At 31.9% G+C, this 72,089-nt stretch overlaps 4 protein-coding genes and 1 long non-coding RNA gene across 6 annotated transcripts; 3 read left to right on the top strand and 2 right to left on the bottom strand.

Moving 5' to 3' along the window:
- LOC109333962 (squamosa promoter-binding-like protein 12) lies at positions 17,472-22,427 on the top strand (the record flags this gene model as incomplete). Its single annotated transcript, XM_019569556.1, has 5 exons — positions 17,472-18,049; positions 18,196-18,332; positions 19,438-19,641; positions 19,791-20,140; positions 22,279-22,427. Coding segments are annotated over 4 exons (1,248 nt in total), but the record flags the coding sequence as incomplete, so codon positions are not given.
- On the bottom strand, positions 24,613-30,478 carry LOC109360048 (ranBP2-type zinc finger protein At1g67325-like). Of its 2 annotated transcripts, none has more exons than XM_019604792.1 (10): positions 30,368-30,478; positions 30,081-30,126; positions 29,871-29,986; positions 29,103-29,376; positions 28,813-28,883; positions 28,369-28,420; positions 28,171-28,280; positions 28,066-28,090; positions 27,811-27,962; positions 24,613-25,656 (listed from the first exon to the last, which is right to left on the bottom strand). In XM_019604792.1, exons 1-10 carry the CDS (start codon positions 30,374-30,376, stop codon positions 25,648-25,650), a joined length of 864 nt encoding a protein of 287 aa, XP_019460337.1. In that variant the 5' UTR covers positions 30,377-30,478; the 3' UTR covers positions 24,613-25,647. The 2 variants fall into 2 exon arrangements, with proteins under 2 accessions (XP_019460337.1, XP_019460345.1); XM_019604800.1 differs by lacking the exon at positions 24,613-25,656 and adding an exon at positions 27,163-27,550.
- On the top strand, positions 40,914-43,940 carry LOC109359992 (MDIS1-interacting receptor like kinase 2-like). The gene is made up of 2 exons (XM_019604717.1): positions 40,914-42,278; positions 43,443-43,940. Exons 1-2 carry the CDS (start codon positions 40,946-40,948, stop codon positions 43,853-43,855), a joined length of 1,746 nt encoding a protein of 581 aa, XP_019460262.1. The 5' UTR covers positions 40,914-40,945; the 3' UTR covers positions 43,856-43,940.
- On the top strand, positions 46,743-49,319 carry LOC109360040. Its single transcript, XR_002109096.1, has 3 exons — positions 46,743-46,864; positions 47,393-47,689; positions 48,868-49,319. It is a non-coding gene; the product is annotated as an uncharacterized LOC109360040 (long non-coding RNA).
- On the bottom strand, positions 51,172-52,982 carry LOC109360005 (REF/SRPP-like protein At1g67360). Its single transcript, XM_019604743.1, has 3 exons — positions 52,864-52,982; positions 52,543-52,785; positions 51,172-51,876 (listed from the first exon to the last, which is right to left on the bottom strand). Exons 1-3 carry the CDS (start codon positions 52,879-52,881, stop codon positions 51,436-51,438), a joined length of 702 nt encoding a protein of 233 aa, XP_019460288.1. The 5' UTR covers positions 52,882-52,982; the 3' UTR covers positions 51,172-51,435.

Genomic DNA, 72,089 nt, shown 5'->3' with positions numbered 1-72,089 from the left:
ATAAATAAAAAGTTTTAAACATTGATTTACTGTATTGTTCTATTCTGTTTTAAATGTTGTTATATATTACATTCATGGTTTTGGTGAACTAACTAGATAAGATTAGGCTTATCTTAATAATTTAGTGTATTTTTCTATTGAATGCTTATACGTGGATTATAAATAGTGGTATAGTTACTAGTGATACTATCACATTATCACATCCATCTTTATTATTGTTATCTTGTTATTATTTTATATTGTTACTGCCACCATTATCATTACTATCACCCATTCCTTTTGGGACTTCCAATATCACCCCACTATCTCCACATCACTAGTATCATGATCACACTATCATCATATTGGGTTGTTGTAGTCATCATGGAAAAAAATATATGGTTTGTCATTTGCATATAATTTAGATATCATATCTCTTTCTCATGAGTTATAGATAATAGAATTTATAAGGATCATATCCTATTTTAGTATTAAGGGTATGTATGGGTGGGGTTGAGTTGGATAAGACTTGTCACTTACTCAACCCGAAATATAAATTGAGTTATTTTTTGAACCAGAATTCGACTCTAGACCAAAAGCTTTCTGGGTCCGAATATTGATCAAACTAGCTTTTGGAACCTGAATCAAGCCACAGACCTCATTAAGTATAACACATAGCTTCATACTCCTTTCAGATAATGTTTTCTTAATATTATTTATTATTATGAATATGTAATTTGACATATAAAATTATATATATGTGAATATTTTGTAAATCATTATATATATATATATATATGTTTATCTTATGGAAAAAAAATAGAGAATCAATGATATACAAAGTGACATACACATTATGGTAATAAGCCATTTTTACAAAAATATCCTAAATAACTAGGCAAAACAATTGAAAAATATGAAATTATATTAACACATAAACTGTTAAAATAAAATGCACTATCTAATTTGCGATATCATAATTGAACAAATACATAGACAGATGAGAAATGAGTAATCATGTGACGGATCAGGTCAAAAAATGTTTGTTCCTTATCCGAACCTAAATATTCCATTTAATTTTTGAATATAAATTCGATCATAAACTTGATGAAACCCAGTTATATTTGGATCAAATCATGATTGAACCAAACTGAGTGAATGGATATAGTCTATACTTGTTCACCCCTATTTAGTATTATCAAACTTTCTTGTTTTATTCTTAGTTATGCCAAAAATCGCAAGGCCCAAGCAACACGATGATAAAATTGGAAAATGATTGCAAGTCAAATTTCATGTTGGGAAGTCTTAGCAGGAGAGGCTATAAGAAAGGTTTGAGATAGAAGGATAATTTGTGGAGAAAAAAATATTCACTACATTGATTGAGAATGAAGAGGAAAACCCTCTTAATATACAACCTTCCAAAGAGGAAAGGATAAACAGAAAATAACAAACCTGAAACTACCTAACTAACCTATTTCGTATAATGGGCCTTTTACATTATAAATTAGTTGGGCAGAATAGATGAATTCTACTTAACTAAGCCACATATGAGCACAAGAACTAGGCCAAGTGCTTAAGCTAAACGGTTAGACTGAAGGTCATCATGAGCAACATGGCCTTGCGATAGTGAAGCTAACCCGAAAGAAAGTCATGAAAGGGTGTGGAATATAGAGGCTTAGTGAACACATCAACTAGTTGTTGAGAAAAAGAAATTGGTAGTAAGTAATCATACCTTGCTGGATTTTATCATGAACAACATGACAATTTATTTCTATGTGTTCAGTTATCTCATTAAAGATATGATTGTGAGCTATATAGATTGCATATCTGTTTTCACAATAAACTAAAGTTGGATGAGCAATGGAGAGTTATAAATCATCAAACAAATTTTTCAACCATTGAATTTCACAAGCTAAGCTTCCAAGTGATTTATATTATGCCTCAGATGAAGAACTGCTAAATGTGCTTTGTTTCTTTGTCTTACATGAAATTATTGAGATGCCAAAGAACACATAAAAACCGGTGATTGACTTGTGTGTGTCTAGACTAGAAGCCTAATCTGAGCATGCAAATCATTTGAGTTTGAGGTTGGAAGTAGTGGAGAAAAACAATCCTTGAGATATAAATGACTTGAGATAGTTAATAACTTTTATGGCAGCCTTATAGTGTGTTCCATTGGATTTTCCATATATAAGCTCAACTGTTGGACTACATATGAAATATCGGGTCTAGTTATGGCTAAGTAAATCAACCTGCCCACAAGGCGCCTATAGCAAGAAGGAACAGATAAGGGAGTGCCTTGGTTCAGCTGAAGCTTGACTGAAGGATCAAAAGGTGTTTTGGCTACTTTAGACCCTAGACATCCAGATTCCTCTAATAGAGAGAGTGTATATTTTCTCTGATTTAGATGTAGCCCAAGCTTAGTTCTTGTAATTTGAAGCCCCAAAAATTACCTTAAGTTTCTCAAGTCTTTAATTTGAAATGTTTAGTGTAAGACAATTTTGACATGATTGATCTCTTGAATGTTATTGCCTGTTAATATTAAGTCATCTACATACACTAATATTGCAGTGAAGGAGTTGGAGTTAGCTTTGGTAGACAAGGCTTGATCAACTTCTGAGTGAGAGAAACCTTTTGAAATTAGTTTGTTGGATAGAGTGGTCTGTCATTCTCTACTAGCCTGCTTCAGTCTCTATAATGATTTATGAAGTTTGCAGCCCATGTTGGGATGAGGTAGTGATAAACCAGGAGGTGGAACCATAAAAACCTCCTCATGTAAGTCATCATGGATGAAGGCATTATTGATGTCTAATTGTTGCAAGAACATCTCTAGCAATTGTGATTTTGACTACTAGAGACAAGATATCAAATTAATCAACCCCTTAGACTTAAGTGAAACCTTTTGCTACAAGATTAGTTTTATATCTCTCTAAGGAACCATATGCATTGTACTTAATATTGTAGACCCACTTGCAGCCAATTGGTTGTTTGTTTGGAGGTAATTCAGCAAGGGACTAAGTATCATTAAAGGTGAGGGCTTGAAGTTCTTTATTCATAGTTTCTTGCCAAAGAGGTATTTTAGAAGCTTGAATATAGGAAGATGTTTTTGTGTGGGTTGTTATGGACATACATAAAGATTTATGTGAAGAGGAAAATTGAGTGTAAGAAAGAACAGAAGGTAGAAGGTGAGATGTATCTGAAGATGAATTGGTAGAGCTTCGAGTTGTTACAGCAAGGTCACAACAAAAATATTGAAGGCATGAGGATGGCTTTTTGGTCTAAGTTAGTGTCTTGTAGGAGGGTGTAGAGGCTGAAGATGAGATTTGTGGTTCATTGTTGGTGAGGGAAGAGTCATATGGATCAGTGTTGGTGTCATGATCGAACTCTAATGTAGGACAAATGGAAGAAGGTATGGGGGTAGGTAAGGTGTTGGAATTTTCATTGGTGATGGATTCAAATGGGAAGTTATTTTCATACAATAAGACATCTCTATAGAGAAAGATAGAATGAGATTGAAGGTGATATAAAATATATCCTTATAACCATTGAATACAACTTTCTTAGCCATTACGTCAAATATTGATCTATGTGATGTGATGGTATTGGCAAAGGCCAGTCCACCAAAAACGCAAAAGTGAGACATGGATGGTAATTCAGAAAAAGGATTGGTTGGGGCTACTATTCTTAAGGAGAAGTGTGGGAAGCCTATTTATGAGATGTGTGACATGTTGGACAACAAAGTTATATAATTTTCAAGGGAAATGAGATTGAAGGAACATGGCATGAGCGACATTCAAGATGTTTTGGTGTTTCCTCTCAACAATGACATTTTGTTGAGGGTTCTCAACACAAGTCCTTTGATGGATGATGCATTTTGAAGCAAGAAATTTATGCATCAAGAACTCAACACCATTGCCACTCATATGGGTTTTAATTTTTATGTTGAATTGGGTTTCAATATATGCTGAAAAATTGACGAGGTGAGGCATAGTCTCTACCTTTGCTTTCATGAAAATTACCCAAGTAAAATGAGTTCTTTCATCAACAAGGGTCAAAAAAACATTTGTACCCAAATCTAGAAGGAGTGGAGTAGGGTCCCCATATGTCTACATGAAGGAGATCAAAGGGTTTAAAATTATGTTGTACTAGTAGTAAATGGTAATATCTTTTGCTTAGCAGGATGACAAATATCACATGCAGTAAAATATTTATTGCAAGTTGGTATGGAAGTGAAATGCTTAGCAAGTAAAGTTAATACAAAATGTGGGACATGACCAAATTTGGTATGCTATAAGATGTCTTGAGTAGGTTTCTTTACATTGGTATGATAATTAAAAGAATTATAGGCTAAAGAATCTATTTGAGGTAGAGTGAGCACATATAGACATTGTTGCATATTAGTTGAATCAATCATCTTCTTGGTAGTATTCTGCAATATAACACATTGATTTTGAGAAAAAAGAAGATGACAACGCAAGGTATTGATCGATTTATGGACAAAGACTAAATTGACATCAAATTGTGGGACATATAAGACACCATGTAGTATTAGGTTGTGTGTGAGTTTAATGGTGCTAGAAATCTTTGTGGAGACTTTATTACCATTTGGCAAGGTGATGAGGATGGGGGATATCCTTATGTGTATGCTGAATTTTTTTAGATCATGACTTATGTGATTCGTGGCTCCATTATCCAAGAGCCATTGGAGACTATGATACCTGAAGGAGGAGAATGAATTGAAGTATTGGCAATAGAGTTAACCACAAGGGTTTATTTTGATTAAGATAGTCCAGGATCCCTTGGATTTGCTCCTTAGTAAAAATTCTGCCAGTATCTTGATTATTTCTTTCGTCTTGATTGGCTATAGAGGAGTTATATTCTTCATTGTTGAGAGAAATCATGGCATGTTTCACCATTTTTCCATATTATTTGATTTAAATCCTAGAGGATATATATGCTTTAAGATACATGTATCAATGGTGTGATTAGTTCTATCACAAAAGGTACAATACTTATTTCCTTGTCCCATTCCCATACCATTGAACCTACCACCCCTTCCTTTAAAACTTGATCTTCCTCTATCTAAAGCCATATAAATTGTTTGAATTGTTGTTACTTCTGGATTGGTAACTCTACTGAGATTGAGAGTTGGCATACATTATCTTGGGTTCCATTTCCAGAGCAGGCCCGTGGAGTTGTTGAACTACCTTTCTTATTGCATCAACATAGAGAAGGCCTTCCCAATAGTGGGAAGGGGATCATTTAACGTGATTTGGGATCTCACCTGAACATATTACTCATTGAGTCCCTTCAAGAAACGAATCACATAATCTTGCTCTCTCTATAGTCTTACCAAATCAATTACTCCACAAGAATATGCTATAGCATACTTACATCCTCTAATTGGTCTGAAATTCTCAATTTCCTTCAATTGGGTGAAAAAAATTGAGATGCTGCAATTTTCTTGATAGAATTCCTCTTGTAATTCTGCTATTCTAAAAACATCAGCTTGAGAAATCTCTCGTGTAAGTCTCTCCATACAGTAGGTGCATCATTCATCAATAGTATTGATTTTACAATTGGATCTTCAACAGAGTGTTAAATCTAAGACTATATTGTATTGCACATCAGCCAAGAACAGTGCAAGGACTCTTCCAGATGAGGTTTTTGAGAAAAGATTGATAGAGAAGGATAATCTATGGAGAGAAAAATATTCACTATATTGATTGAGAATGTAGAAGAAATCCCTTTTAATATACAACCTCCCAAAGAGGAAAGGAAAAATAGAAAATAATCGACCCGAAACTAACTAACTAACCTATTTGGTATAATGGGCCTTTTACATTATAAATCAGTTGGGCCTAATAGATGAATGCTACTTAATTATGCCACATATGAGCATAAGAGCTAGGCCAAATGCTTAAGCTACCCATTTAAAGTGTTTGTCATCATGAGCAACATGACCAAGCCATGGCCTTGTGATAGTGAAGCTAACACCCCCTTCAAGTTGGGTGATGTACATCCAAGAGAACCAACTTAGAAAGAAAGCCATGATAGGACATGGAATGCAGAAGCTTAGTGAACCCATCAGCTAGTTGTTGAGAAGAGATTGGTAGTCAGTGAATGAGTCTTTGCTTGATTTTCTCAACAACATTTCCATGTGTTTAGTCCTATCATGGAAGGTAGGATTGTGAGCTTGATAGATTGCAGATCTATTGTCGCACTAGACTGAAGTTGGATGAGCAATGTAGAGTTGTAAATCATCAAACAAATATTTCAACCATTGGATTTCATAAGCTAAGCTTCAAAATTCTCTATATTCTGCCTCATATGAAGAACGGATAACTACGTTTAATTTCTTTGTCTTTCATAAAATTAATAAGCTGCCAAGGATCACACAAAAACTAGTGATTGACTTCCGTGTGTCTAGAAAACAAGCTGAATACGAGTTTTCAAATCCTTTGTGTTTGAGGCTGGAAGCAGAGAAGAAAAACAACACTTGAGATAGTTAAGAACTCTTATGGCAGCCTTATAGTGCGTATCCATTGGATTTTACATGTACAAGCTCAACTATTAGACTGCATATGAAATATCGGGTCTAGTGATGGTTATGTAAATCAATCTGCCCAAAAGGCACCTATATCAATAAGGATCAGAGAAGGCAATGCCTTGGTTGAGCTGAAACTTGACTAAAGGATCAAAATATGTTTTGGCTACTTTAGACCCAAGGTATCCAAATTCCTCTAATAGAGAGAGGGTATACTTTCTCTCATTTAGATGTAGCTCCAGCATTGATCTTTCAATTTCAAGCCCGAAAAAGTTTCTTAGGTTTCCCAAGTATTTAATTTGAAATGTTTGGTGTAAGACAATTTTGACATGATTGATCTCTTGAATGCTATTGCATGTCAATATTAAGTCATCTACATACACCAATATTAATGTTAAGGAGTCGGATTCAGCTTTGGTAAACAAGGCTTGATCAACCTGTGAGTGAGAGAAACTTATTCAAATCAATTTGTTGAATAGAGTGGTTTTGTCATTATCTATTAGCTTGTTTTAAACTCATATAATGAATTGTGATGTTTGCAGACCATCTTGGGATGGGGTAGTAATAAACTAGGAGGTGGAACCATAAAAACCTCCTCGAGTAAGTCACCTTGACGGAAGGCATTATTGATGTCTAATTGCTGCAAGAACCAATATTTGGTGGTTGCTAGAGCTAGAAGAACTCTAACAGTTGTGATTTTGACTACTGGGGAGAAGATATCAAAGTAATCAACCCCTTCTAGTTGAGTGAACCCTTTTGCTAAAATCCTAGCCTTATATCTCTCTAAGGAACCATCTACATTGTACTTAATCTTGTAGACCCAATTGCAGCCAGTATATTGTTTGTTTGGAGGTAATTCAACAAGGGACCAAGTATCATTAAAGGTGAGGTCTTGAAGTTGTTTATTCATAGCTTCTTGCCAAAGATGTAGTTTAGAAGCTTGAGTATAATAAAATGGTTATGTGTTGGATGTTATGGACATATAGAAGGATTTATAGGAAATGGAACCATGCGCATAAGAATGAACAAAAAGATAGAGGGTGAGAAGTACCTGAAGATGAATTGGTAGAGCTTCGAGTTGTTGCTGAAGGTTACAATGAAAATCTTGAAAGTATGAGGTGGCCCTTTTGGTTTTAAGTCAGTTTCTTGTAGGGGGTGTAGGGTTATAGATGATATTTATGGTTCATTGTTGGTGAGGGTGGATTCATGTAGGTTAGTGGTGGTGTCATGATCTAATTCTAATGTATGAAAAGTGGAAGAAGGTAAGGGGGTAGGTAAGGTGTTGGAATTTTCATTGGTGCTGGATTCAAAGAAGAATGTATTTTCTTAAAATATGAGACCTCTAGAGAGAAAGATAGAATGAGATTGGAGGTCATATAAAATATATCCCTTGGTCCCATCATTAAAACCAATGAATACAGATTTCCTAGCCTTTGGGTCAATGTTTTATCTATGTGATGTGATTGTATTGGCAAAGGCTACGACAACCAAAAACTCTAAAGTAAGATATGGATGGTAATTCAGAAAAAAGGATTAGTATGGGCTATTATTCTTAAGGAGACATGTGTGAAACCTATTTATGAGATGTGTGAGGCATGTTGGATAGCAAAGTTCCATAATTTTGAAGGCAAATGAGATTGAAAGAATAGGGAATGAGGCACATTGAAAATATGTTGGTGTTTCCTCTTAACAATGCCATTTTGTTGAGGGTTGTCAATACAAGGACTTTGATGGATGGTGCATTTTGAAGCAAGGAAATCATGCATCAAGAAATCAACACCATTGTCACTCCTAAGGGTTATGAGTTTTGCTTTGAATTGGTTTCAATATAGGCAAAAAAATTGATGAGCTGAGGCCTAGTCTCTACCTTTGCTTTCATGAAAATTACCCAAGTAAAACGAGTTCTATCATCAACAAGGGTCATAAAATATTTATGCCCAAATATAGAAGGAGTGGAGTACGATCCCCATATGTCTAAATGAAGAAGATCAAAAGTTTTAACACCATATTGTACTAATAGTAAATGCTAATCTCTTTTGCTTAGCAAGATGACAAATATCACAAGCAGCAAAATATTTATTGCAAATTGGTATGAAAGTGAAATGTTTTGCAATAAAGTTAATATAGAATATAGGACATGACCAAATCTGGTATGCCATAAGGTGTCTTAAGTATGTTTCTTTATATTGGTATGAAAAATAAAAGAACTATAGGCTAAAGAATCTGTTAGAGGTAGAGTGAGCACATAGAGACCTTGTTGCATATTACCTGAACCAATCATCTTCTTGGTAGTGTTCTACAAAATAGCACACTTATTTTAAGAAAAAATAAGTTGACAATGCAAGGTACTGATCAATTTATGGACAAAGACTAAATTGACATGGAATTGTGGGACATACAAGACATAATGTAGTATTAGGTTGTGTGTGAGCTTAATGGTGCTAGACATTTTTGTGAAGACTTTATCACCATTTGGGAAGGTGATGAGGATGAGGGATATCTTTCTATGTGTGCTCAATTTTGTTAGATCATGACTTATGTGATTTGTGGCTCTATTACCTAAGAGCCATTGGGATATTATGATACCTAAAAGAGGATAGGGAATTGCAGTGTTGGCAGTAGAGTTAACCACATGGCTTGTATTGGGTTTGTTCTGATTGAGAAGGTCTAGGAGCCCTTGGATTTGCTCCTTAGTAAAAATTCTACTAGTATCTTCATTATGTCTTTCATCTTGATTGGCTGCAGAAGAGTTATGTTCTTCATTGTTGAGATAAATCATGGCATGGTTCACCATCTTTCTAGATTTATTTGATTGAAATCCTAGTGGATATCCATGTTTTAAGAAGCATGTATCAATGGTGTGATTGGTTCTATTATAAAAGGTACAATACTTACTTCTTTGTCCCCTTCATGTATCTTTTAACCAACCACCCCTTTCTCTAAAGCTTGACCTTCCTCTTCCTCTAAAGCCATGTGATTTGTTTGAATTGTTGTTACTTTTGGATTGGTAACTCTGTTGAGATTGAGAGTTGGCAAACATTATCTTGGGTTCCATTTCCAAAGCAGTCCTAGAGAGTTGTTGAACTGCCTTTCTTATTGTATCAACATAGATAAGGTTGTCCTCATAGTATGAAGGGGGTCATTTAAGATGATTTGGGATCTCACGTGAGCATATTGTTCATTGAGTCCCTTCAAGAAATGAATCACATATTTTTGCTCTTTGTACAACTTAACCAAATCAATTACTCCACAAGAACAGGCTATGGCACACTTACATCCTCTAATTGGTCTGAAATTCTCAATTTCCTTCCATAAGGTTTTCAATTGGGTGAAAATTTCTGAGATGCTACAATTTCCTTGACTGTGATGGAATTGCTCTTACAATTATGTTATTCTAAAAACACCAGCTTGAAAAAATATCTCTTGTAAGTCTCTCCATACATGAGTTGTATCATCCATCCATAGTATTGATTTTAAAATTGATTCTTCAACAAAGTTTTGAATCCAAGACAATATCATTGTGTTGCACCTTAACCAAGAATTGGGCAAGGAGTCTTCGAGAGGAGGTTGAGTTATGTTTCCATCAATGAAGTGAAGCTTGTTCTTTGATTTCAATGTGAGTTTCATAGCCCTTGCCTATAAATGATAATTCTTTCAATTCAACAAAAGGGTCACGAGAATAAGGGCAAAGCTTTTGTTTGAATGGAGGAAATTGGGATTATTGTGAGGATCAATGTTATGACTCTGATTCGCCATTGTTTCGGGGAGAAAAAAAGAAGAAAGAATGAATGGTTTCTTGATTTGGGAGATGAAGAATGAGACTGAAGACGAATCAAAGCCGAAGCTCTCATACCATCTTAGCAGCGGAGGCCATGAGAAAAGATTAAGAGAGAATGATAATTTGTGGTGAGAAAAATATTAACTACATTGATTGAGAATGAAGAGGAAATGCCTCTTAATATCATGGTTGTTAGGACCAGACCAGACTGGATGGTCTGACTGTCACCCGGAAGTCGAGATGGTCTCGTACCACCCCACTACCTGGAAGTTCTTCCAAGCCATTTTGGAGCATGATAAATATGGTCTAACCGGGTTAGACCGGGAGAAGCCAGAATAAACCGGTTGATTAAACTGGGTTGTCTAACTTGTAGAAAACCTAGAGAATCAAGCTCTAGCTCACCTTTGCCATCACTCTTGCTCTCACCATCATTCGTTGTAAGTCTTCTGTATTGTGGGATTAGAACAATGAAACGATGAACAAAAAGATTGAATCATGGAAAAACAAAAATAGCAATTAGAAAGTGAAGGAAGGAAACTGTGAATGAGCTTTATGAGAGTGAAATATAAATGGAGGAGAGTGAAATAGATAGGGGGAGTAAAACAAATATGGGGAAGAGTGAAATATAGATGGGGAAAGGGAAAAGTCTAGACTTTCATAGTTTCTCTCTCATCTCACCAATAGTGGGTTAATATGTTATATTATTGTGTATGTTATGTATATATGTATGTTAATATGTTATGTATGTTATGTATATATGTCTATAAGTTAATATAGTGAGTTAATGTGATGTATATATCTATGTATGTATGATAAACTTCTTTGCTCATATCAGCAATGCCAATGTAATAATGATACTCAAATGAATTAGAATATTTAATTTGTCTATGAGATAGTTCAGAGTTATCTTTTAATTTATAATTCTAATTATATAAGATTTAAACTTGTTTGATGCACTTTTATTTTAATTTATATATGCATATATTATGCAAAACATGGTGCTCATAAATGTATTATTCACTTATTTTAATTTATTATATAATGTATAATTACATATGATATTATTATATAATTCGGTCCAACTAGATGATCTAACCGGCTAGAATATGTATGAGACATCTTCCGGGTTGATGTCCAGTTTGAGTTTCATAACATTGCTTAATATACAATCTCCCAAAGAGGAAAGGAAAAACAGAAAATAACAAACTTGAAACTACCTAACTAGAAAGGAAAAACAGAAAATAACAATCTTGAAACTACCTAACTAACCTATTTAATATAATGGGCCTTTTACATTATAAATTAGCTAAGTCCAATAGATGAGTGCTACTTGACTAAGACACATATGAGCACAAGAGCTAGGCCTAGTGCTTAAGCCAGATGGTCAGAGTGTTGGTCAACGTGAGCAATATGATCAAGACATGAAGATAAAGAAAGCTATGTTGAACAACTTTTTTTTTAAATAAAAAACGAAAATGAAGAAATGGCGTAAGAGAATTTCCAGTTTAAGTAAAGCTTTTACATATTTAATCTTTCTATAATTGAGTATAATAAACATGAGTGGAAAAAGTATAAATCACATTGGAAAGTTGAACAATTTTTTGAAATAAAAAATAAAAATGAAGAAATGGCGTAAGAGAGTTTCCAGTTTAAGTAAAGCTTTTACATATTTAATCTTTCTATAAGTGAGTATAATAAATATGAGTGGAAAAAGTATAAATCACATTGGAAAGTAGTTTAATAAAATTAGTCAACATGAAATTTTACTTATAAAGCTAATAATTTGATTCAAACCTTTTACATAAGACTTTAATTAACTATAAAAAGCGAAAAGAAAAGAACAAATATGGAAGTTGTTTGGGTAGTTGAATAAATAATATTCTAAACTCAGAATTTTAAATTAAGTGAAATTTGGTTTGGATAGAAAAGTCACGGCACTTTCATCAATTTCTCGATTCCATGTTATGTTTTTTATAACTTTTCCCATATATGATTCTTTATAATTTGTTTCTCTCTATTTTTCATTACTTTTTTCCTATCTAGTCACAATTGCATTTTTTTTTTCATTTTCTTTCTCTTACCTTTCTATCTATATCTTTCCAACCCTTTTATAAAAGTATAATATAGTACATATATATATATAGCATCTTTGTATAGTAATATTAATCATGACCTGACTTAAATAAACTATAAAACCCATAACTAGGGCTCTCTCGTTTTACTAACATCAATAGAAAGTTATAACTTTTGAACTTTTCTAAATAGATCTTATATAAATGTCTTTTCTCCTCTATGTCCCCTTCTTCAATGGCCAATATTAGCTTATTTTTTCATTTCATGTTTAAATTTATTTATTTTTCTAGTAAAAAAAAGTATATTCAAATATTCACTTTCCTCATTATTATTCATCGTTCTTTTATGTCGACCATAAAAAAACTAATTTTCTTAATTTTGAATTGAAAATAACATTTTTAATAATATAAAAATAAGAAACAAGATTTAACTCATGCATAAAAAATGAAGAAATTAAAAAAAGATACACATTAACATTTATATTACCCCCTCATAAAATCTTGAAGTTTATTCACTAATTCAAAAATTAAGGGTGACAAAAATATTTACACTCCATAAAGCTTTAGTTGGTTGTTATCTGTCTAACATAACTTTCACATTTTATCTAGGCTTAGAATCAACTATGTATAGCATCAAGCACGCATAGGCAGTAGGCACACATAGACTTACAGTTCAATATTTTGTCAATGAATATGATTTATGATAAAACATTATGACGTCGTTTGATTCATGTAACTGGTCATAATGCAGGTATCCATAATAATAACTTATGAGTAAAGACAAATATACGCATAATCACAATTTAATATTTTCATAAATATTACATATATTTTAAATTTTATTATTTTTGAGATTATATTATCTCTTTTATTATTATTCATGCAATAATTATTTATATGCAATAATTATTACAAAACATATAAATATATAATTAAGGTTAAATATTTATTGACTACTTGTGGATACCCACTACCTTTGTGAATACTCACAAATATGTGTGAATATGGTCATATGTAAGCACTCTCGAACTACTCCCATATGAGTACTAGTTTTAGAGTTCAAGAAGGAAAGAAAGTAGAAGGAATGATGGTTGAAAGAAAGAGAAATAATAAAAAAAATAAGATAATAATTTTGTTGTTTGATATGATTTAAAATGAAAAAAACAAGAAGGAAAAAATGTATATTTATACATTATGCATCTAAAATGATATAAATGCAATTATTATTTATATAAAAAAATTATTTAATATATCTAATTTTTAAACACTATATTTTATTGTTGCAAATTACATAAATAAATAAAAATTGTGATAATATTGATCATTTTTTAAGTATCATAGAAAATTTAAAGTTTAATAAACAATTTTTGTTTATAAAATTTAATGAATATCATTCCCACTAATGCATATAAAGAAAACAAAACTCACATTTGATAGTCACTTTTATATTTCTAATCATCTCATTTTTGCATGTTTGTGTTTTTATTACTAATTTATTTATTATTTGTTATTTTTTATGTAATTTTAAGTAATTATGTTTTTTCTTAAATTTCACAACGAAATTAAAATTAAGTAAACTAATTGCACATGAAACTAAATATAAACAAAGAAGTTCTTTATATTATATCTATTTTCACCCAGAATATTATTCTTTCAATTCTTTTATGGCGAAATGCAAATTTGTAATTTTTATGGTTTTCATTTCTTTCTCCATTTTCTTCACAGACTATGGGAGAAATTTTTATGGGGTCCATGCATATTTTTTCTTCCCCTCTATTTAATGTTGGAACCAAAAAATGGAAAATGACATTTCTACTACTTTTTTCTCTTGTTTTCTATAGAATCAAACATAGCCTTAGACAATTAATATAGCGTATGTCAGTTCTTACTTTTTTATTTAGAGTCAATGAACAACAACATGAATGATGATTAATGATGCGCTAATACTGATAGTATTAAAAACTAGAGTTAATTACACTGACACCCCTGAGTTTTAGTGAAATTACATAAATCATCCCTCACTTTTCTACACCTACACAAACCTCCCCTAATTTTTATACTTTCATTACACTAATCACCCCTGCATGAGAAATAAGTGTAATCTTTTAAACAAAAAATGTGATAAATGCAATTAAGTTAAACAAAACATGGTATATTGTGAGGAAAAATCCAAATAATATACAAAGTAATGTACCTTTATTATTTTTGGTTACAAAATGCATCAACAATTCTAAAAAGATATTGTTTAAATCACTTTTATATTATATCGTAACGAACTAAAAATAATAAAGAGTTATCAACTCATATATTATTTGGACTTGTCTCCATAATATATCATGTTTTGTTTAACTTAATTGCATTTATCACATTTTTTGTTCACAAAATTACACTTATTTCTCATGCAGGGGTGGTCATTATAATGAAAGTATAAAAATGATGGAGTTTGTGTAGGTGTAAAAAAATGAAAGGTGAATTATGTAATTTCACTAAAACTTAAAGGTTTCAGTATAATTTACTCTAAAAACTATTATAATAAGGTTCATAAATATTAAGAAGAAAGTAAATGTAGTAATAAAGTGAAGTGTGATTAATGAGAAAAAGTATCCTCTTCACTAATAAAGAGATAATTAATTGTTTTTACTTATAACTTTAATGACAAAAATGTTATTTCATTATATGTAAAAAGATAAAAATATCTTACCATATTAATTTTTCTCTTATTTTTGTGATATTTTCATAGGAGCCCAGCCCCATTAAGGAAGAGTTATGCATGTCTTAATGAAGATTATGAGAATATTTAATTGCATATAGTGACAAGAGAGCATGTGTGAGAGAGAATAGTAAGAGAAAGAAATAGAAGGGAAGTTGTGATAGTACATCCACACTGTTTGTGTTGTATTATGTTGTGCTCTCTCTCACTCTCTTCTGCTCACCGCAACACAACAAAATGGTATGTTTCTTCACTTCTTCATACTCCAATTCTATTTATATTCATCTCTAATTTCTCTCATTTGACTCATCATTCCTCACTCACTATTCAATATTCACTATTCACCATTCATCATTTCACTACAACATAGTAAGTTCTCTCTTTCTCTTACTTTTGATAAGAGCAATCATACAAACAAAAAAGTACTCATTTTTTAGCACTGTTGATGTATCAAAATTGAAAACACATCTTCATTACCTTATTCTTTCTTTCGGGTTTCTTTGCATTTTTATTTTTTGTTTAAAAAAACAAAAAAAAAAACATTTTTTTATGATTATTTATTTATGAGTACTTCTCTACTGTGTTTCCATTATTTTTTAGTGTTTATTTCCATTTATGGTAGAGTCAGATTGTAGCTTCCTTTTTTCAAAGACTGATATTAATGTTAAGTAAAGGCTAGACTTTTAACCTTACCCTATCATAAAAAATGTGTTTTTTTCTACACTCTTCATCTTCCTCCTTTTTTTATCTGTATACCCTTTTAAGGTTTATCATTTTCTCGGGAAAGTTGTATGCTAAGAAAGTTAGGTTTCCATGAAAGTTGTGTTTATTTCCTTATCTCTCTTTTTCTGTGCTGCAAGAGCTATAGGTTGTGCCCTTTTAAGGGTAAAGGGACCAAAGACTTTCCTTTGTTCTAGCATTGGATTCCATTACTTCTTAAAACTTTATCTAAATAAAGCTCAATGATGTATATTTGATTGGTTATATTAACCTCATGAACCTACAAGTCATAGCAAACAAGACTTGTCATTTTCATAGGGTCCATGAAGTGGATAGAAATCACCTATCATGAACAGTACCCATTCCATATCCTGAAACAGGAATGTGATTAGCCGGAAATAAGGAATGTGACACATTTGGGGACTCGTGATCCTTGTCCCCATGAAGTATCATTGAATATAAAGCATGTTATTATTTTATTGTCTTCAGACATTTATGACTAGGAAGGTTAGTTGTTGGCCTTAGTTTTTAAGGAAAGCTAAAACTAGTTCTGTTGGTAACTATTTTTCTAGTGTTGGAAGTTCTGGTCTGTCTATAATATTTATCATTTGTTGGGGTTGTTGTGGTGGGTCCCATTCAATGGTTGCCTACTTCTGACATTGCATAAGAATTATTGGAATTAAAGCTTCCAATGTTGAAAGGGATGTTATGGTAAATGAAGAGAGAAAACACATTGCATAAATTGTAAGGGCAATCCATTGTAGGAACATGGTAGTACATTCTGTTAATGCTATGAATAAATTGTAAAATGGCTACAAAAATGTTAGTGAAGTTTAGATTTGGGAAATACTAGTAGACTTAACCTTGAATGGGAACTTAATTATGTAAGTGCCATAATTTGACCAAGTGAGAAGTTCGTTTACATTTTAAATTTGGTAGGACTACAGTTAACTTAATAAATGTGTGGTAAATTGAGAGTAACATGTCCTAAAGTGTGTATCACTCTATATAGCATTTTTTTTCATTGGTCAGAAAAGTAAAATATGAATTAAATATATATTAATTTTGTAATTTCTGACCAATGAAAAGAAAATGGTACATTGAGTGGTACACATCTTGAGACAGAAGATGTGCTCTCGGTAAATTGAGGGTATTGCATGGTCTCACAACTTGAGAACTCTTACCACTGTTTGCTTGCAACTCATGGATGTGATTCACAGAATATTGTTGATTTGATGTTGTCTTTCAAAGACTGATCTATTTTTTTCCTTTAGTAATTACTAATTTGTATGCATTGATTATTTGAAAAATGTGGCAGTTTCACAATTTAGATGTACATGCGTTGTTAACTTTTTTTTGTTACAATGCATTGTTAACTATGTGTGTGTTTATGATTTCTGTTTTGATTTTTTACAAATATTCTTGGTGCCTTTTGATTTTCCAAAATTGTAAATGCAGTTTCTGTATAGATTCTTTGGCTTGTTAAATCTCCACAAGAGCTTGCTTGATTTTTCCTTATACAGAGAAACTAAAATATCAGCATTTTCATTCGAATTGTAGCGGTGAAGATTACAGATTTCGAGCACTCTGATGGATTGGAATGCAAAATCTCCCCCACAGTGGGATTGGGAGCACTCACTCTTTCTCAATTCAAAAGCAATATAAAATTCCAAATCACAGCCACCAAACTGGAATGGTGAAACAAACCAAGAAATCAATGCAGGGTTGTTAGATGCATCCGGTGGCAGTGGTTGTTCCAGGTCTGAGCTACTCTATGCTTCTTCATCAAAGAGCTCAATATCAGCTTCCATTAATTCACCACCAAATAGGGATAGCAAAATGTCTATGTACATGTTTGAAAGTTCACTCGATGATTCCAGTGGTAAAAACAAACTGTCCGAAGTTGAATTTTCCCATGTGCGAGAGCTCTCTTCGGTCTCTGGTGAACCATTGCTATCTCTGAAACTTGGTAAGCGGCTGTACTTTGAGGATGTTTGCACAGCAAGTAATTCAAAGAGTCCATTGTTTTCGGGGGCTCCTATGTCATCTTTGAGTACCAGTAAAAAATGCAAGTCCAATGGTCAGAATGCACAATTTCCTCACTGTCAGGTTGAAGGTTGTGGCCTCGATCTCTCATCAGCTAAAGATTACCATTGCAAACATAGAGTTTGCGACAATCATTCCAAATCCTCCAAGGTGGTTATAGATGGTAAGGAACGTCGATTTTGCCAGCAATGTAGCAGGTAAAGCTTCTTATAAAAATCTAATCATTCATATGAAAATGACATGGAGTATTAAATCTCAGTCACATATCATTAAATTGGTTATCAATCAGATTCACTTCTTACCTTTTTGGCTCATGTTGATCCCTTTGCTTATAATGTTGTAGGTTCCATGGTCTGTCAGAGTTTGATGAGAAAAAGAGAAGTTGCAGACGACGTCTTTCTGATCACAATGTAAGGCGCCGTAAACCTCAACCTCTACCCGTCCGATTAAATCAACCAGCTTTGTCTTCATTACCCCATGGTATCATCTTACAACTCTTTAATGCCCCTTCTCCTAGAAATTTTGTTATTGTTGTGTTGGTCATCGACTTAGTTTGCAGCTTATTTTAAATTCCGAAGCATCTTAGCCTAGAAGAATTTTTCCACAGTCGTTACTGGTTCCAGCTGGCTACGATAACTTGTCAATGATGTCCTACTTACGACTTTACCTTCTTTAAGACATAAAATGTAACCTGATAGAACTCCTAAGGTGGTTTTTGGTTTGTCTCCGGTTTTTATTCTCAGTAGCTATGTCTTTCACTAAATGCCACATTGTTTTCATTTTATTTCCAGCTTTCAAATTTTAGTGATGGAAATAGAGGAAATAACGTTTCTTGTTTTCAATATTTCCTTTATGATAGTTTGAAAACAGATAAGACAGTCAAATAAAGTGACATTTTTGTAATTATCAGTAAAACATATAAATAAAAAACTGAAGTAGAAAAAAAGCAATCAGTTTTTTCAAATTCCTATCTTTGTGGACCTTTTTTAAGTTCTACTTGTTTTTCTATTATTTTATGGATTTGTTTGGATTTCAAGTTATATTTCTGAACTTCAACAAGTTAAGCATGTTCAAGAAGTGTAGTTGTAAGTCTGTAACAGTTCCATGGGACATTGATCTGAACCTCAATGCATCCTTGCATGAGGTTTATGTATTAAATTTGTATCTCTGCAATGAAGAATCATAAAAGTCATGTTTAGTCCAAAAGTTCTAGCTGTTAGCCTTTTACAACACTTCAGGAGGGATGCTGCTATTACCTATGTATATAAGTTATTGGCACAATATTCAGTAAAGTGCTTAAGTCCTGAGGAAACTCGGGTATCACGATCTTCGAGTGAAATAAGGAATGTTATGTGAAGTGCGAAACAAAGTAATGATTTTAGCAATTTCTGTAATCACAGCAAGATAGAATTAATTATCATGGTCATTTTGACTTGAGTTTTGACATTTCACTAACACAATTTTTATATGTATGAAATCTTAAACACCATATTTACACAGTTCTTGTATGTATGATGGTGCAATGTAAGCTTTACTATACCCTGCTATCTTTTCATTGATCTTTATTCTGCAGATGGGAAGCAACATATGAGCCCATTCACTTATTCAAGGACTGCTACAAATTTAGCATGGCAACAGACACATAGAAGCAAGCTCCCCCAGACAAAAGATTTTCTCTTGAATCCTGCAAAAGCCAATAATGAGATACCAAGTATTGGCACTATGGTTTCTTATGATTTCGAAACCCCTTTTACACCGAAATGCATTGCAACGAAGAGTATTAATACAGGTTGTTTTACACCTTTCTTTATAATAGAGCGTCATGGTTACGCATTTAATTTATATTGTTATGTTTATCATGTATACATAACATAATTAAAGTTATGTAATAGCTTGCCATATTACAATGTTATTCACTTGGTTGAATACCTTTAGCAGGAATAGAAGATTTGATTACCTCCTCTGATCCTATTGTTACACAAGATTTTCACCGTGCTCTCTCTCTTCTGTCAACCAATTCCTGGGGTTCACATGAGCCGAAACCCATTCCTGTAGAACCGCCGAACAAAGCAGCCGCAACCTTGCCTGTAACACATGCTACGAGTCAGCAGCGCTTACCTCCAGAATATTGGCATATTGGTCAACAACCAGTGAATTCCAATATGTGGATCTCCTACTCAAATTGTGACGATATCAATCGCTTTCAAGAATTTCAACTGTTCAGAGAACCTTATGAGTCTGGTTTTCCTTACAACCAGTTGGATTAACAAGAGTGTTCTCATCACAAGGTGAGTTCCATCTCATATTCCTTTATTTGTAGTCCTAGTTTTTTTGTTGCAATACTAGGCTAGTGTAGGTTGTGTTTATTTTCTCTGATTTCTTTTTTATATCCATGCCTCATTTCTCATACTCTAGTTGCTAATCTCTTTTTTCATTCATGGTTCACCACATATTTGCTGAAAGATAAACCTCCTCTGAGTTTCATTTTGATAATCAGTTAATCACTCTTTCACATAATCTCTAGCTCATTGAAGGGCTTCTTATTATTTGATAAACTCTTGACCCAACTTGGTTCACTAATAACTGAAGAGTTTTTTCTAGATGTGTACCATACTTTTCCTGTATATAATAGCATTGAAAATGGTCATTTGCTCAAGTTTTGTTCCCCTTAAATGATGACTTGATAAAGAATTATGTGATCATGGTTGATTAATGGGGTAGATGGGAATTGACAATTTTAATTTAAAAAAATGAAAACATATTAACAAAATTGCAATTGAACAAAAGAAGTTTTAGTTTTTTTTACAGTTGACTTCAATTTTTCTTATCCATGAAAATATATCCACAAGTGCTTTTTCTTTATCTAAATATTAGATGTGATCAGTTTTGCACTTACACATAAGGATAAAAATATTATATTTTAAAGATAAAAGTGTTAAATTATATTACATATTTTCTCTTGTTTTAGGTGTACTTGCCTCTCTATTACCATTAATGGAGAGGATCCAACTCCTAAAAAACACATTTACTCTTTAAAAAAATCTGAATTGAGATATATACAAATATAAAATAATGGTTTAATGTAAGATCTTAAGGGATAAAGAAACAAACCATCAGTGGTATTATAGTGTATATTTATCATATATAGTCATTGAAAAAAGATGCCTACATTATCTATAAACTTTATATAAAAAATATTTGTAAGTAAATATTAGCAACTATTTTTCTTCTTCGTAATTACCTATTGAACTTTGTTTCTTAGTGAAATTAATTTATGCATAAAGATAATGTCAAATTAATAATATGTTGGGAATGAAGCATATATGTTGTTCTATATAGTGTGTCACTCTATGTACCACTGTTTGCTGTTTGTGATTGGTTGAAAAAATATATTAAAGTTAAAAATTTAATAATTAAATATTTTTCTCACAATCACGAGTAGTGACATGAAGTGATACATTCTTTTGGGATAGAATGGGATAGAAGATGTCTTCCATGTTGGAATGTGCAATCACATACCCAAAAAAGATTAATTCTTTATCCATAAAGTGAGATGATACTCTTTGCAGTACCAGAAAATTGTATGCCTGAAATGAAATTGATACCATTAAACACGCAAAAGTAGGAGTAAATAATAGAGAAATATTAATTTATAAAAATAGGAAGTGAAAATTACACCATGGTCAATGGGCATAATATATTGTTAGAAACCGAAATTAATTTCAGAATAGATGATAGAAAGGCATAAAAGAAAAGATGATTGTGAAAGAAAAATATCCAGTGGAGTTGTTTATTTGAATTTAGGAAGGAAAACTTTACAGAGGATGAGATCGTACTACCCAGAACACTGCTCCTAGAGAGAACTAAAGTTCTCCATTCATACTTGTTTTGTTTACTACCAAAAGAACCCTCACAAGCTCACCCCTCACCCTTATGTAATTGAATTACATTTATTTATAACCGTTCCCTTTCTTTTGTCTCCCCTGCCAGCTCACTATTCTAACATTCCTTTTTTCTTCCTTCTAACATGAACCTTCCAGTTCCTAGATGTTGATGGCATCTCTTGGGTTAGTGGTTCTATTGGGCCAGAGTCAACAACCTAGGCCCTATCATATATGCTAGCATTTGTTCGACCAATGATGTATGTCACCGACCTCACCTAGTAAGACTAAGGCTTGACTGTTGTTATATTTCTCTTTTTTTTTACCCACATATTGTATTTCACTATCCACCTAGAGAGCACACGAACAAATGTATACTTCTGCACCACCAACACACCTACACTCACAAAATTCCTCAATTTAAATTGATCACTGTTTGGTTGAACTCCTAGTTAATGTTAGCATGTTATTTATTAGTCATATATTTGGAATGTTACATTTATTACAGGTAACTCTTTTTATTATGTAGACCTTTTTGCATGCAGGTTTGTAGGTTTGCAACTATCTGAAGATGCTAATTTGCTGTCTTGTTTATTTATTCTTATTGCTCTGTTTTCCTCTCTTAAAGATGCTAATGACAAGATTTTTTGACTTTTGAGGATTTGTTGCTAGACAGAATGGTACTTTGACAAATTTAATAGTATTCTAGATCTCTTATTTATTACAAATTTACAACATCTATAGCCCTTCACTTATTCGTTTTTAAAGTATCTTTTGTGTCATTAAATAATTATTTCTTACTTCTAATCGAATTAGCTATCTATTAGTACTCACTATATACTACGGATAACAATCAAAACCAAAGATGCGGATACTCGTCCGAACTTAACCCAAATTTATGGGGAAAATTTGTTGTGATTGATTCGGTTCGGATTTTACCCGAGTTCAATCTTTGGGTTCGGGTTTGGTATAATGGTACCCTACCTTGAACCTGCCTGAACCCGACTAATTTCTGTAAAATTACAATATTAGGCAACACATATAAAACTTATATATATAACAATACATGTTTCGAATGAGTTCTCGTCGGGTTATCTAATAGATTTGGAGATGGTAGTATTTTTTAACCTTGCTTAATTCAAGTTTTGGATTTGGGTAAAAACAAATATACTCCAAGTCAATGTATTGTCATTCCTACTATATACCTAAACATTATGAATATAATAAATTTAAAATAAGTGTTTTTAATAATAAAAAATTGGTTTAGTGTTTTTAACAATTTACTTAAGAGTATTGTTTATCAATAGTTTTTAGTTCATTATACGAAAGTATATATATACTTATGCTGAATTTTATTTTTTAATTTTTTTATGAGATGAATTTAATCTTGAGAACACAAGCCCAAACGTGTGTTATGCAATTTTAATGTGAGAAAAGTATGTATGCATAGTTCAAGAATTTTTTAATTCTATTAATGCGTCATTCATATTCAATTATTATTAACATTTAAATATAATTAATATTACAAATAAATAATGAATTATTTGTATATAAATCTGTACATAAATGTTACACCCTTTTAATTTTACTTCCTAACACTATGGTCAATGGATCATTTCTGAATAAATGTTGTAGTAAATTTGTATGTGATAAGTTATTTGCTTGGACTTGAAGTAAACTTGACCTCCTTAACAATACCTGTGACGATAATGTATAACTAAATCATAGAAGGAGAGGGATTCACTTACTCTAAGAGTAATTTTTTTAAATTTATTCCTCATCTTGACCTTCAATTCTATGAGAATCTAATAGTCTGAATTACTGAGTAAATCCAAACCATTAGATATCCATATAATTGATGGTTAGGATGGGAAGCAAGTTTAAAAAACTTACTCTTAGAATAAGTGGATCCCTCTCGTATAATTAAAGAAATGAAACTTTGAAACTATATCTTACAAATATTTAAATAATATATTCAAATCACTTATTATCAAGAAGCTTTTCTACATTTTTTTGGATTGCAGCAAAATCGTTCACTATTAAACACAAATCCTAGACATGTCCTAAGCTTATTTTTTGGGTACAATGGTACCATAAGCTGCATTTTGAACAATTTTTTATCATTCTCTTCCCCAAATTCTGACATGCATATCCAATAACTTGTGAAGACAAAATGGACAATATATGGCATATTCTACAATTTTTTGCAAGTAGGATATACAAATTTAATTTATTTGCCCAGCCCGCTTACCTGCACATGAAAGTTTGCCAAAAATGGTAAATGGACATACCCACAACCATTGTGATTTATGGGCGCTATATGAGTGGCTTAACTGGTTTTGCAATCTCTAATTAATTTCAACTAATTCCTTCAAAATAATTAATGGCATAGTGGGATCTAACAAAGTCGAGTATCATGAAATTTATATTTACATCAAAATACAACCATAAGATAATTAGGACCAAACAGTTTAAGGAGAATATGGTTTTGCACATCATTTTTCGGTAACAAATAAGTCAATCAATCCAGAGAACTATTTAAATCAATAGTTGGTGCCTAATCTAAAAATAGAAATTGCTTAATATATAGAATTCATCATTTTTCAACACAAACCTTCCTACTTTTGAATCCTTAACCATGAGTACGGTTAACTCTCCTTTAAAAACACTTAAGTTTAAGATTTGATTGGTTTGAAAAAAGTTTAAAATTGAGTTATAGATGATTTAAGTTGTTGAAAAGTAAAAAATAAAACTGAAATATAAAATGTTTTATTTTATCTCATAAAAAGAGAAGTGGTGCCTGATTAAAAATAGAATTATTATACATAAAATAATATCAATTTAATAGCAAATAAAGTATACTATAACAATTAAAAATTTCAGACAAATAGAGAACAATGGTAGGGTTGGAGTTGCTGCTTGGTCACTGGCTAACCACATAACTTTGTAAAATTTTGCTATAGGAGCTTTTTGCCGTCAGTGTCAACTTCCAATGGTTAGGGATGAGAAGCAATCATCTTCATTGAGATTGCACCCTGTGATTTATCCCACATAATAAGAGGTTTACCAAAATTTCTTGGCTGAAGTTTAAGCTTCTTCCTGTAGCGTTTTCAGGGTGTTCTGCAGATTTTGAGCAAAATTTTGTTTACTGGTGGCTGCCAAAGTTGCTGTTATCTTGGGTCGCTGGTATGCGTGTTTATGTGAATCCATTGACACAAGGTGTCTAAGTTAACACTTCCACCAAATCTCACCCATTCATTTTAGTCACTTCTAAAGACAAAGATTAACTCGTTAAAAAATCACTTCTACATTCTATCATTGCAAGGAGGGGCCTCACACCCTAAGCTTTGGCCATCTACATTGTTGTGTAGACATAGTAAATCATGGGATGTTTCCAATTCAACCAATTTCTATGCCTTGTTTGAACTTTAAATCTTTAATTCAACAGTGCTGCCTGTTTTTAATGTGAACTTATGCATATTTTGACGTTGAGGGTGGGACATATTTAAGTAAGTTCAACAAATTAATATTCAACAACAATCAAGTCTTAATCTCAATAATTGAAGTCAACTATGTAGATCAAACGACATTATAATGTGTCATGTTGATTAATATAGCATTGATATCTAAATCTTTTATAATTGTTTCACCTATGATTTTTCTTAGCCTCCTTCTTCCTCTATGAATTGAACTAACCCCTATTTGGTCCACTCTACTTACGGAGGTTCATACTAGTCTCCTCCACACATGTTCAAACCACCTAAAAAGCGATTCTACCATCTTTTCTATAATAGGAGAAACTCCAACTTTCACTTTAATACATTCATATCAATGAAATTGGAACTAGTGATTAGTTATGTTGAGCATGAAAGAGGTTGGTGGTGTTGATGGATGTTGAACAGAGCACAAACAATTCATGTCTCCTGAGATAGAGACTTTGTCAAAGAAAGCATTTGTATGCCTGTGTATACATATACACTCTAAGAAAAAATAATTCACCCCAGTTTACTAAAACACTTAACCTTGTATGTATTCGACTAATTTTGATTTTCCAAATCTTCTTATAACTTGGTTTTCGGCTTGAATGCCACAGCCGAATATACCGCCCATGAGAAATAATTCAACATGGCATAAACACTAGGCCGGCCCATCTTACCGAATCACAATTGTTCGAACCAAAATTTGGAAGATACAGGCAGCAATATCGAAGTGTATAGGTTCTATTAGACTAATTTAATGCAGTTTTAACAGTTGATGGTGGCAATTAGAGCCGAACCTTCAAAAGTTTCAATCCATGCAAGTCAACATCTTAAAAGTGCAAGATAAACTTCTCCAACACCTAAACTCTGATGAAGTTGATATTTGCATGCTATGGTTTTCATTATTTACATGCATGGAATAACAGCAAGGACGCGTACAAGACCGTGGAAAAATAAAGATATGAAAAACAATTTTCAACAAAAGAAAAACTGTGTTAATAAGGAAAGACTAGATTCAAAACAATCTTTTACGTTTTAGTAACATCTTCAAATTTCCGAAAGTGTCATTAGTATTGGTATTTAGTAATGATGGTCCACAAGCATGAGAATGCAACTTTACTTTTAAAGCAACAAGCAGTGCAGGCTCTAGCAAATGTTTCCGGAGACTAATGTTATTAGTGGTTCATATATTTTTTACTAACAAGGGTATCCCCTCACCTTATGGGTAAGGAACTCCCTTTCGGGTTCGTGGCTACCCCTCCCAACAAGTGTTGCTCGCAAGAATCAAACCCTTGACCTTTTAGTGGTTCTGAACTAAATTATCAAAGAGATCTATGATCAACAAAAAATAATCTATACTTCACATAACCAAATGACTGAACATTTTTTCATAGCAGCACACTGCACAAGGCTCCTACCTAGTGGAATATGAGGATAGATTTATGCGGCCTTACCCCCGCAAGCGGAATGACTATTTCTAGGATTTGAATCCATGACCTCTTGGTCACTGAGCATTTACCTTACCGTTGGGCCGAAACTCACCCTCAACTTCACGAAAGAAAATGGTCTTTGCATAAGACTTGGAAGATGGACTAGTTAGCAGACACAAGACAATTTCAACTACCCAAACTATAAATATGATAACCAAAATTATTAAGAACTTGAAATGTTCCTATGCTAGAGTCATCTAATCATCTAAAGATACTTAACTAGATAGTTAAGGCGGGCAGGATTGGATGGAGGACCTGTAGGTTTTTGTGAAACGGCGAGCTGAACAATTACCATGTTATTGCTAAAAAGAAAAAACCAAAGTCATCTATTTTATATGATGTTGATACATCCATAGTTCCGTTGAACCAAAATAGAACTGAACAGGAACCTGCAATAAGCTTTCTTGCCACAGGTACCTGAACTGAAGGCATATGATAACATAACAACTAGAGCAGTGAGTTGATTCTGAGAGAATAGATAGCTATCAATGAAATACCATAACCAGCCTGTAAAATCTTTGCCAGAGTAAGATGGCAGACACATGCAACATAAGATTAAAGAGACCAAATACCATCTCAGTTACTACAACATGACATGGACAATGAGAAAGATTCAAAGAGACCAAATACCATCTCAGTTACTACAACATGGCACAGATAATGAGAAAGATTCAAAGAGACCAAATACCATCTCAGTTACTACAACATGACACGGATAATGAGAAAGTGAGTGACTTGACAACTGCAGCAACATAGAGGACGACATGAACAACAGTCAGACATCCAAATTGAGCAATGTTTGGTGACAAATCTGGACCTTCTAACCCTCAAACCTGTCCTATTACTCACTGGAAAGAGTAAATAATTGCAAATTAAAAGATGGAATGGACAAACATGAAAGAACTAAAAATCATATAGCTGCAAATAGTATAAGGATTCAAGATGGAAGGAAGCAAAAGCAATGTTTTTCCAATGAATCCACTTAAACAGCTTTGCAACAAGCTGGCACTTTATGATGTCCATTATGCATACAAAGAACCAAAAAATCAATAAAAAGTTGCAACAAACAATGAAGACTATTGAAATGAAAATAATTTTCACAACAAACCTGGTCATTTTGATCTGAAGCTGGTGATGGAGATTTACTTGACAAAACTGGCTTTTCTGCACCACAATTCTGTCTGTTGCACTTGGTTCTGAATGGATAGTTTACATTATTACATTTTTCACACTTCCAGCTTCCCTCAAGCATATTTTGCTCTGAATGGTGAGTAGTAAGAAAGAAGCATAATTACTAACTGATGCTCTGTATCAGATATGACAATTGCATGAAAAAAGTGGAGACAGATGTGATGCAACTTACTGGAGTTTTTGTCAGATTTTGAGACCTGTGGCATAAAATTCACATCAAACAATGTTGAATATAAATGATAATCAATATGCTCAAAAAGATATAAAGACAGAAAACCTGGGATCCAGGCTTCGGTGTGTTGCACTTTCGCATGTTGCAAACAGTTCTGAATGAGAAGTTGATATTGCCACATTTTGGACACTTCCAGTCACTGTCACGAGTTGTATCTATATGGAAAGTAACAGTCAGGGAGAAAAAACTTGGCCAAGAAACATCCATTTCAACCAAACTATACATAAGCTCAATATGACAAACCTGTGCCCCTTTTTGGAGAACTTTCTTCAGGAAAAAATCCTGGCCTTAGACCCTGCTCAGGTAAATATTAAGTATTAATTCCATCTTGGAATAAAACCAAGTAAATGACACAACTTTTGACAAATTCTAGCTTCTTTAACTCATTAAGGGATTGTATCCAAATCCAACTTTGAAAAGATGAAAATATGGATATATATCACTAGTTAATATCCTATAACGGTGCAAAAAGTAAATGTAACTTGACCAGGCTGTAGTGACACAACAAAGAAAGTATATACTATCTAGCATATATTATATTAATAGTTAACATGAACTGCTGCATAACATTTTGAAAGAGCAAAACAGCAAATATAAATAATATACACACACAAAATTCATCACTTATCATCATAAAATTAGAAGTTTACACTTTGCAAAAATTGAGTTTAACATTTTATATCATACCAGGGATCCAGGTGGGATAGGAATACCCATGCCAAACCGATCCACTAGTGGAGGCAAGCCATACATCCCATCTATTAAGAATTCCCAACAGAAAACTTATATTAATTGCAACAAGAGCACATATACAAAAGATAATATTGCAGAAGCATCAACCATTGTAGTACTAAAATGGAAAAAAAATCAATACAAGAAGTGGGCTTTCTTTATTGCTGCTTCATCCCCACTCCCCCACTCTTTTCCTAATTTAATAAAAAGGTCAATTTTATGAATAAGATAAATGCATAACATACTGTTTCCCATCATTAATCCACTTGAGTATGGTGCCGGTCCAGATAAAAGCAGGGGTCTATGAGGACTGCCAGCAGGAAGGTGACTTCCATAATCGTGATGATATGCTATTCTTCCAGAAAATTGAACATCATAGGGAAGAATAGATGACCCACTGAATAGGGAGGATCCATATGGTGGTACACCGAGATACATTGAAGAGGGAACGTTAGAACCTAAATAAGGTACTGAGGTTGAATATCCCTGTGGAGCTGGTAGAAGCTTGATAAAAGACTTCTGGAAAGAGATATATGAATACTTTAATATTTCATTATAAGAATAGCTTTAAAGGAAAGCACATGCTTACACCAATGACTATGTCCAGTTAAATCACATTAACCAAAACCCATTGAGTATACAATACAGTGGTAAAAAATAAGAAAAGAATACATAATACAAAGTCATATAGTCATCAGCAAGTTCACACATCTTCCCATACAAAACACTTACCCTCTGCTGATATGCAAACAACAATAAATCATTTTAAAATGCTTCATTTTCCATTCCATTTTGGAATGACTGTGGTGGCGAGCACAGAAATTAACCAAATAGGAATATAAGTAACACAGAGCAAACAAGTACAACCCCAAAAAATGTGGGGGATGAAAAGGCTATTGAGTATTGACAACACTAATCGAGTTAGTTAATGAACTTTTGTACATCACTTGCAAGATGCAAATCATATTTTAATTTTAGGTAACAGCAGCACATAATTAGATTTAACATCTTACGGAATTATGATCTGCGGGCCTCGGTTGAGTGCAATTACGCATGTTGCAAGTTGTCCTGAAAGAGAAATTGACATTGCCACAGCTAGGACATGTCCAATCATCTTCCCTACGACTACCTACAAACAAAAAAAAGCACAATTAAAATGCACTACAGAATCATATGATAACCAAATAACATCATAATTTTAGAGATTTATGCACTGTAATCACCATCGGTTCTAGCACGCTTAGACGCTGAAGAATTTCTGTTATCAATCTGCAGATAAAAAATGATATTAATCACTACAATTGATGGTTTGGTAGCAAAATTAGTATAAAAATTTATTCACAGCTAAAAAAAATGGTATCCGAATCATGAATTGTAATAAATGTTCCCTAAACCCTAAAAACAAAAATGAAATCGTTGAGAAAAGGAAATGATCGATAAAATAAACCTTAAACATTGGAAAAATGAATAAGTAGGGTTAAGCGAAGGAATGGGAGAGCGAGAGCGTTACCTGAGACATGAAGACGGACGGAGAAGTGAGTGGAACGGTTTTGGAATGCGCAAATAAAAATCTTCGGTAGCGAAACCAAACCAAACACAGTTTTCACCATGTTCCGTTATTAGATTATAATTTATTTTAGAGTTTATTTTAGATCAAATTGCAGTGTCATCCCTCGTCTTTAATGAAATTACATTTAGCCCTTACCTTTAACCCCATAGAAATAACAACTTACATTTAACCTAAATTATGTTTTTAATTTTAGTTTATGAAATATAAAATTATAAATTGTAGGGTTATAATTTATTTATATTTGGATATTTTAACTAAAAATTGAATATAAATTACTTTTTATTTTAGGCTATTTGTCTTAACAAACACATTTTAGGGTTAGTTTGGAAGTAAGATTTTGGAGAGGAAAGAATGAAAAATAAATGTTTGAGAGTCATGAAATATACCTGTGAGATGACTCCCAAGTACATGTGTCAAAATGCTAAGGCTTGGGTATCATATTTGATATTGTTTAGTGAATCTGGACTATTTAGCTCAGATCATCCGGGCTATATTAAAACTGGACTCAAGCCGTACTTACCCGGATGAATAAAAAATAGTTATATCTATAACATAAATATTTATAAATTACAACAATATAGTACTAAAAAATAAATTACTTATTTTCATATTTCGCATAATATTATTTTAAGCACAATAACATAATAATATATCAAATCAAATGAGAAGACATTAAACCATATAGATTACATTTTGCATTTCTTACTTGCATATTTAATTAGATTTAACTCCTACAACAAAACATAATAAAGAAAATAATTTTTACAACAAAACTAAAAGACAACATAATTGTTTACCATAGAAAACTCCACACAACCAAATTTAACATAATAGTTAACAATAAAAGTGTTGAAAAAGAGCATACAAAAGATCTTCATAAAGAAAGTAAATAATAATGACCATATATTACGATGATGATTATAGTTTTATATATAGAATTCATTCTGAACTTGAGTCTTTATTACCATTACTATAAACTAAAGTGATATTATTTTTTATAGTATCCAAAAAAAATTATATATTGGAGTGGAGTTACAAATTATATTATGTTAGGGAGTGAGAGTCTCATAAAAATGAAAGATTTAATAAATGAATTATTTTAAAAATCATATACATGGACTTGACATCATGTTGATGTCATAACTTAAACATAATGCATTAATCTATAAATTTGGTTACATCGGGTATAATAACTGTTTTAAAAAAATTATACATTAATATCAAATGATATATATATATATATATATATATATATATATATTAAATATGTTAAGATTTAAATAAATATTTTTTAGAATTATATGAGTCGGGTCGTCATAACCTCCAATTCGCTTACGGTGGGTTTGGGCTATAATTTTATATACATAAATTGCATCTTGACATTTTAGTCTGGTCCAATTTAGCCCGAACTCAATGTGGGCTAGCCTCAACCCATCTGGGTAGCACCTTTTGACACCTCTACTCCCAAATCTTTCATTTTCCTTTCTTACTTTTCAAAATCCAACTCTCAAACTAGTCCTTAAGTGATTAGTCTGATCAATGTCATCAATACACTAAGTACCTTTTATCAATCTATGTAAGATTCAAGTATAGTGATATAGTTATTTAAACACATAATTCAATTATTGCAATGGTAAAATGTTTGACTATGTTATAAACAACTACAAGTATGAATTCTTTTATGTACAAATAGCTTTTGACATATGTTATTAATAGCATACATGTTATTATATTCGGTCAAAATATTGTTACATGGATATAGTGGTTTAATCAATAATTTATTAATAATATTGTGTACGATTAAGTTATATTTTTATATTACTATCTAAGTGAAAATATTATTGAAGGACAATTTTGTAATTGAACATGTGTACTATTTATATACCAACTTTACCTTTTTTAGAATTTGACATATTTGTATAAGAGCAAAATATGTAGTATACTCTTGATTTGTAACACCACTTTTTTACTCACGTTTGTCTTCTCTTGATTTTTTTTAGCATCCCTTTTCTATTTAGGTTTGTCTTAACCACTTCCTTTCACTTTCTCATTTTTTTCTTTGAAAGAAATGTAATAAATACAAGTAAATAATTATTTTTCACTCTGTTTTTTGTTTGACAATTATAGATAAACAATGATATTTGGAGTAATACAAACAGAAACAAAGAACAAAATGATATTAATGATTATTCTAATAGAAACCAAAATCAAAATTGTATTGATGAATAATGTTAATGTGTACAGGTTGAATTTATATTATGATGATTCTTTGACAATATAATAGAGGAAACTATTAGAATACTACCTAATATTTTTTTGTTTAGTTTTTAATCATGATCTTCCTAATCACCTAAATAGGTAATAAAAGAAAAGATAACAAAATAAAGGACATTTAATCAAATGAGAATGTTTTAAGAGTAAAGGAAATGACAATGTTTAACCAAATTGCCCTTCCCACGTATTAGTTGGAAAAGATAACGTTAATGTGACTTTGAATACAAAATATTTTTTCAAAGTTTTGTAATAGCTACCGAAAAAAATTTCTCAGTATTAAAAATCATATATTCCATGTAAAGAAATGTCTTGACTGGAAAACATTTATCCATTGTAAATTACCACTTGCCAAATTCTCACTTTACCTATCCATTTCATCTTTTGAGAGGTAACAATTTATGAAACTATATATTTTTCTGAAGCTTTCGTTGTTTTGAATCTTGGATTTTTAGTTCACTGATTATTTTGAGCCCGACTTATTTTTATTTTACTTCTTCTGCGGTCTTAAGTCTTAACATTGGTCAATTGTAGTATTTCATTTCTTATTGAGTAGGAACTACAATTAGGTATGCTCCATTGAAAATATATCTAAAAAAATATGTAATTAGTTAATAATTAGTAATTAGAAATAATTTCAAAATTTTGTTAATAATATTTTTATGCTAAAAATGCCAATTATAATTTCCTAAAAAGTAGACCAAAACCTGATTGGTTTCAGATAGAAAGATAGAATTATTCTGGTACAGATGATTTATATTCTTTAATTTGTACATGATCAGAACGTGCAAATGAACAAAAGATATAGATTTATGAGATTGAACTATTTAAAAATGGCAATAATCTCTGAAACTTATATGATATTGTTATAAACTTTTATTTGTAAATGTATATTTTATTTTAAAATATTTGCTACAGATTTTTAATACTCTTTCATTTAATAAAAAATGCATACATATGAAATAATTAAACTATGAGGTTTATTATTGTAAATATCAACATTCATGTACATACATATATATCACGTATCAACAATAATGTGATAGGTTTTTCATTTGAATTTGTCATTCTTGGTAATTATTAGTTAGTTTATTATGGGCATTGTTTAAATTTTAATAATTTGATTATAACTATAATTTTATAAAGAATATTGTTTTTAATGAATATTGTTTTTAATGATATTTGGTTATTCTAAGCTTCATATTGACAAATGTATGACACTTCCTTCTGACAAGACACCTCCTTTATGTTTATTTTTGTCTACAGTATCACAACTATTCCTTTTTTTCACTTCCTATCAAATAACAATAACATACAAAAAAGAACTTGCATTTACAACAATATAAACATTTAAGTTAACCGCCACATATTTTGATAAATATTCATTATTTGTTTTTTCTTTCGGTATGCAAAAATTTTCCAACCACACACTCGTATCAATAATATTATTGTCGTTCTTTTCATACTCGATATTACTAATTGGGGACTGGTTTTGATTTTTATATTATGAACGACTATATATTTGTAAATAAATTACAGTACATGTAGATATTGCATGTTTCGTATTTAGATTTCAAATTTGCACTTATAGTTTTATGCAATAAATCGATAAAGTTATGTTTTCAAGAAATAGATAAAGTTAGTCACATTGAGTATACTCAACTACACATTATTGTTTTCAAAATTTTATAGATTTAATTATTGTGCAGTCAATTCCAAACAATAGGAAGGTTAGTTGACAAGTGTGAAGTGCCAAATTAATAAATGAAATATACATATATAATATATTTATTTTGTGGCATTTTAACTACTTAATCAACTCAAAGAAATGAAATTATATTGATATACGATAAAAACTTCTCCAAATGGTCAAATATCATCACTAAAGTGTTTTGCAAGCTTAATCCAGAAAAATGATCGGAAAAAGCTAAAATTCCGATTAGGCTCAGTGCAAGATCATGCTCGGCGGATCAGGTAGCAGCCGAGACATGCGCTCAGTACCCAAGTTATGCTCGGCGAAGGAAGGCTCGCGCTCAGCGTTATCCCTATGTTGAGCATATGCATCAAAGAATTAAGAAGTTTAGCCTATGTAACGTTTATACTAAGCGCACCTACACGTGCTTAGAGCACAAGGGAGGTGCGCTATGTTGAAAGGATAAGTTTGATTCAAAAAGATTGGTTTCGGTTTTCAACAAACAAAATTTATAAGTCCTACGCTATATTAACTTTTAAGTCTCTTTCAAAATTCAATTGTAGCATAGTATAAGGTTATGCCAAATCATAAAGAATTATCATAAAAATGTTAGTTATACTTCAGTTTTAGATTATTTATAATAAGAAAATATATTTTGGTTGGTTTGTAGTTACATGTGAAAAGTGTGCGCAAGAAAATTAAAAATACTACTTATTTACAATTAAAGAGAAGAATAATGTTTAGAATGATGGAAATAAAGTTTCTTAAAATTTCAATATCAAAATGAATTGCTTATGCAAGTTATTTTTGTGTGCTTGAATTCACCATACCTCATTTCTTAATACGTAGTTCTAGCCTCCCAACGTTCCTAGGGACATAAGCACATTGGTCGAATATCTTAACAAATTTTTTTTGTTATGATCTCTTCTCTATTTCCTCTTTTATTATTTGATTGCTCGCTCATTCCCAAGAATATGAAATGATTGAAAAGTTGTCATATATGGATAAAACAGCTCAGATCTCTGTTATCGAATTCTTACTACACTGTAAGAACCGATATCGAATACACCCATCACAATATGGCTACTAGTGTCAATTTTCGAAATACACACAATATGACTACCTGTGCCATTTCTTAGTGCCACAGAAAGAAAATGGGAGATGTTTGCAGGAAATGCATTGGCGGAAAATATGAGGAGAAAGAAAAAGTTGAATGAAAGCGTATTCAACTTGGAGCGAGTTATAACGAGGGAAGAAAGCATCTATTCATAACATGAAATTTTTTCCAAGTTCTTCATCTCTCCAATGTGGGACTTGAGAGTTGTTTTTTTCAAAACTCTTCTATGTGGGACTTAGGAATTTTTTTAGATTTCACACCCAAAAGTTCTCACTTATAGTTTTCAATAAACCATGTTCCAACAATAAGCTATGTATTGGCTTAATCCCAAATATTCTTATTCAGAAATTTGTTTAGTGCCAATATAAAAGGATAAAGATATCAATGTCATGGTTGTTGCATTGTGGAAGTCAATAATAGTGATGATTATAAAATGCACATATAATTTGAAAATTCACTATTAGATGTTGAACACACTAAATTTGTCACTAATCCCTCTTCTCACGAAAATTCCATTACAAGCCTTCTTCAATTACTGATGTGGAAGATGGTAGTGATTTTGAAATGAATAGTTTTCCTAAAGAACATGCAACTGAAGAACATGTAATTGAAGAACATGCAACTAAAGATGTACCTCACTTTGTAGCTTAAGCACGTGAATCACCTGAAAATGCACATGACTTTGCACCTGAAGAAATTTCTGATTTTGCAGAAGACACACTAAACAATATCGTTTAGGAAAAAATATTGAGTGAAAACGATGCTCATTTCTATAATGTTAAGAAGACACACTAAACGATATTATTTTGTGTCTAACTTTTTTCAAAAAAAAAAAAAATTCAATAAAATGAAAATATTTTATTTTAAAAACTCAACAAAAAGTTTAATGAAAACAACATTGTGTTCGGCACAAGCGTGACCACATCAATACTTAATATGTTTTATGATCAACTTTATTAATTTAAATTTAGTAGTAACTAATTTGATAATGTCAAAAAACTTATGAGACTAAAATGTATAATTACTTTTTTTCTTTGCATCTCTAACACATTTTTCTATCTTTTTTTAAAAATGTGCTTTCTTGTTTAATTTTTTTGCTTTGTTTTCCCAACTGAAATAATAAATGATAAAAGTAAAAATACTAATAAATATAATAATAATAAGATATGACTATAAAAAAATTGGATGTTCATTTATGTCCTTTTGAAATAGACGGTTTGATAAATTTATTCATTTCGTGTTTTCTATCGTACCACTCTTATACTAAAAACTAGAAGGGGTGTAGTAGGATCTGGATTCTCTAGATTATTGGAGAAATCACTCGTGATTCATAATTATACATGTGGCAAGTTGGTTTTTAACAATCCAGATTTTAAAATGTGAAATGATATTTGTAAATAAAATAATTCAGAAAAAAACTCTCCTCATTTCACTATTCCTTTCTCTTTGAAACCAAAATGAGGAAGAAAAAAAAGACAAAAATCATTTCTCTCTTCCTCTTCCTCACTCAGCTAAACCACCAAACATTGTGTCATGACCTTCTTGATCGCCTCCCATGAATCCGCTTCCACTGGTCAGCCTAGAGGACAAAACCACAGTTTCCAAGGATATTAGTGGTTAGTTCGGTGGTGAGAAGTGCTTCTGGTATGCTCCATATGAAAGGGGAAATTAGGAAACTAAGGAGAGCAAAAAAATGGACTTGCTGCTTGAACTGTGGGTTCTTCACTGTAGGGACCATTTGTGACTTCGAAGTAGATGAGGAATATTAATGGGATGAGAGAAAGGACTATAGTTGGTTTCAAAGAGAAGGGAACCATGAAAGGAGGAGAAAGATTGAATGAATAAGAGGAAGAGAGAAATGATTTTTGTCTTTTTTTCTGAATTATGTTAACAGTTTAAAATCTGGACGTTAGCAACTGATTTGCCATGTGTCCTAATCATGGGTCATTAATAAGATCACTTGTCCCAAAATTTGGTATCCTATAGTGAACTAATCCTATCAAAAGATGCAAACTAATTAAGAAAAAAAATCATAAAAACAGAAAATAAATTTTTTTTTATTACTTGTTGTAATGTCATTGACTTGAGTCATGGAGGCAAAAATATTTTTGGACATATAATCTTTGTTCCAGTATCAACCTATTGAATAATAGAGAGGATCCACACTCGTTATAGTACAGTGCAACTTATTCTTTAACTTTCACATGAGTTTTTATCGGATGTGACAAAATTATCCACAATCCATAATTCATCTAATCTATTTGTTAGAACTAATGGATTCAAATGGATATAATCAAATTGATAGTGTTGATAAGGAATGTATTTAAATCCATCCATTATACCCAATGGATAGTCAGTGAATATATCTATTTGGATGGATACCCAATCCATCCAAAAACAAAACTTCAAAAGATGATGTTTTTTGCTTTTCAATTTCATTAAATATTTAAGAAAAATAAGTTCAAGCAAATTCATATATGATTTTCACTCTCACTTTTATCAGTTTATTAAATTGATATTAATTATAAGATATTTGTATATAGTTAATACTAAAAGTTTATTCCAAAGTACATAACATATATAAGTATGAGAAACAAATGTATGAAATGATAGTTTATGAATTTTATACAATTCATTGTATCATCCCATTTATATTTAATCAATTATAATTGACTCTTCACAAAAAAAAAGTAATTCAAATTAGTGGTGAATGGTATAGTGATTATGTATAAATCTTTATACTCACAATGCATACATATTACACTTTATAAGTATTTGTTAAACTTTTTACACATACAACCTTAAATTCACATGCTTGTAGAACATTGTAAAAAAATGTGATTTTTAAAAGTTCAAAAATCACTTTTTTAAATAATCAATTTAAAAAAAAAATCAGTATTTTAAAAATTGATTTTTAAAAGTGTTTTTTAGAAGGTAATTTAAAAAATGTTTTATTATAATTGACTCTTCACAAAAAAAAAGTAATTCAAATTAGTGGTGGATGATATAGTGATTATGTATAAATCTTTATACTCACAATGCATACATATTACACTTTATAAGTATTTGTTAAACTTTTTACACATACAACCTTAAATTCACATGCTTGTAGAACATTGTAAAAAAATGTGATTTTTAAAAGTTCAAAAATCACTTTTTTAAATAATCAATTTTAAAAAAAAATCAGTATTTTAAAAATTGATTTTTAAAAGTGTTTTTTAGAAGGTAATTTAAAAAATATTTTATTGAGATAATAGTTTTTAAAATAATAATTTTCTTCGATAATGTTTTTAGTTCAAATAAAAAACAAATGGATTGAAGATCTATCCATCCAAATCAATGAAAACATAGGCATGGATGAATTGGATGGATTGCAATCCATTGAATATGAATAAATTGAATAAGTTAAAATATAATTTAAATAAATTTATATAGATTAATGAATGACTTTCCATCCATCATTATTATCCATATGCAAATCTATCAATTTGCTTACCTTTAACATATGAGTTGGATAGCTTTTATTTTTATCAGGCGAGTCATTTTGTTTCCAACTCAGATTTGTTATATGTTGGGTGGTGAAATTGTTGCCAATATTGAAGTTTGGACTTTGGATTGTTATTAAATCCTATGGATGAAATGATAAAAAAATCATGCAAACCCACGAACACAGAAACTTACATCCAATTCTTCATAGTTGACTCTAAGTCAATCAATGCCATGGCTAATTTATCTAAGGTGCATGTTTGTAGACCCACCAATGAGACAAGTGCGTGAACTTATGGCCGATAATTAATGAATTCAACTTATCTCCAATGGTGATATTGTAACACATCTTGCGATTTGTATGAGAATATTCATTTTTATTATTTTGGGAGCTAGATTCATGCATATAAATTTCACATTTATTGTTTTTTTTAAAGAGTGTAATATCTATATATTATTATTGTAAATATTTACACAGTCGGTATATCACCTATCATTTATTTAGATTATTTTTTTGAAGAGTCAATGATTATTGGAAATGAATGGTTCATAATGAAGTGACAGTATAAAAAATTCTTACAACTTTAATGAATACATATTTTTCTCTTTTTTAAATTAGGTCCCTGATTTTTTTTATGAAGAAGAACCTATGAGAGGGTTGAGGTCAGGTTTGTGCTTTCCCCAACCTTGAACTCAAAATCTAAAACCCGAACCCACTGAAACCCAAAAAATAATAATTATAAATGCAACAATAAATCCAAGCACATCCATCATTCCTCTTCAACCCAAGCAACAATTTCAAATCACAAGGCAACAGATCACCAAAAATTGCAGCAACAACAATCTTCCTCTTTCTCCTCCTACTTCCCCATTGCCCCTCCAAAATCCCTAAAAAATCCTTAGCTCATCTTCACTCTTCAAAAGTCACCTAAATGATTACTTATTTCTGCGAAATGGGGTATGAATAATATCTCTTTATTGGTAAGTAAAACCAAGTATAAACATATTCACCCCGTCATTTTGAAATTGACATACTAGTAGCAAAAGACATGTATTTTCAAATTTGCTTCATTGGTGATGTTAGGCAACGATGTATCATGCGTATCACATGTATCAAATTTGAACCTAAACTCAAAATTTAACATCGGTAAAACCAGAACTCAGTCACAGCGAGTTTATCCCGTTAAATTTAGGTTGGGTTTGGACAGGTATGCACGAGTTCGGTTTTCATTACCATCCTTATATATAACTTATGTTTGGTTGCAATTGTTTATCTCATTGTTAGTTTATAAATTTTTTATAATCTAAGTTGACTTGGCTAACAAAGTTGTTATATAACAAATTTCACACATGTTATTATATTCTCAAATCTTATAGTATGGAAACCCAGTCTATATTTTGGAGTAGGATACTCTCCTGTAGTGGTATTGGAGAGTTTACTATTGAGCCCAGATTTAAACATACTGTACAAAAAATTTTAAAGATCCAAATTTTTTACTACTTTTGAGTTAAATGAATTGAAAAATTGTTAGTATATTATTCCCCTCATAGAGGGTCTAGTTATTGAAAAATATCTTATTTCCTATACTTTCCATGCAATTCTTCAAAGTGAACACCCAGACTAAAGCATTCCCGTGATAAATGTGTCACTCAAGTCAATGGAGCTATGCCTCAAATCACACGTTTAGGACTATTCTAGTCAGTCACAAAGTGAGAGTAAAAAAGTGACCAAAAAACACGTTTCACTTGTTAGTATAAAAATGAAACTCCACTTTCTAACATATCCTAGTAAAACAACCTTGATTAACTCATCACTGAGTTGAACAATTCTTTCTGGCAAGAAATGAAGTCTTTTATATTTAATTTGCATGGGACAGAAATATGGAGTGTCTTTCTTATCACTTCTAGTGTGATATTAGGAGCTACTTCTTCTACAACCTTGGAGCTTAAAATGGAAGCTAGTGCTATACTCAATAGTGGATGGTGGAACATATCAGATTACAACTACAAAGATATCTCTAGTCTTTGTAAGTGGAATGGTATTTTATGCAACCATATTGGAAGCATAACAAGAATCAATTGCCCATGTTATCTTAGGTATGAAAAAGCATTTCATCAATTTTCATCACTCAAACTTTCTGCTTTTAAAAATTTGGAGAGACTTGATCTATGGGGTTGTGGATTAGGAGGGTCAATTCCATTTGAAATTGGTAATCTCACCAAACTTACTTTTCTTGATTTGTCTAACAATTTTCTCATTGGTGAGATACCCTTTTCAATTGGAAAACTTGCAAAGATAACTACTATTGATCTCAACCATAACCTCATAAGTGGTGAAATACCACCTCAACTTGGATATTTGTCAAACCTAAAGAATTTGGATCTTAGTCACAACAATCTGTATGGAATGATTCCTCAATCTCTTGCACTTCTATACAAAAATAAATCTAAGCCCATTAATCTATTTATGTCATACAATAATTTAAAGGGTCCCATTCCACATGGGTTACCACCTTATACATTAATGGGCAACAAGGATATTTTAGCTTCTAGCAAAAAACCAATATACCAACAAGCTAAAATTCTTCCTATCATCATATGTCCAATAGCTTTATTCTTAATTATTGTGTGTGTTAAGTTGATTCACAATGCAACTAAGAAGAAGCATGCAAAGCCAATAGCAACTAAAAATGGAGATTTATTCTCTATATGGAATTATGATGGACACATAGCATATGAAGACATTATAAAAGGAACAGAAGGCTTTGACATGAAATATTGTATTGGAACAGGAGCATATGGTTGTGTTTATAAGGTACCCTTACCTAATGGCAAGGTTGTTGCCTTGAAAAAACTTCATGGTTTTATGGCTGAGGACCCAACTTCTGATGAGAGTTTTAGAAGTGAAGTAGATGTATTATCAAAAATAAAGCATAGACATATTGTGAAGCTTTTAGGGTTTTGCTTGCACAAAAGAATAAGGTTTTTGATATATGAATATATGGAAAAGGGAAGCTTGTTTAGTGTTCTATATGATGATGTTGAAGCAATAGAATTGGAATGGAGAAAAAGGGTTAACATTATTAAAGGCATTGCTCATGCTCTTTCATATCTTCATCATGATTGTATACCTCCAATTGTGCATAGAGATATATCTAGCAGTAACATCTTGCTTAACTCAGAGTGGCAGCCCAACATTTCTGACTTTGGCATTGCAAGACTCCTCAGATATGATTCTTCCAATAGAACTATAGTTGCTGGAACTTATGGCTATATTGCCCCAGGTAAATTCTAGATTTTACCTTAAACTTTATGGTTTTATATATTATTTATGAGTGAGTCAACCTTTTTCACACTAGTCATCCTTAGGCCACTCGTGAAGGAGCTATCACCCAGCCTTTAATTGGTTAGGTTAGGTTTTGTCTCCCTCTCCATAAATATTTCACAATAAGACTTCTAACAATGTTTATTTACCTTAATAAATTAGGTTTTATATCATCTAAAATATTTATTAATCCTAAAAATCAGCTTATTTAATTATATTACATATTAACATTTATACTACATGTTAAATTTGAATAAAAATATATATATAAATATAGTTTAATTGTCAAATATATATATGTATATTTAAAAAAAGGTTTATTAGATTATTTAAATGGAAAAATATTGAGGGTGTGAGGCAAATGTGCAGCATAAGACCCGTAACAGGGTCTTGAATATTTTTTTACATATAAACTTGTTCAATACTTTGTTGGTTATAAAGATCATCCTTTTATATATTTATATGATTGATATACAATGAATATTCATTTTTATTTTATGATTGCAATTTGTTTTAAATTCAATTTTTATATTCAAGTATTTAAATTAAGGACCCAATTTTTTTTCTCATACCAAATTTACAAAATACCAGAGACACTATTTAAAGGTCTAGAAGGTCTAGTATAGAATATGCTTTTAAGTAGACTTTCATGTCATACTTAGACTTTTAAATATATAGACTCAAACCTCAAAAAAAAAATTAAAGAGATACATAGGTCATTCCCATACTACTTTCCCATACTACTATATATATTACGTAGGGCAGACTTTCAAAATCTGAGTTTACCTATTTTCATCCCTACTATTCAATCATGTATTATCACTTATACAAGATCATATGTTTGATATACAAACTTCTAGACTAACAACAATTAAAATCAGAAATTATTCACATATTTTTGTTCTTATTTGCTTTGTTCCTTTCCTTAGTCTCCTTATGTCCTCATTCACATATATGTACCATGCCTAGTAGCTAGTACATATATAATGGGCATGGCTGCTAATTTTAATGCTGACTTTGAACAAATTGTAGATTTATCTAATTCATCCAAATTTCTATATTTCCCATTATTTTATTTTGTTACCCATTAATATATTTGCATTTATTCATCTAATTCCCGCAGAACTTGCCTACACTATGGCTGTGACTGAAAAATGTGATGTCTATAGCTTTGGTGTAGTGGCACTTGAAACATTAATGGGAAAGCATCCTCAAGAAATCTTATCATCACTTCAATCAACTTATTCTCATGAAATCACATTATGTGAAGTACTAGACCAACGTCTAGCACCCCCTACCATAGCAGTTTTATTAGAAATAATTGATGTTGCTATAGTGGCTTTTGCGTGCTTAAACAATAACCCACACTATAGGCCATCAATGAAATGTGTGTCACAAAGTTTTCTAACTCAACATACTACTTTGAATATTCCTCTATGTAAAATTTCAGTGCAACAACTAATGAGTCAAGAGTTATTTAGATTTAAGACCAAGGTGATAAATTTTCAGATTGAAGGTGATTTGTCAGCATTTTGAATATGTTTATTGAAGTTTTGAGAATTTAGTTGTATCAACAAATTGTAGTGTTCATGGAATATAAACCCTGAAGATAGTGGTTTTTGGATGCATGGCTTTAGTTTCCATAGTGGTAATTGTTCAATTTTTACTACAGATGTTGTGTTCCATGAGTTATTATTTATGCAGGTGATGTATGGATGAAATTTTTGGAGAAAAAATGAATTAAGAAGAATGTTGTAGTAGGAAAAATAACATAATTCTAAATATTAGTGTTGTGTGAATCGGACAGGACGGTCCGACTGTCTGACCGCTGACTGAATTTAAAAACGACTTTGGTTTGCAGTTTTAATCGAGTGGGAGTTAGACTGCTTTGAACTGGAGAAATTCCGGACTGACCGTGTTAACCCGATTAAACAGGATTGGCCGGAAAGTACACTAGACAATTCACTTAAACTTTAAAAAAACAGAATAATACTCTAATTTTTTGTTTTACTTCGGTAATAAAAATGATGGAGATATATTACTTTAATATAATTATACATAATTATTAATTATATAAAATTTACATTTATATATTTATAGAAAAATATTAATTATATATGAAATCACTCGATTCGACAAGATGATTTAACCGATTAAACTTAATACAAGACTTCTTTCAATTTGATGTTCGGTTCGGGTTTCACAATATTGATAAATATAGTACTAACTAGTTAAAACATGAAAAATTAGAAAATGGGTTCACATATCTGTATAATATAGTAAGTATATCGTGTATGCAATTAAATGAGTCAAAATAAGTCAATCATATTATACGGTACTCGTAAAAACAAGTTTGTGCTTGTATTTTTTATATTTTTCAAAATGACACAATAATAATATAAATATTGAATTGATAGTTGTTTTTTTTTACTACTAAAAGGTATTCCCTCACTATAAGGGTAAGGAATTAATTAATATTTTTCATACTGTTATGATGTCAAGTATTCAAATTTTATATATTTTATGATGGAGAATTAGAATATTTTCTGTATTGAGTATACTTTATATTATATTTTTTTATTAGGGATACTTTATATTATAAATTTTTGTTTTATTATAACTAGTGGTGACATGCACTTGGTGCCTACCCGTCCAAATTCATATTCTTATGATGTTAATTATTTAAATCTTATAAATTTTATTATGGATAATTAGAATATTTTTTATATTGATTGTATTGTACTTAATTTTTTATTTTTTATTAGATACTTTATATTAATTTTTTTTGTTTTATTATAATGTTAGAGATGTCATTAATATGTTAATGGTGATTACATATGATTATGTAGTTTTTTGTAGAAATTAAAAAGTTTAAGGGCAATATAGGAAAATGAAATTACACCATGGTAGTTATACCATGCTTTTCCTTTATATATAGTATAGAAATATAAATGTTGAACTTAAAGTGAGAGATGTGGTTAATATGTTACATATGATTATATGATTTTTTGTATAAATTAAAATGTTTAAGGGAAAAATAGGAAAGTAAAATTACATCATGGTGATAGTTTCACCATATTTTGCATTTATACATATTAATATGTTGACAAACATTATCGTACCTATCAACCCACATTTCTATTTTGCGACTGTATGTCAACACGTACTTTACACTCCTCATGTTTATTTTGCTTTATCCTTAGTATGTTATGTAGGGATAAGGTTGATGATTAAATATATCAAAAATAGAGGTTATCATTGTTTTTTCAAAGTATCTAATGTAATTTAGTAAATATTTAAATTAAATGTGAATTTGTATATTTAATAGTAATAATTCAGAATAATGTTTAAAATTATACCAAAATGAAATAAATAGAAAGTAAACCATAATGAAACCACATACCATAGAAGACAGAATGGTAGCATACTCACAATAATTGATCAATTTTGCAAATTATGTCACTACAATATAACACCTACAAATGTTAAAAACATCTTTAAAATCATTAAAAAAACCCAAAATTTAGAGGTTGGTTAAAAATTTGCATATACAAAAAAGTAAAGACATAATGATCGAAAGTTATGATAAAATACAAAATAAAGTACAAACAAAAATATGCAAGAATCAGTTCCAACATAGTATTAAGTTACTACTCCCAAAATATATTAAAGTGTGTAACTTTATCTTTGGTTGGAGGATGGACAAAACACCTTCCGTCTTAAAGTGTTGTATGTCATTGATTTATATTGAAAAATGTGGGTTGAATGAGGAAGGAAGAGTTCATTACACCAAAAATGTTGGAATTTAAAATCATTAACCATAAATCAGAGTTGCTTTTTTTTTTTTTGGGTGAAAAAGTAAGAATGATGGAAAGAGTATAAGAAAATTACGTGGAAGGTTACATGTGGTTTTTGATTATGAAAGTTGTATTAATTAATTAAATGTTTTTTTAATAAGGAAGTTAAATATAATTTTTGTGAAGTTGATACTGCTTTGATGATTGAGGGTAAATTAGGGAAGTAAAAATTACTCCTCCTTAGGTCTTTAGAATTTAAATTTTTAAATATACTCATTGGGTTATGTATGATTTTTTTTGTAGAAATAAAAAGATGTTAAAAGCAAAATATGCAATCACAAGTTATACAATAGTGATGTGGTTCCATTGAGATTTTTGCTTTATTAACTTAACAGTTTGCATTGACATTTTATCACTATCCAAGTAATATAACGCCATTTGAAAAATAGAATTATGGGCATTTTGGAATTAAAAAATAGATTCAAATTTAAAATTTAGGAATAAAAAATATATTTAAATTAACCCAAAATTTAGTTACAAATACCCATATTATACAAGGCCCAAAACATATTACAGATGGCCCGTTACGAGGAGGTCACTTTTAACTGATATGGTGAAGGAATAAAAAGAAACTAAAAATAGAAGAAAATATTAAAGTCGTTAGTTAGTGAAAAAAATTCATTCAAAAACGCAGGGAGTTGAAGAAGACAAGGTGACAAGGTCTGATTTGAAGCACAGATCAGAAAATGTAAGTAAATCATTTCTCACACTCTTTTCAGATTAATATTTTCATTTCAAATCCGCTCCATCATTTTTCTTCATCGTGTATTTTTTTTCTCTCACTCGAACCTTTTCAGTAGTTTCTACATTTATAGCTTTTTTTTTTATTATTGAATGAACAACTATAGTGATTTAGTTTTTCATGTCATTTCAGTCTTCGTATGGAAAAATATTCACTATAGCTTAAGTCTAACCTAGTTTCGGTTTAATTTTGTACATTGTTTCTAATTTTGTTTCCGATTCTGAATTAGATAAAGGAGAATGAAAGAACTAAACTTTGATGAAATTGAAGGAAGCCTAGTTCTTCTAAAAATTCAAATGATGTTTTGAACCAAACTAATTTGATGTGATTTGATTTGATTTGTTCTTTGTTCGGGATAACTGTAAATACTCAGTTTTAATTTCTCATTTCGCCTACTTTGATTTCATGATTTAGGGTTTGCAACTGATAAAATTTGTTTCTTTTTTTTTTATTTACATTTGGTTTGTGGAATAGAAGAGAAGATGGGATTCATCATGGAATTTGCTGAGAGCTTGGTTTTGAAGATGATGGAAGATCCGAAGGAAAGGGATCGGAGATTCAGGGAACATGTTTACAAGGTGAAGGACGGGTGTACCAAGACCAAGGAGATGTGGGCTTTACCTATGTGACCCTATGGGTTCTGGACTTTCGAGCGCCACAATTCTCAGCTCAATTGGGATGCCCAGATTAGCCAAGTTCTTGGCCGTAGGGATCCTTATGATGACGTCCTCCTGGATTCTAATTACTCTGCTCCACCTAAATCTAAATGAGGTATTATTCTTCATTTCTTCAACATTCAGATCCCTGCTTGGTGAGTTCTGTTGTTGGCGTAAAGTTTAGGATGTTGCAGATAATGTATAGAGTGGCTGAGTGGCATGCAGTTTGAATGACATGTTAGCCCTTCAAGGCTTGTGTTTAACTTCGTAGATGCTCTTATTGAAATTTGAAACATTGTGTTGGTATTTAATAAGAGATAAGATGTTTTTTCATGGTAACACGCTGCCAGTCATGGCTTTAGGTTAAGATCATAGAGGTGGTTAGAAATATGATTGAAGCTGAAACTTTGTACCTCTCAAAATCAGCTATTTACTATATGAGAAAGTTGTTCCAAGAGTCAGCTTAGTTGGTAGAGTTGTGGGACATTAAATGAAAACGCCTGGTTCAAACCCCTCCAGCTGTGCTTTTCCCCCTACCATTAAATAAAATTGCCTATTAATGAAACTTTATGAGAAAATTGATGTTTAGTGATCGAGAAAAAAGGACAATGAGCCGCAATAGCTGAATGACCAGTATTCTTGAGTAAAAAAATAAATAATTGAAGGTAAGCATATAGAGGTTGAGCCACGATGCAAGGTCGCTTGCGTCATGACCTGTCATGGGTTCGAATCCTTGAATAAGTCTCTTAGCTTTCGTGGGTAAGGTTGTGTATATCTACCCTCTCCGGACCCCATTAGGTGGGAATCTTATGCATTAGGCCGCCCTTTTTAATTGCAGATAAGCATATATGATTACATATACTGCTTCAAATCATTTTGTTGTTGTTGATAAACGAGAATAGTTCAAAATAAGAGGATAAGACATCCTCACAAAAAACACAGAAAGAAAAACAATTGTGCTAAGCTATTATGCTAGGAGGAAGAGTGATGTAGCAAAGGATGTCAATCCCCTGCAGATCAACCATAGAAACCCCACCAATAAAGTGATAAACTCATGGGCAGTGCACCAAAGTGATTCCGTAGAAGTAACTCTCCCCCAAGTATGCAATACCATTTTGGTGGCCAGCATATTTTTTTTGCTTTCTCCGGCTTGTACCTTCTTATTATGAGTATCTTTCTATTTAGTCTTGAAAGTTTGATGAGAGATGTTTATTTTGAGTGAGATTCGCAATTCCTATTTGTTATATCGCTGTCTTTTGTACTCATTTTGTTTTTCTTTCTTGTCTAATGCAGTGATGCTGGACTTGTCACAAGTTTTTTAGGTGGAGAAATGGGGATTTGTCAGTTCCTTTTTTTAACCTCCTATCCTGCTGCATGTTGCAGTAATTACAATTGGTTTTGATGAGTTATTATTTTATGTCAAATAAAGCTCAGTAATTACAATTGGCATGTAAGATTTTCCCCATTTGAGAACTTACCTTTTACAAATTCAATTTTGGGTTAATTTCCTGTTCTATTGATGTTTCGTCCCACTACTTACATTATCTGTAGTTGATTCATTTCTTGTGTTTTGTTATAAGATGCCATATTTAGCATCTGTTAATGTGTTCGATATGGTAGATTTGATATAATTCATGTGCCAGCTTTGCCATAGAGCACAAAGTTAGTTCACGTCTGCTTATATTTGATGGCAACCTCAAGGTTTGTGAAACAGTAAGTAATGAGTTATGTTGAGCTTTTAATAATGAGAGGATGTGGTCTCTTCCACTTGTTGCTAGTTATTGGTCTTGATAGTCTTGTGAATTTTAGTTGCAAATGGTTTGTAGCTGTACCCCCCTAATTACACTGGAATAAGATTTGATTTCCATGTTTCTTTTCTTGTATTCTTATGATGCATAGTGTGACCTTTCTACACAAATCCCCTTCTCTTTCTTTTTTGGTAGAATGGGCTAAGGCCAAAAAGAAAATTGAGAAGGTTCTAGGTCTAGCCAAACCCATTACATCGTAAAAGAACTTCTTTGATTCCAATAAGATAGTCTCATGAGTTTGTGAAAGGAATTCTGGATGAACTTTTTTGCACCTAGAAATCAGAATATGGGTGAGGAGCAATCTACTCATAATGTTAAGTAACATTCTAGGTAGTTGATTGCACGTGATAGCAGTATAGTGGGTTGATTAGCAGTATAATTGCACTCCAGAACCCACTCTAGTGTGAGGGAACCGTAATTTTAATGGGAAATTTCCTTTGTCCTTTTAAAATGACATGCCAAAATACTTCCTTCTCTTTTAAAAAAAGATTTAAAAACACGTGAGTCTTTAGAAAAAACTGAAGGGTCAGTCTCAATTGCTTCCCTTCCATTCCTTTTATGAATATCTTTTTGTTTTTGATCTCTTTACTTCTATTTTCCCCTTAGTTGTTATGGTCCTCTTGCTACCCTCTATAGTGTTTTGGGTCGATTGCTATCTACAATTGATTACCTTGGTAGCACGGATCTTCTGTCTCAAACAATGTTATAAACCATGTCACATATCAATGATATTGAAGCAAAAATAGAAAAATAATAGACATTTTTTTTTTTAACTCACATAACATATTTTTATTGATCCCAGATAAGATTTGGGACAACAAATCTTTGTTCTCATTAGTAGCCGTAGTCTGTATTATAGGGGAGATGTGAAAGATAAAAATTGAAAAGGTATTTAAAACATGTCATTGAAAAGTATATATGTGGTAGGGCCATGAGTTTTAGACACTTAATGTTAACTCCTAAGTTTATTGGGAATGGATTGAGTCAACTTATATACAAACTCAGATCGACTTAGGGTAAAGTTTAACCTTTAATATTGACCTTACAAGTTCATGGATTCACTCACTTAATTTGAAAACGGTTGTGATCAAAAACTCAATTTCGCATCATTCCATGACCACTAATGAATTATTCCTGCATTGCCATGGTTTTGGTGTTAGGGCTCCAAAAGAAAAACGTTTTCAGATCTCTTCCTTTCCTTGCCTCATCTTCTCGAAATAGATTATTATTCAGTACTAGGAATGTGAGACAAAAGTGTTTTTAAAATATTTAATCTAAAAAAGTAAGAATCTAGACCATTGAAATTTTATTTTTGTTATGTTCTTGGTCATCTCTACTTGTGTGTTCTATAACCTTTGCTTATGCCTTTGCTCTCATCGTCATCTTTTGCACTTCGAAATCTTATCATTTACTCGCAAGTCGAAAACCAAAAGCTAGCAGCACCAATTGTTATTACCAGCTCCAATCTTGTCTCTAGTTGTGCATGGTTTCAATTTCCTTTACGGGGTCTTACAACTTGAGTTTCAATTGTAAAATACTGATTTATGGGCAAGTTATTTATGTTTGGTTGTTACTTAGGGATATTGAAGCAACACTTGTTGGAAGGAGCACACCCTGAAAGAGATTAATTCATTACTCATAGTTTATGTATACTTTTGGTAGTACCAAAAAAAACTCGGGATATTATTAAAGCTCCACAACTTTTACAACCATGGTTGATGTTATATTTCTTCCCCTCTAGTCAACAAATTTAGTGTAACTGCGCAAGAAATGGACAAATTCTCTTCTGAAATGAACACTGTGTTCCCACTTCTCAAGTCCTCCCCCTAAATTGAGCAATATTGTATGCAACATAAGGACAAAGAAAACAAGTTTCAAGACCATTTAACACACAATGACATAATCACATAACGTTCTACAAACTTTGTTAACTTACATGGTTCTTAACCCATTTCTTACACTCCTAACAACTCATAATCTCATACCCATAATGCCCCCAAGGTAGGATCAGTAACAAACATATTAACTTAAGAACTAACTCTAGTAATACTTATTAATCAGAATCTGAACTTGTTGCATCATTTTCATTACCATTCACCTTAGCTTGTCCCTGTTTAAATGCCTTAGCGATTTCATCTATGGGAATCAAAGGCAAATACTCAGAGATATTGTAGCCCTTTTCAGCAATACCCTTGACAACATGGTTGTATTTTTCTGACCAATGTGCAGCTGTGGGAATTGCCATTTTTGCCACTACATAGAATAGTGGGTAGTGGTTGAGACTGGCCCACAATTTCACTGAGCCGGTTAACACAAATTGTTTGGACTCTGTGGCTACATATTTTGCAGCTGCTTTTGGTCCTCCAGAATGAACCAAATTTACTAATTTCTCTGCTTTTTGTGACACTTTGTTGATCAAAACCTTGGATTGGTTTGCTACCTGCTTAATTAATGGAGGAGCCTGCTCATCAATTTTGTGGGTAGCTTCATCCACCTACCATAGTCATATATACCAATTGATTAGTTTCACCAAAACTTTCTTAGCAATATCCAAATTCATTAACATTAACAAATGGAATTCCAAGCATGCAGGGCACAAGGACAAAAAATAAGGGTAATTGTGAGGGCTGTCATGTGCATTCATCAATGTTTTAAATCTGGGTCTACGAACATTACATTGCATAACAAAAAAAAAATCATGTCTCATATTGGAGAGATTTTGCAGTTGTATTAAAGAGTAAAAATATCATATTAGAATCGTCTCCCGTACTAGAGAGACGAGCTATTATTTTTCCATGTTGTCTGTGATACAATTGTCTCTTCATTACTTTGACATGATGGTAGCTCGAGGACCCTAATATATTAAGGTTTTGTGAGTGGTTGAAACTTTGTAACAACATTAAAGGTAGCTCCATTTTATAAGGTTAAAATTAAAGTTAGACATAAATTTGTACCCTTTTCAAGGCAGCTTTCACTGAAACAACTTTCTTATATATCCTTAACAAATAGATTTTGATCCAAATGAGATCCAAAATAAGGATCATTATAACAAACATAAAAACCTTAAAAGTAATACTAAAAACAACACAAAAACGAGGATTTGATTTGAAGGAAATAATCAAAGAGACATAGAAAGAACATAGATATATATAAAAATTACCTTGTTGTCTACAAAAACAAGAAGATGAACAGGGACACCTTTGATTTTGTCATAAACAGGACCAAGAACATTGATAACAGTATCTTCAACTGTTCCAACAGCAGATCTCAAAGGCCCTGAATTTTTCTTTGCAAACTGATACAGATATGATACACACACCAATGTTTGAATCACAACAATTTTCACAAACCCAAGATGCTTCAGTTTTTGTTCATCATTCTTCTTCCTTTCAACAACCTTTGTCTGCAAAAAAACAACAACATTCACAAGACATAAGATCTAATGCAAAAAGTGAGAAAAATATGGGAAAATATTGAATACCTCATTTGTGGTAGCCATTGTTAGTGTAATTGCTTAGTGGAGTGAGTGGTTTATATAGATGGAAAAACAATGTGAATTAAATACGAATTTATTATTGTAATTATTATTTTAAACTATTTGATTGTTATATTCATTAAGATTGTTTGAATAGACTCTTACGTTATAGATACATGAGTAAGAATTCTCATTCTAAGAGTAAGTTTTTTATGGACATTCATATTTGTATTTTAGCTATCGATTTTATAGACATCTAATGATTTAGATTTATTCACTAATTGAAACTATTGGTTTTCCCTAAAATTGATGACTATGATAGAGAATAAATTTAAAAAACTTACTTTTGAAGTAAGTGTATCTATACTCTAGTTATATATATAAGAATGTTGTGAAACTTGAGCCTAAAATTAACTGAGGTCTTCTATTAGGTTTAAATGGTTAAATTGTCTAGTCAGACGGAATGATTTTATATATGATTATATATTAATGCAAAATTTTATATAATTATATTGAAGTAATATATTTCTATCTTTCTTGGACCAAAAGTAAAATAAAATATTAGAGTAGTATTTCGTTTTTTAAAAAAGAAAATATTTGAACCTTTCAGTTTCCTTTCTGAGTTATTACGGTTTAATCAGGTTTAACACGGTTGGACTGAAATTTCATCTGTTCAAAGCGGTCTAGCCGCTCATTCACTTAAGACTGCAAACCATGATTGTTTTTAAGTTGATCAGTGGTTAGACCGGCGGGACTACCGAATCTGGTCTAGTTCTCATAACATTGATATGCATGATCATTTATAATTAATTGATTTTTTTTCCAGTTATAATTAATTGATTTGAGGGTATAAGATTAGTGTAGGAATATCATAAGTAAAAAGTAATATATCACATTATATTTTAAGTAATATTTTTTTCATAAATACTGTTTTTTTAGGTTGAATCTAATGAATAAAAAAAAGTTATATTACTAAATACTAATGTTTATACAGTATTCATTTGATTTTGCGATTAGTGTAATTTTAATTAAAAAATATAATATATAAGTTAATAAAGAATTATGTTAACATTACTCGTTTCTCGTACAAAATAATAGCATTGTAATAATATTTGTGTATTATTAGTGTAAAGATTTATATATAGTTTGTATATTATCTACTATTCATTTGATTTAAATAACAATATATAAATGATATAATAACAATGTATAAAACTCATACACCGTAAATAAATACATTTTTGCATTCCCTAATATAATACTACTAAGTATCTCGTTATGTAACGTCCAATGTTATTAAACTTGGACCGGTTAATAACTCGGTTAGGGTACTGAGTTAATGAGTTACTGGTTCAACCAGTGGGTCAATGGTTGGACCGGTTAACCCGATTTGCATTAAAAATTCTAAAAAATTCATAATACGTAACAATATTTAATAATGGTATACTCATAATTTAAAAATATTATCATGCCTAATTAAACAACAAAAAAGAATATTTTACTACTATAAAATAACAAAAGTAAATTGATAACATCATCAAAAACATATGAACTATGTTTTAACTACAACAAAAACATACAATAAGTTTGAAATTTAATTAAACAATGAAGATTTTGTTATAATGTAAAACTAACAAGTGACAAACATAACTACAAATAAGTTAAAAGTACTTGTTTTTCACTTAAAAACGACATCAATTTGGCTGTTTTAAAAAAAATTTGATTGACTCGGCCGGTTTAACCGGTCCGACCACTCGAGTCACTAGTTTTAGACTTAAACTGACCGAGTCAACCCAATTTGATGCAAAATTGGTTAAATGAGAGGCTCAGACCGATTAGATGTCCAGTTCATAGTTGAACCGATCGGACCAACCAGTTCGAGCCGAGTTTTATAACACTGCGTCGAACATATCAAAAAATATCATTCTATCACACTCCACTAACTTATGTTCTTGAAGAAATATAAAAGATACTCACTCCATTTTTTCATTTGTTTTTGAAGAAATATTTCGTTGTTAATTAATTTGCAAGTTGGAAGTTTAAGATAATTAATAACAATAAATAGAAGAGTTAATATCTATATATTGATATTATAAAAATATATACTTATTTATTGTATTATCTATCATTTATTTGTATTATTTTATTAAAAAATCAATAATAATTAAAAATAAATAGTTTTGTATATTGCTACTCTATTATATATTTCTTTGTCACCTATTACTATATATGTTTAAAATCTATGCAATGGTAATTGTAGTTTTTTACATTGTTAGTACATTATTCATCATTGATTTGTATTACTTTTGTTTGAGAGTCAATTGTGGTTAATAAGTCAATGATGAACGATTGACTGACAATATAACAAATTCTTACACTGTCATTGTATACATATTAAATCATAATATACTTTTTCTTATTTATTTGTCATCGTGTAAGTAAATACATTCTTTATGAATTGTAATTAACATGTTAAGTTACACTATATTTATTTTTTCTCCTAATATATCATTTCTCTTGATCTAATCATTAATTTTTTCTTCCTAATATATCATTTCTTGGTGCATATCTTTTAATAATTGAAGTTTTTTATGTTATTCCAAATATATTTTATTTTCCAAACATAACTTTATATATTACTTCTCTTTTTACCTTTATTTCTTAATTTCCAATATGAATATTGTTTTAGTACACTTGGGTCTATGTTTACACCATTTTATAATTTCTTAAACTTTGTGTGCGATCTTAAATATCAAAATAAATGAAACATTATCAATATTTAATAAGGATAAATATAAGAAATAACAATTGATGCATTCTTAAACTTCTAAATTTGACATGTAAATATAAATATATTTTAAAAAAAGTTAAATGTATTATAGGACATTTTTTAAGAGGTTTTGATAATATTTTTTAAAAAAATTAAAAAATATTATTGTCGAATTTAATTGAAGTAAAAAACATCACGGAGTATACGATTTCTTGTGATAGAACAACAAATAAATAGAAACTAAGATAATTAAATATTGGACATACTTTTGGACGGAGAGTGCTGATTATACCTATTAAATATTGGCTTAAAAGAAAAAGAGAATGATGTGGCCAAGTAAAATGAGTGGCTATAGTTGAACCTTTTTTGTAGCCAATGAGAAGAAGAGGTTGTGGTGAAGCATCTTTGTTTTTTGCCATACAATCCTCAAGGCTTTGACTATAAATACGAATGCTCCAAGCCATTGTAAGACACACCAATATTCTAGCCTTAGTGCATATTCTCTCTTCTTCTCTTGTTCTAATATTGTGAGGAATATTTTAGTGTTTAAGATATAAGTGAGTGAGAGTGATATTGGGTGTACTTGGGTTTTGAGAAGTGAGTGAAACACTTGAGTGAACTTGTAATTCTCTTTTATCATAGTGATAATATCATTGTTGCTCTTCAACCGTGGACGTAGGCAAATTGCTGAACCACGTTAATTTTAAGGTGTTATTTTCTCTATTTAAATTTTCTCCATGTGTCTTCCGCTACAACAAGTAATCCTAAGTTTTTTACTTAAGTAATATTCAAATTCTCTTAGGAAAGTTTTGTAAAAGTTTTTAAAAATGATTTCGAAAGATTGAAAACAAATTTTCAAAAAGCTGAGTAATAGGTTACTCGAACTGAGTGACATATTATTAAGAAAGAATAATCAATTACTCAAGCAGAGTAACAAGTTAGCAAGTACAAATAAGATAGAGTTACTGATTACTCAATTGAATAACTAATTACTCGTTAGACAAAAACTCTAGGTAACCAATTAAACTAGACAAGTAATTGATTACTCATAGTTGTTACAATAATTTTCAGATTCAATATGAAACAACTTCTTTCAAAACAAATCAACGCTTCTCCAATCGACTTTTACCTCTTAGAAAGAGTATGTTGACTGGTTGGAAGCATATTTAAACATCTTTGACATTCAAATTAAAAAAATAACTTTCATTAATCATTCATACAACTTTCTACATACATTTTGCAACAACTTATACAAAAATTTCTGATTTCTTAAAAAGTTGTCCAAGTGTTTTCCTACCAAGTTCTCTGCACTTGATTTTCGTTTAGAAAAAAAAATGAGCATTTGTGTTTTACTTAAGTGATTGACTTACAAGGGTTGAAAGCATATGGGTTATATTTCTTTGCAATCATTAGGTTTAGATACAAAGTTCTTTATCTATCAAAATGATGTAAATTCACCATAGAGTGTTTTGAAAGAAAAGAGTGATAATTAAGAAGTGGTGTGCTTCTTAATTAGTGAGATTGGTGGGTGATAATCTGAGACAATACTTGGTGTAATATTTGTAAGATTAACATTCATTACTGCTAAACCAAAAAATATTAGTATAAAACTACTTCGGCGTCACAAAAAAGTAGAGATAAGGGGTTGTCATATCCACAAGGACTTGCTAAATATAGTCATTCAACAATCAAATTCCTATTCTAAGTTGTTTTTTAAATGGGTTGTCAATATTGTTGGTTTGATAACACGGAATAGTTCAAATATAAATAATGATAAAAGGAGTTGGGATTGAAGTTCATACTTACAATCCATATACACATAATTTAGTATATAAATTCAATTAGTGATGATTATTTCACACAAATGACCTCAAGGTTACTAAAATCTAATATCTTAGTCAATTCATAACTTGTGAAGAAAAAATCCCTATGTCTAGAATCCTCAATTCATAAGTTTAAGAAATATGACTTGCAAATCATGCCTCTATGTCTAGTAGTTCATGTATGCAAACTGAGTTAAAATACAACATCTGATTTAGTCTATACTAACATTTTTTTCAAAGATTCTATGTGGTCAACAAGTCGGGAAGGTATACTTCTGTGAAAATTGCATTTTTGGGAAGCAATGTCGAATAAAATTCAACAATCCAGTTCATCGAACAAAAGGCACGTTGGATTATGTACATTCTGACTTGTGGGGTCCTTCCCAAGTACCTTCTCATGGTGGTAGCAGATATATGCTAACTTTCATTGATGATTATTCAAGGAAGGTTTGGATCTTCATTTTGAAACACAAAAGTGAAGCATTTGTCAAGTTCAAACAGTGGAAAACCTTGATCGAAAAGCAAACTGGGAGGAAGATCAAGCGACTGAGAACTGACAATGGCCTAGAGTTTTGTAGCAGAGAATTCGGAAACTTTTGCAAGGATCACGATATTGTCAGACATTATACTATGAGGCACACTCCTCAACAAAATGGACTTGCAGAACGGATGAACAGAACCTTACTTGAAAGGACAAGGTGTATGTTGTCAAATGCTGGATTGCCAAAACAATTCTGGGCGGAAGCTGTCAATACAGCTTGTTACTTGATCAACAGATGTCCATCAACGGCTATTGACTTTAAAACTCCAGAAGAGATGTGGTCGGGTGTTCCTGCAAATTATGATAATTTGAGGATATTTGGTTGCCCTGCATATGCTCATAACAAAGAAGGAAAACTTGATGCAAGAGCATTGAAATGCATTTTTCTTGGATATCCTGATGGTGTAAAAGGATATAAGTTGTGGTGGCCAGAGAAAAGAAAATGTATTATCAGTAGGGATGTTACTTTTAATGAAGCTGAAATGCTAAAGCCTCATAAAGAGTCTTCAAGTGAAAACAAAGACCCTAGTATCTCGGAGAAGGTGGAGTTTGAGGTGGAGTTTGAGGTGGAGCCAACGAAGGAAAATACATTTGATCAAGAAGAAGAAGTCCATGATGCATCTACTAGTAGTGATGTATCCCAATTGCAACATTATCAGTTGGCTAGGGATAGGCAAAGGAGACATATAAAACCTCCTGAGAAATATGGTTATGCTGATCTGGTGTCTTATGCTCTAAATGTTGCTGATGATATCAGCAATTGTGAGCCACAATCATATGAAGAAGCTATCAACAATATGATGCATATACTAGAAGTGATGTATCCCAATTGCAACATTATCAGGTTGCTAGGGATAGGCAAAGGAGACATATAAAACCTCCTGAGAAATATGGTTATGCTGATCTGGTGTCTTATGCTCTAAATGTTGCTGATGATATCAGCAATTGTGAGCCACAATCATATGAAGAAGCTATCAACAATAAAGAAGCTTCCAAATGGATTTCTGCCATGAGAGAGGAAATTGAGTCTCTTCATAAGAATCATACTTGGGTTCTTGAGAAACGACCAAAGTCTCAAAAGGTTGTTGGATGCAAATGGGTCTTCAAGAAGAAGGAAGGAATTCCTGGAGTTGAAGATGCAAGATTCAAAGCGCGATTTGTGGCCAAAGGTTTTACACAAAGAGAAGGAATTGATTTCAATGAAGTTTTCTCCCATGTGGTAAAACATAGCTCTATTCGCATCCTACTTGCCATTGTAGCTCAATTTGATATGGAACTTGAGCAACTAGATGTCAAAACAACATTCTTGCATGGTGAGTTGGAGGAACAAATCTATATGAAACAACCTGAAGGATTTGAAGTTCAAGGGAAGGAAGATCATGTTTGCTTACTGAAGAAATCCTTATATGGCTTAAAACAATCTTCTAGACAGTGGTATCGACGGTTTGACACCTTCATGCTCGAAAATGGCTATTGTAGAAGTGAGCATGATAGTTGTGTCTACTACAAGAAGCTGGAAAATAAGTCATTTATCTATCTCCTTCTTTATGTTGATGACATGCTGATCGCATGTAAGAACATGTCAGAAATAAAAAGCTTAAAAGCTCAATTGAGCTCAGAGTTTGAAATGAAGGACTTAGGAGCTGGAAGGAAAATTCTAGGAATGGAGATTCAGAGAGATAGAAAAGAAGGGACGCTCTTTCTATCACAAAAGAAGTATATTGAGAAAGTGTTGGAACGATTTGGCATGCAAAATGCTAAACCAGTCACTACTCCATGAGCGTCTCATTTCAAACTTTCGATGGCCTTGTGTCCACAAACTGAGAGCGAAAATGAGGAGATGTCAAGTGTACCTTATGCTAGTGCAGTTGGCAGTCTTATGTATGCCATGATATGCACTAGACCAGATATTGCACAAGCAGTAAGTGTGGATAGTAGGTATATGGCAAGTCCTGGTAAAGTTCACTGGAAGGCTGTGAAGTGGATTATGCGCTACCTAAAGGGTACCATGGATATTGGCTTATTGTATGGAAAAGTCAAAGGTGTTGGAAGTAAGGTCATCGGATATGTTGACTCAGATTATGCCGGAGATTTGGATAAGCGAAGATCACTCACTGGATATGTTTTTACACTGTGTGGTTGTACTGTTAGTTGGAAAGCAACACTACAATCAATTGTTGCTTTATCTACAACTGAAGCGGAGTACATCGCAGTAACAGAAGCTGTAAAGGAAGCCATTTGGGAGAAAGGTCTAATTGAAGAGTTGGGTATACAACTAGAAGAAACAACCATCTACTGTGATAGTCAAAGTGCTATACATCTCACAAAAAATCCAATGTATCATGAAAGAACAAAACATATTGATGTTCGGATGCACTTTATCAGAGATATCATTGAGAAAGGAATTGTTAAAGTGGAGAAAATACCCAGTGCAAATAATCCTGCTGACATGATGACGAAACCAGTTCCAACAACGAAGTTCAGGCATTGTCTGGACTTGATTGATGTCCAGAATCTCTAGTGGGCATGAAGAAGAGCAACATGAAAATAGTTATGATAGTCTTTTAGCCAAGGTGGAGATTTATTAAATATTGGCTTAAAAGAAAAAGAGAATGATGTGGCAAAAGAAGTGGCTATGATGAAACATTCTTGTGGCCAAGTAAAATGAGTGGCTATAGTGTAACCTCTTTTGTAGCCAATGAGAAGAAGAGGTTGTGGTGAAGCATCTTTGTTTTTGGCCATAGGATCCTCAAGGCTTTGGCTATAAATAGGAATGCTCCAAGCCATTGTAAGACACACCAATATTCTAGCCTTAGTGCATATTCTCTCTTCTTCTCTTGTTCTAATATTGTGAGGAATATTTTAGTGTTTAAGATATAAGTGAGTGAGAGTGATATTGGGTGTACTTGGGTTTTGGGAAGTGAGTGAAACACTTGAGTGAACTTGTAATTCTCTTTTATCATAGTGATAATATCATTGTTGCTCTTCAACTGTGGACGTAGGCAAATTGCTGAACCACGTTAATTTTAAGGTGTCATTTTCTCTATTTAAATTTTCTCCATGTGTCTTCCGCTACAACAATACCTGGTATCTAATTCCTGTTTTTTTTGTTTCATTCAAGAAAATGCATAGGTTACAAAATAAAATAAATTTAGTTATTTAAATTTATATTTTCCTCGTGTATATTTTATATTTTTGAATTTCTAAACATGGATGAAAAATTCATTGGATAGATGAACAAGAATAAAGAAAATATTTCTTAAAATTAACTACTGTATTTAAATATTAAAAACAGAATCATATTATATTAAAGTGTAATGTAAGGATACTTGCTAGAGATAATAATATGGAGTGTTGTAAAAACTGTACCGGTTATCAAACCGGTCAGGGTATTGGTATAGTGGTACAGTGGTTCAACTAGTGGTTCAGTAATTAAACCGCATGCCGGTTAAACCGGACATACCTATTTATATTTATATATATATAAGCCTATAACAAAAAAATTCCAAATAGGTAGATACTCAAATTTATAATCCATATTTATAATCTACTCAAAATTCAAATAAATAAACAACTTTAAGTCTTTAACAAATTCAAAGTCTAAATTAAAAAACATATATCAATCCAAAAGTATCACTTAACAACCACAAAATATAAATAAATGACATAACTTCACAACTCACTCTATAAAACAAATAAATTTAGAGTTTTAACATTTAACATCAAGGAATCAAAGTTATCTTATATGAATATTATATTTTTCTACCAAATCCTATCTTCAGACAGTACTCCAAGATTACACAAATGTCACTGAGATTACACACAAATGTTAGGAACCAAAATGTGTAATCTAAGTATGTTTTAGAAGCATGTGCCTTGAAGTGTTGAAGAAGCGTTGGAAAGATGGGTCACCTTGTAATGAGTTTTTAAGTTTTTAAGTTTTTTAAAAAAAAAAATATGTGTATAAACCAACCGGTTTAGTAAAATACCGGTCGGTTCACCAGTTTTGACCGGTTTTGATACTTGGCCGGTTCAACACCTGTACCGTACCGATTAGGAGTCCGGTTCACCGGTTTTCCGGTTGAACCGGCTGATGCGGTATGGTTTTTATAACTATAATATGGATACATGGAATTGGAGATGATATTCAAAGCATGTTTGGTCGGAGACAATGAAGTAACGTAATATGAGGTTAATTATAAGTTTGGTGATATATTATTAATTTATAATTATAATATTATATTATGTGATGTTGTGTTATTAATGCATAATTTAAATATAATGTTATATTACACTTCTTATTAAATAAAATTTTAATTATAATGTTGAAGTAGTAACTTAGTTTTTTAATATTTATTTGTATAAAATGAATTGTATACCGGTTAACAGACAATTTAATATATGTTTAAATTATATTGTATATTTTTATTTTTCTATTTTCGATTGCCTAAAATAACATAAGTTGTTCACAATAAAAATATTCTCTTATTTTCATAATAAAAATGTTTACCGATAAAAAGTATTTGGAAACTCTTTCAAAAATTCAACAATATAAATTTATATTTAACTTTAAAAAATGCTTGCATATTACCTTAAGGATATTTTTTTAGAAATAAAATAATATCATAATAAAAATATGGAAAATGTCTGTTTCCTATTTTTTAAAAATGGTAGAATAAATATTATGAATTTAATACATAATCTAATATTTATATTTGTCACTTGTATTTAAAATTTGATTGAGTGACTCCTTCTAATGTTAACCAATGATATTCTTTTATCCAAAAGAGTTTTCTGTATTTAATCTAAAACTTTGACGTCCCCACCTAATAAGTTGTTAGATCAAACTTTTTTATTTAATATATTAAATTATGTTTTCCAGAATAGTTTGTGACTATTCAATGTTGCCCACACAACTTGAATACTCACATTATTTAAAAAAGTAGTGTGTTAGGCATTGAAGGAAGTTTTAAATACTAAATTAATGGTAAAGAATTAAAATAAATCGCAGAAAATAGAATTCATTCATTAATTGCACTTTCTAGGGTTCAATATATCCTTCAAATAGAGAAGATGGATGAAAATATCTAATTATATGCAATCTCCACCGTACAAATGGTGAACATCCTACATACTTGACAACCTGTTTTAAAACATAATTATTTAGTGGAATTTGTAATCTTTATACTAGATAGGCTTGGGTACAACTCTTTTGGGCCTAGTAGTATGCTCTCGCTGAACTCTATCATTGCCCAACCCAACAGGAGCAACCCTATCCTCAAGGTTGGGTTTATGGGCTGGAATTGGTGAAGGCATTAGCCCAACGGAAATTGGCAGACCCCTCTCTGCTGAAGAAGAAAAATCACGAGTGTGAGGAGTAAAATTTGTAGCTGGTGTGGAAGACAACTATTGCCAACTGGTTGCTATGGGAACCATGTTCTACACAGAAGGTTGGAGCAGTCCCGATTTATGTGCTGAACTGTTGGATGAAGGAAATGACTGTTTGACTCCTCTTATTAACCCGTTGAATTGGGAGAGAGAATTGTCCACATTCTTAATTGCTTCCCACTTTTCCCTAGAATTTGAAAATAGGGGAGGTGTCGTGTGGGCTTGTGCAACAAGGAAAGGACCACTTTTAATTACTTGTCCTTTAAAAGCTGCCACTTAGATTCATCTAACGGTGGTGATTGCGTTCCAACAATTAAAGAGGACACATCATGAGGAATCTTATCATTAAGTGGACATAATGACTCTATAGTGCCAACTTTTTCACTCCCAACTGGAGAGTTCTTTCTTTCCCTATATGAGACCCCTTTGAAGATGGGTTCTCTTTGCATGTCTTTCCCTTCATCTAAAACCTCTCTTCTTTTATCCAACGAAGAGTCCTTGTTGTGTATGTTTATTTCTTCCACCGAGATGTCCTCTTTTTCGCCCGGTGGTAGAGGAATATAATGGGTGACTGGATCACCAAGGAAACGTCAGAGAAGTGAAACATGGAAGATCGGGTGGATTCTAGCCGACGGTGGTAATGCGAGCTCATATGCTACTGGTCCAATACGTTTAACCACATGGAATGAACCAAAAGATCGAGGGGCCAGCTTGTGGGAAAGTCGTTTTGCTACGTTGACTTGTCGATATGGCTGAAGCTTCAAAAGAACCTACTCATTAATCTCAAAGGTAATATCTCTCCGTCCTGTTTGTGATTGAGCTATCATTCGCTGTTTGGCTTTGAGATAAATTTCATTTAAGTATTGTCATGATGTCACTTCCTTTTTGTAACAAATCTGTGACGCTACCATGGTTACCCTGTTGGTGCAATACATCTGTGAGTGTCGGGGGTTCTCAGCCATACAATACTTCAAAAGGAGATCAACCAGTGGAAGAGTGTTTATTGGTGTTATACCAATACTCTGCCAAAGGAAGATGGCAGAACCACTTATGTGGTTAAGCACCGATAAAGCATCTTAAGTATGTTTGTAAATACTTGTTGACCACCTCAGTCTGTCCATTGGACTATGGGTGATAAACAGTGCTAAAACAAAGAGTGGTGCCCTGGATGCGAAAAAAATCCATCCAAAAGGAACTATGGAACAATTTGTCACGATAATACTTCCAGGAAAATTCAGAAGCAGATGGACAGGACCATTTGTCATCAACAAAGTAAAAGAATATGGAGCAATTGAGTTAAAAGATCCCAAGACAAAAGCAACTTGGGTAGTAAATGGATAAAGATTAAAACCTTATTTGGGTGATGAGTCAGGCTCCATCATCATTGAGCAAACAGAATAATGTTGTCCAAAGTATGACGTCAAGCTAATGACGTTAAAAGAGCACTAAATGGAAGGCAACCCAAATTTCATACACTTTTATGACATTTATCTTAAGCGAAAAAACTGGATGCGAAAAAACTGGATATGAAAAAACTGGATGCGAAAAAACTCCTTCCAAAAAGAACTAAAGAACAGTTTGTCACGGTCGGAGACTGATAAGTGCCAAACATACCTAAATTTCATACACTTTTATGGTACTTATCTTAAGCATAATTGAGAAAAACCAACTTAAGACAATACTTTTTGTATAAAATATCACAATCTTGTATATTTGTGTGTGTATTTCGTTTTAATGTATTTTGTAGGATTTAGAAAGAAGAAAAGAAGAGAAAAAAGACTCATGGCTAAAAAGAAAAAGAAGTCAAAAACCAAGGTACTCAACCAGGCAGCTAAGCATGGACCAAGCCACGCTGAGCTGACCTGGACAACAACCTCACTTGGACCAAGCTGCTCAAGCAAGCAGCTGAGCGGACCTGCTTGGCCGCTCAGCCTAGCACCAGACTAGTCCTGGCACGGTCAGAACTCAAGCTTGACACGGTCAGACACAATATTCATTACTACTTCAATATTAGAGTAGCCAAGATTAGGGTGTGACAACCTAATCTCTCTGTGGACGTAATGTTGTTTAGTAATAAATATAAGTGATTATCATTCTACCATTTTATGACATACACTAAAATGAGGATTTTAGAACATGGGGTTTGGAGTTAATCAAAGTATAACATAAGAACTTGTCTAAGTAGTTCAAATTCATAAGAAGTTGAGAAATATTTTCCTTATTCAAAATGATATTGTCTCCTCAAGAATTTGTTAATATGTAGTTTATGTTTCTTGTTAAATTGTTTATGTGCAAAACAACACAAAAACCAACAAAATATGTTTAACTCATTATTTGTGCATTGACATGTTCATATGATTCATTCTAATAGACAATTCCTTGTGGTTCGACATAACCCTATACTATACTACAATTGAATCTTGAAAGAGGTGTAAATTGTAAAATAGTAAAGTGTTATCAATAAATTTATTTGTTGAAAACACCTTTTAATATACAAAAGTGATGAAACTAACTTACTAACTTTTATTTAATGTTATTTACTTTCCGCATTTTATTTATTCTTTAATACCAACCTTCCTTAAGGAAGAAGTTTGGTTTGGTAATAAAACGAACCCGAAAGGGAGTAAATAAATAAAGGCCACTTAAATTTATTATTCTTCTGTTCTTTATTTATTTATTTGTTTCTAACAACTAAGAGATGGGGCAAAGAAGGAATGACTTATTCAGATGATTATTAAGAAGTAAGTTGTAACTGGGATATTCTTGAAACTATTATACCGGCGTTGGAATTTATTTCAAAAAAGCCGAGATGAGGAACAAAGAATAAAACCGAGTTCACTTACTTAATCAAATAAAAAGAACACACCGAAAATGAGAGTAATAACCTTTCAACAAATTGGCACCTTGCGAGTGACGATTTGTTGAGGGGGAAAACCTCTCGATGAACAAAAATTCTTTTAACAGAGAAAATAGATCAAGGGATCCCATGAAGTCTTGCTATTTCTGACAAAAACCGTCCAGCCAGTGCCTCGGCAGTGAACTTAGTGGGCAAACTGATGAAATGTGAATATTTAGAAAGTTGATCCACCACCACCCATATCACAGAATGACCATGGGACATTGGTAAGTTTGTGATAAAATCCATTGAAATGTCTGCCCAAACTTTGTCTGGAATAGGAAGTGGTTGTAGTAGACCACTAGTTTTAGCCGGTAGGTATTTGTTATACTGACAAACTGAACAATGACGAATGTATTCTTTTGTTTGTTTGTTGATCCCGAGCCAATAACAAGATGCCGCCAAATGAGCTAATGTAGGCTTAAGCCTAGAATGTCCAGATGCTGGTGAGTCATTGAATTCATTGATCAAAGATTTTCGGAGCTGATTCTGACCTGGTATGTATATCCACTGATCATAGAATATTAATCCATTTGAGAAGTGAAACTTTTTTTTTTCATTTTAATATCTATTTCTGTTTTTGTGATGAATGTGTTACCTTTTAGTGTGAGGTAAAAAGCACGAAGCTGTTCCAAGATGGCTGGAATTGGTGAAGACAATGAAGCATAAAGGGGTTGTTCCTTAGAGTGACGGCGGGATAGGGCATCTGCCAATCTATTAGAGGTACCCGTTCTATATTTAATTTCAAATTGAAACCTAATTAACTTGGTAGCCCACTTTTGTTGTTCTGGTGTATGTAAGCCTTGTATCATCAAATGCTTGAGGCTTTGTTGATCAGTTAATATTGTAAATGGATGTCCAATCAAGTACTGACGCCATTGTTTTACTGCCTCTATTACAACGTACATCTCCCAGACATGAAGCATGTTGGAGGTGGTCGGACATTTTCTGACTGAAGAAGGCAAAGGGATGACCTTCTTGAGAGAGCACACCTCCAATTACAAAAGAGGATGCATCTGTTTCAACTGCAAAGTCTTTTGTGAAATTTGGTAAACGTAGTAATGGTGTTTTAGTCATTGTATCCTTTAATATTGTAAAGCCCAACTGAACCGCTGATGTCCATGTAAAACTTTGAAGTCTTAATAAATTGGTGAGCGGAGCGGCGAGAGTGGCGTAGTGTTTAACGAACTTACGATAAAAGCTAGTAAGTCATAGGAAACCACGTAATGCCATAAGTGATTGAGGCTGTGGCCAATCTACCATTGCCTTGATTTTGTCCGGGTCTGGTTGCACACCATATGAAGAAATTATATGCCCCAAATAATTAACTGAATCAACCCCAAAAGTGAATTTAGACATCTTTGCATAAAACTGGTTAGACTGTAATAGGGCCAAAACGGTAGAAAGATGCAACAAATGATCATGTAAATTGGCACTATAAACAAGAATATCATCAAAGAATACCAGTACAAATCGCCTTAAATGAGGCCTAAGTAATTCGTTCATGGCCGCCTGAAAAGTGGAAGGGGCATTGGTAAGTCCAAAAGGCATGACCAATAATTCATAATACTCATTAAAAGTGCGAAACGCCGTCTTGTGAGTATCCAGTGGGTTCACCCGAATCTGATGGTAGTTGGATCTCAAATCAATTTTTGAAAAAATGGATGCACCTCTGAGCTCATCCAAAAGCTCGTCAATAGTAGGTATGGGAAATCGATCCCTGACTGTAATAGAATTCAAAGCTCGGTAATCCACACAAAATCTCAAATTCCTATCTTTATTTCGCACCAACAATACTGGCAAAGAAAATGGGCTGGTAGTAGGTACCACAATACCAGTTTGCAACATCTAATTCAACATAAAATTCATAACTTCTTTCTGGGAATGTGGGTATCGATAAGGTTTGCAGTACACCGGGGCTGTGTTCGGTAAGAGGGTAATGAAATGGCCATGTGATCATGGGGGGCTGTTTCACAGGTTTGGAGAAGTGTTTGGATTTGTGGGTGAGGATTATGAGTTGTAGTTTTAGTTTGTCTAGAATCAGGTAGGTGAAAAAGAAGTATGGTGATTGAGTGAAAAGTCGATATACTATCTGTATGGAGTAGTTGGGTGAGTTGGTGTAGGGTTGTGGATTGGGGTGTGGAACTAGATTTGCAAGTGAGGGTAATTAGAGTCTGTCCCACTGTAAACTTCATGGTTGGTACTGAAAAGTCCAATGTGACTGGTCCTAGGGCTCGCAGCCATTCGATACCCAGGTCAACATCCACCCCTTTTATGGGTAATAAGTAAAAAGGAATCAAGAACTCCTGATTTTGGAGAGTAATGAGTGTGTGATCACAAAACCCGCTACAGTAAATATGGGCTCCATTTCCCACCATGACTGGAAATTGGGATGTCGGTGTGAGTGGAAGTTTCAAGTGAGTTGCAATGCGTGGTTACAATATATTGTAGGAACTACCTGTATCAACAAGAACAGTCACATGATGTCCATAAATAAAGCCATAAAACTTGAGTGTCTTTGGTGAAAAATGACCATCCAATGCTTGGTTAGAAATGTGAAAATGAATAAGATCATCAGCATGAGGAGCCATTGTGGGGTCAGATACATCCTCGGTAATAGTTTCCATAGTATATGAATAAGCATTATCATCATCCGACATCAAGAAAAATTTCTTTGGATGGCAACGGTGACCAAGAATAAACTTCTCGTCACAGTTGTAACATAGTCCTTGGGCTCGCCATTCCTGGTGTTGTGTAGTGGATAAACGACGTATTGTTATAGGAGGTGTAGGAGTAGGGTGTTGTGGACTAGGAAAATTCGGGGTTGGAGTTTTGGGAAATGTGGGTTGGTGATTTTGGAACCAAAATGTGTTGTTCTGGCAGCAACACGATTGGAATCTTTCACCTTAGCCTCTACCAGTTTGGCTAAGCCCAATGCTTCGTAAATGGTCTTGGGCTTTAAAATTTCTAGTTCTCGCTGGATTTCAGGGAACAAACCTGAGATGAAACAGTTGAGGATAATTTCTGGAGAAAGACCCCAAATTCTATTACATAGTTTCTCGAACTGCTGTTGGCAATCAATAACTGTATTATGCTGTTTTAGTTTAAAAAGCTCCGCCTGGTGATTAGTATAGGAAGATGGACCAAAGCGATTCTCCAAATCCTTGGTGAAAAAATGCTAATCCGTCAACTGACAATTATGGAACATCCATTTGAACCAACTAAGGGCCTCAACATGCATATTAATACATTCATTCATTACTTGCCAAGTCTCCAAATCCTTGGTGATAGAATACTTGAATTAGTATGAGGAGAATAGTGCAAAGTCTTCCATTGCTAGAGGAAATGGACATAGTTAAAAGTTAAAGTGAACCAAGATAAATTTCACATATTTATTTTCTTATCCCTTAAACTTTGTACTGCTTTGGTTTATTACTAACTGTGAACAACTTGAAGAAGTTAACATTTTAAATTATTTATTTATTCTTCGTTATATTGTTCTTGAAGGAAATAGTTTTTATCAAATTATTTCATTCTTTCATCATTATAATGCTTGTGAAGAAAACAATATTTTAAAATGTGTTTTTAAAAATAAGTTAACAAATGTTAACGAACAAAAAGGTCATATTAAATAGGTTTATCGCAAATAAGTATAAAAAGTTATCATATGCATATCAACTTAAGCAATATTAAGTTATTCAACAATATTTATAGTCTTAAACTAAAGAATTTTTTACAGGTGATTTTCATTTTGGAATTAAACCACTAAAAACTAAAATGAATGCTAAACATGATAAAAAGTGTTAGGGTTTGATTTTGAATATCCAAATTATTTAACTCACAAAAAATATATATACTTTGATTTCATCAACATAGTTTCTATCTAACAAAGTGACTTGCAATAAGCATATCTTGACTAATCAATATAAACCATATTCTTAGAAATTAGACTCACTAGATGATATATTATAGCTTACACTCAAACATGTGATATCCAACAACACATTCAACATATAAAATCATACTTTAGGCAATCAAACTAAAGCCAAACAACTCACACGAATAAAACTCAGTTTAATGATTCAAATCACAACACTCAATGAAATAGAAGTAAAAACAATTGTTTATTGAATATAAAAGAGCATAGCCACAATCCTAGAAACAAAATAAATTAGTCACTCATGATGGAGAAGAGAATATCAAATTCTATATTAGAGAATTGTAATGTAAAGTGTAAAAGTCTTTAGTGTTTGAGGGAGAACCCTTATTTATCCTAATTACAAAATAATAAAATATTGGGCTAAGCCCAACAAAACAAATCTAAAAAATAGGAATATAGTATAATATCCACGACTTCTTTTCACCCATCCAAACTGCACAACATAGCCAAAAACACCTGCTCAACCCGAAAAAAGAGAAATAAAAGCTAAAATCAATCCTAAAGTCTTAATAATGTTCTAAAATGCAAGTTAAATGTAATGCAAATGTAGCATAATTTCATACTCACCAAATCCCCTCAAGCTTATCTCTTGCTTGTCTTCAAGCAAGTATTATGTGTATCTTTCTCAATCATGCATGAATGGTGATATATAAACCATGACCCAAAATAACAAGCATCTCATGTTAATTTTGAAACAATCTATACATCAAGACAAGACAATCATAAACAAATTTAATTCAAGCTAAATCTTTGAGTCATAACAACTGGATGAATTAGGGTCATTATTCTCTCATTATTCTCATGTGTTTAAAGGTCATAATGTTTCGCTAAATTTTTTCATGAAAGTAAATTACCACATGCTTGATTATACACCAAATCGCCACTAACTATATTTGAATGCATGCAAAATCCAAGAGGTCTTTAAATGGTTTAAGGTGAATGATTTAAGGTTGTAATGGGATCAAGGTGAATGATTTAAGGTGGGATAATCAAAGAAAGGGTACTTCAAAAGGCTTACAAATGTTTCCCAAAATACTTAAACTTTTTAGACATCTGATTGAAATATTGTGATTCTCTTAATATGCTTTACTTTATAATATGATACTTTTTCGATCAATCCTTCTTTTTAAAATATACTTTTCAATCCTTTCTCCTTTAATATACTTTGTATTATTTTTATCAATTTTTTCCATTCTTATTATTCTTTCTAAAAGAGAAATGATGAATTTTTTCTTTTTCACATTTTTATGGTTTCCTTCACTATACATGATCTTTTTATCTTTCTCATTGCTTCAACTAATCATCACAAATTACCCAAACCCTCATTTGAGTATCTATGAAAATTCATTAAAGTTCTGGCTCAAAAGTGGGTAATTAATGAGTTTTCAATGTTTATAGCAAGTGATTGAAGGTCAAAAGAAAACGTCCTAATTTCCTCTATCTTTTTAATGCATACAAACATACTTCAATCTTGAAACGGTCATAAATCAAGTTCTAGAATGTGCAATCATAGAAAATTATGCACTAATGAAAGAAAAATGGTTTTTCTGCAATTGTCATTTTAAATCAGAATCCTTATTGTGTTTGGCCCAAATTTCTCACATTTGGTACATTCAGCAATAGTTATGAAGCAAAGACTTTTGTTAAACCAAATTTAATTCACAATTGTCAAATCTAATGTCATTCATGTTATTATTCTATCAAAATTATTTTTTTTTCCCTCAATGGGGGTCACAAATCAACAATCATCATACATGTATACTTTTTCATTTGAACCTTTTTTATTTAAAGCTGACAAATAACCTATAGAACAAAGTAGATGATTAATGAGATATGAAACATATGCTAATTTGAATATTCAACCTAAAAAAATT

This window comes from Lupinus angustifolius, chromosome LG01 (genome assembly GCF_001865875.1).
Source record: "Lupinus angustifolius cultivar Tanjil chromosome LG01, LupAngTanjil_v1.0, whole genome shotgun sequence".
Lineage (NCBI taxonomy): Eukaryota > Viridiplantae > Streptophyta > Magnoliopsida > Fabales > Fabaceae > Lupinus > Lupinus angustifolius.
This window is presented reverse-complemented; position numbering and strand designations above follow the sequence as displayed.

What these genes read in the sequence shown, in the direction of transcription:
- LOC109360048 (XM_019604792.1), bottom strand. An exon ending in TAAGCGTGCTAGAACCGATG is followed by an intron (nt 29,987 to 30,080) that starts GTGATTACAGTG and finishes TTTTGTTTGTAG; the next exon opens with GTAGTCGTAGGGAAGATGAT. An exon ending in CTATCCCACCTGGATCCCTG is followed by an intron (nt 28,421 to 28,812) that starts GTATGATATAAA and finishes TTACCTGAGCAG; the next exon opens with GGTCTAAGGCCAGGATTTTT.
- LOC109359992 (XM_019604717.1), top strand. Translation starts at nt 40,946, where the DNA reads ATGGAAGCTAGTGCTATACTCAATAGTGGATGGTGGAACATATCAGAT. An exon ending in TTATGGCTATATTGCCCCAG is followed by an intron (nt 42,279 to 43,442) that starts GTAAATTCTAGA and finishes TAATTCCCGCAG; the next exon opens with AACTTGCCTACACTATGGCT.
- LOC109360005 (XM_019604743.1), bottom strand. An exon ending in TTGTTTTTGTAGACAACAAG is followed by an intron (nt 51,877 to 52,542) that starts GTAATTTTTATA and finishes TGACTATGGTAG; the next exon opens with GTGGATGAAGCTACCCACAA.